Source organism: Gymnodraco acuticeps, unplaced genomic scaffold, assembly GCF_902827175.1.
Source record: "Gymnodraco acuticeps unplaced genomic scaffold, fGymAcu1.1, whole genome shotgun sequence".
Lineage (NCBI taxonomy): Eukaryota > Metazoa > Chordata > Actinopteri > Perciformes > Bathydraconidae > Gymnodraco > Gymnodraco acuticeps.
In genome coordinates this window covers 483970-555504 of record NW_022992185.1, presented here as the reverse complement: position 1 = coordinate 555504, position 71535 = coordinate 483970, and the positions used below count along the sequence as shown (strand labels likewise).

The window sequence follows — 71535 nt, the reverse complement described above, 5'->3', positions numbered from 1 at the left end:
AGCATCACGTTGCAATAGCGCTGCGCCCCCCCCCCCCCTAGGTTGGGAACCACTGTATTAGCTGAACATTAGAAGGAGCTGAGGATGATCGGTCCTCAGTCCTGAACACTTCCAGCTAAATATGAGTTGAGTTTAGAGCGTGGAACAATTGATTGTAATAATGGTGTTACATTTAAGGGTGAGGGGATTGATACAGCAGTACACTGAAAAAACTGAAACTTTGACTTTAATTAAATGTATTATGTCAACAGATTTCACATAACTGTATCAGTTTAGTTGAAAGAAATTATATTAAGTTTAAATAAAAAAATATTAGATTCACATTGTTTTCAACTGTGAAATGTGTTGAGATAATACACTTAATTAAAGTCAGCGTTTCAGTTACTTACCCTGGAATACTGCATTTTCTCAACGATGTCATCGCTTGTGAGAGGAATCAGACCTGAGAGCAGAGGAAACATTCATGTTGAACAGCAGGCTTTTCACGCTCTGGTCGCACTGCAACAACACATCTTATTACAAGTAGCATTAGAGGAGAATACAGCACACTGTGACACATACCCACTCTGTGTGCGATAAACTCGTCATGCAGTACTGATGAATTAGCATCAATCTGGATCCAGTCAATCGCTGCAAAAAAAGGGATACAAGTTTAAGTTAATTAGACATTTATCTGAGGCATATCACATGTGGATATTACATTTTCCAATGATGCAGTCACACCAATACCTATTCCTTCTCATAAATGTCACGTTTTTTCTATGGCACTTCAGATAATCTGCTTCAGGGCACAAGCAGAATACCGTATGGTTCATGTAGGTGATGATGGTGTAAAGCAGGGGTACTCAAATACAAATCTTAAAGGTAAAAAAAAAAAAGTAAAAAAAAAAAAGTTTAATAAGACAAAGGTCCGTTTATTACGGTCATTCAAACTTTTAAACAATTGCAACAAGATTCTTAACACGAGGTTGCAAAAACTAAAATAATCTGTATATGCAGCAGTTTTCATTGTTATTGTTTCTGTGCTTGACCCCTCAGAGTCGCAGTGTAAGAGCTGCACAGTTATGAATAAAGGCAGCTGCACCCTCTTTCATTCAGCATTCCCATTATTGCTTTATAAATGTATTCCCCCTTGTGTGTCCACTGAGGTTCGTCAGGCCCAACACATCTTCAACAAACTCCCCCTTTGCCTCATCATAACACTCACAAACACCAGCAACTGAGCATTGTCAGTGGTGTCAGTGGACTCACCCACAGCTAAGGAAATGCACTGTGCATTTTTTATTCCATCACAAAGCTGATGAATCAAATCACCAGCCAGTATTTCTGTTCTTCTGGTTGCTGTGGAATCTGAGAGGGGATTTGCTTGATTTGACCTGTTATTTCCTCTTTTTGTTTGCCTTCAACATGGTCGCCATCACTTCAGTCATGCATTATTTTATACTCAGTTATTATCCAGTGGAAAGTCCTTACCTACTGGCCTAGTTCAATCAAAGTGGTTACTTTGTTTTGGCTGGGCAGTGTAGTTTTACACACCGTCTGATTTGACTTTCTCAGGACTTAAAACAGTTTTTTGGGGGCAGACCCCCTCAAAGAAAACAATATATTTACACACGTAAGGTCATCATCTTAATAGTTGTGTATGCTCATCCGTGAGCAGAGCATCAAGTTGACATGTCTATTACAGCTGAATGCGGCGATTACCATTTTGTTCAGCAAAACGCCTCACAAACGTATTAAGATCAACAGCTTTAGTGCGTTTTGATTCCATGCTGAGTACAGCCAAACTGACAGTCTCTTCTCTGTCATTGTAGACCGCAAATACCTCATTGCTTCAGTGCTTGGGTCCGAATCAATGCTTCTCGTTTTGCGCCGTACCGTTCAAATGAAATCGCCGCCAATCATATTTCAACGCTCGCGCCAGGGCCGGGGCAGGGGTTACAAGACGTGCGTCTTGTGCTGCATTCACTTGCACTCGGACATTAGAGACGTTCTCTTTAAATGTCCGATAAGCCACAACTTTTCTTTCAAAACAAAGCTGCCAACTGGGGTGGCAGCTGGGGTGGCAAGGCCTATTTTTAGGGTGGCAGTTTCCACCCCATGCCACCCCGCGGTCCCCGGTAGGTGAAACTATAGGCTACTAGCTACAGTACAGATGAGCTAGATGAGCTGTTAACTCTCGCTTTTTTTTTTTTTTTTAAACACACACGCATTTTTCCCACCCGCATTCCGCGAAGACCCGCCCTACTGTGCCTCTGATTCGCAGACTGTTGGTGGGGGGGGGGGGGGGGGGGGGGGGGAAACGCTGACGGGATGCTGAATGTGATTGGACCAATGCATTGACAGACACACACACACACACAGACAGACAGACAGACAGACAGACAGACAGACAGACAGACAGACAGACAGAGCGCTGTTTGCAGTGGACATAGCGGAGAATTTTGACTCGTTGCGTTGTCTCAAAGATAACACAGATAATACAGATAGTATATGAAAAGTATAATTTGCTCAGAGTCCAGAGACAGTTGTGGTTCGGAGTCCGGACTTTGAGGATGCCTGGTGTAAAGTAACTAAGTACATTTACTCAAGTATTGTACTTAAGAACAATTTTGAGGTACTTGTACTCTACTTGAGTAATTACATGTTTTGCTACATTGTACTTCTACTCCACTACAGTTCAGAGGCAAAAGGTGTACTTTTACTCCACTACATGTATTTAATACTTTTAGTTACTTTCAGATGTGGATGAATGATGTGAAATCTAATCAAGTGTTAAATCAGACTTTAGTTCCACCTGGAGTAAATCCACAAGCTACCCTGCAGTATACAAAGTCATTCAAACTAGCTGCACCTTTACCAGCTTTGAGAACACTTTCATGATCAATCATTAGAAAACATATCATATATATTATTCTGAAATGGACCAATCTGCACCATGACTACTTTTACTGTCGATACTTTCACTATATTTTGATGATAATACTTTTCTACTTTTACTTGAGGAACATTTTGAATGCAGGACTTTTACTTGTAACAGAGTATTCCTACACTTTGGTACTTCTACTTTTACTGAAGTACATGATCCAAGTACTTCTCCCACCTCTGCTCAGGTGCTGCACAGGTATAAGAATATATGACAGGAGGCTGGGCAGAGCCCCCCTTTACTTGCGTTTCCACAGAGAAATACATATACATGTCACAGTAGAAACATAACATTGGGTTAGTTCCAGTAAGTGCCAAAGTAAGCCATGCCAGTGATGTGTTTTTGAGGACTTTTCGGCCACACTGCTACAGAGCATCTCCCAGACGTGCACACTTTTTCATTTGTGTGTGGGCCCACTACGAAGGGTTCGGTGTGTATTATGAGTACGCTAGTTAAAGTAAGTAGTAGATTAAAGATGAATTAGAGATGTTACCCAAGAACTCTGAGGAAGTGGTGTCTTTAAATAATATTTTGATTTTAGTAAATTATATTGTGCAGTTTGTCTTCATTAATGAATTTGCTATTTTTAGTAGCAGTCATTTTGTGTATTATTTTTGATGGACATTTTCCATATTTCAAAGGGATATATATATATATATATATTAATATATTCTATGCTTTTATTAAAGGTGGGGTAGGTAAGTTTGAGAAACCGGCTCGAGATACACTTTTTGTTATATTCCATGGAATGCTCTTAACATCCCGATAGCAATGAATATCTTAAAGAGCCTGTGACAGCGTCCCAACAACTGTTGTGCAATGAAATATTGGGCTACGACTCATCTCGAACCGTCAGTTTAAAAAAGAAGGTGCGATACCGTTCCGATAAATATCAATAATTTCGAACATCGCGGGGAAATTCCTTCGACTCATTTTGAAGTTTTGGGGGAAGCCGGAAGTGACGTCAATGCGGGAACGCTTCACTGTGCGGCGAGAGAGCCAAACACGGACAAAGTGTGTTGTCATGCGTAGAAATGGTGAATTACTGAGTTTAGGCACGTTAATAACGTTTTAATGAAGTTAACTACAGTATATTCATATTTGTCAGTGCTTTCATGTCAATTCGGCGAACATAAACATAAATGATCGTGGTGAAGATCATGATTACATTAGGATTAAAAATCGGTAGTGAGAGCTGCTGAATTTCCTCCCGTAGGATGTGATATAAAAACAAATCGATTATTTTTGTAGTTGTAAACTCAAGTGGATGAAACTACATTTATTAGTGCTTTCATGTCAATTCGGTGAACATATGATACATTAAATGATCGTGAGGATGATCATTAAAAATCGTTTGTTTGAGCCGGTCTGCATTTCCTGATGAGAAAACAAACCGATGCTTTTTGTAGTTGTAGTACACCAACATGGATTAAACGTGTGTTTTTTTCACCACAATGTTGGGGAAATTAATGGATAAAATGCACGGATTATTATTATTATTATTCCCACTCCGATCGGGACACTAGGTCCACCGTTTCCCCGCAGCGAGGCTCCCCCCGTTGACAGTTTACGTGGGCTGGGTGCAGTGGCGGACTGGCCATCGGGACGAATCCCGATGGGCCGGTACCGAAGTGGGCCGGTCGGATAAGTCACTAGCACATCCCCCACTCCCCCCGTTGACAATTTACTAGCGGTACCGAAGTGGGCCGGTCGAGAGTCCCGGGATGATTTGTAGTCCCACTGGCTACATGACCGTATGATCGCCCATATTGACGCACCTAATTCCTAAACTTCTAACAGATACAACATAAACCGATCCTTCAGCCTCATATGAGCTCTCAGACACGTTCAAAATTAAACTGTCATCGCTGTCTGAGCTTGCTGCTGTGTGCGCCATCGTGCGTTTACATGCAGATGCTGGGATCCTGAACGTTGCAGCTGGAGCGCTGTGCCCGCAATGATGTCACACATAATTTGGCAGGACTTGAAGAATCCCCGAGAAGATCCAGGAAATGGTCAACATTGAAGGACAAATTAATGGTTATCAAAGTACAAATATCCAAAATCAGTTCAGTAACGGTTTTCAAGGGGACAATATTTACTAAAATTGATGGGTTTGGATGATGGGGGAAACTCATGTCACAGGCTCTTTAAGTGCTTTGACAAAAGATCCATAAAAAATCCATTAAAAATCTGTGGAAGCCGTGGCGCTGTAAAAAGCACGACCAATCATTTTAGCCGGCCCGGCTAAAGTAACTGGATGGCCTACCTGCCTGTCAGCTTTCCATCTGTGCACAAACTGATCTCGTGCCCTCATTGGTCACGTGCTTGTTCGTGTGTTGGAGGAGGGGCTCTGTAAGGAAGTGGCAGATTTTTTCCGGCAGTGTATTTTCAAATTCTGGCGCACTCGAGCTGGTTTCTCCAAAATTACATACCCCACCTTTAACTTAAAAACAGTACATTTTATTAGAGAATTGGCAAAACAGTCAATAAACTATTATTCTTAAAATTCAAAATACATGTCTGGGTCAATTATTTAAAAATATCATATGGTATAGATCTGGGGTTTTGTTTGCTATTTTCTCTATTTAGTAGCAGGGTATCATTATTCACCCTTAACAGGACAAACCCTAATTTTCAAATGATCAAAGGATGTATCGCCATATGTACAAAAGCTACAGCGTAGGTGTTTGCAATGAAAATCTGAAGTCCCAGGCTCCTCCAGCATTGTGAAATACAGTATACTTAAGACATTTATATAAATAAAATCATAAATAGTGCAAGAAGAATAAAATACAAAAGTGTTGCAAGTTGTACAACACTGCATGTAAAATGCAGACATCAGTAAACCATATACATTTATAATACAAAAAAGGTAAGACAAAAAATAATGTTAAATGAAATGCTGTACTGTGCAATAAAAGATGTTATTGTTATTGCAATAAAATATAAACACATCTCTGTGTTTATATTAAGGTAGTTGCCTAGAAAAAAAGGAATCAAGCCCCCAGTCCAAAGTGAGTTAACATCTAACATTAACTTAAGCATAATAAAGTACTGAGTGCAGAGGGGCTACAGGTACTAATAACACCTGTGCTTTCCTGAATGGGGCTGTTGGCTATTTACATCCGGGTATCCCCAAATCACAGTGAGTTAATGATGAGTGTCATGTAAACTTGCATGGCGTCAGTCACACGATGAAAACAACAATTCCAGAGCACACTTTACCTATCGTAGCGACCTCGGACATGAAGACACGGCGGATAGAGTTTGCGACCCTGAAAAGTAGAACAACGGAGGTTATAATAGGTAACATAAATGACACTTAACTCCTCATTAATGCTGCCATTTTCTCAAACCTAATGTATCCAAATTCAAAGACAACTTGCTTTTCCCTTTAATGGGACATTGTGTTATTTAACGGAACATACCTGTTTGATAGTTATTATAAAACACTTTTACTTCTAACATCTAAACTCACTTTATTTTGTAACATTTTAACTTGGAGAAGTTATTTAACATGTAAGGTAATGTCTCCTAAAATCAGTTTGGATCAGAGGAATAATGGCTGCCACACACGCTCTCCTTGAATGGACAAAGAAGTGAATACTCACGCCAAATCTGTGTTTTCAATGATAAATTTGACATTTTCGTCTGTCAGTTCTGTGATTTTCACCGTCGGCTGGTTAGCATACGGCATTATTGAAGTTAAAAGCCTTAAACATACGTTATTAAGTCGTACACTACAAAATACCGCTGCTTCTCCGGCCGGAAATATTTACTAACTGCTGATTGGCCAGGACTCAGATGTAAATACGATCACTGATTCGTCAGGACGAAGAATTGAGGCGGGTCCTTATTTAATATCCGGGTCACACGGGCCGTTTCTCAGAAGGATTCTCAGGCCCAATCCCAAACCGCCCCCTACACCCTACCCCTCCGTTTGCGCGTTCACGCGGAGGGTCCGCCATATTAAGGGCTGTTCCAAAGCAACGAGTGTGGAGCATGGGTGTGGAGGGGGAGTGAGCTATCAAGCCCTCAAACAGCGAGTCTGCAGCGGTGCTGACTTGAGACCTGCTTGAGACCGGTCTCTATCATAGACTGTATATATAAAGGGTCTCTACATAGATGGGTCTCTACCTGACCGGAGTCACGCTGTGTGTGTCCGTCGGGAAACAAACTGCTAAAAAGTAGTTCCAGCAAACATCCACTGATAAACTACGATGTTAACAACCTCATGATGACCTCATATGTGTTTAACTTAGGATCAAACCTGTGTTTAGTCTAGAAAAAGGTAAAATTGTGCATTTTATTATAAAGTTGTGTATATTTACAGACCGTTGCAAAAAGGAAGAAGCTTATAAACATCAGGTTTAAAACTAAAAGAGCTTTGAAACACAATGAAAGATGTTGGGAGTTTTATTTGAGTAATTAATTTAAACTTTTTGTCTAAGAGATGCTGATTTGAAACCGTTGTTACATACAGTTACGGCATTTCCTGTTTCTGCCGGAGAGAGGGGAGGCCGTTGTTGTGCCGTAGATTGAACCCTTGCCGTAGATTGAAGCCCTGTTCATGGGGACGCGCAAACGTGACGTCATCGCCTGTATTGAGCGTTCGTCTAGTTAAAAAAGCTTTTTTCTCTCTTTTGAATGATATATTTCCCATCAGATTAAACAGCAAACGGCTGAATAAATAATGTGCATACAATTGCGAGGAGGCTCGTTTTAAGGACACTTTTCAGATAGTCACAATGTTCGTATTGGAACAAACTTCCGTTTTTGAGTGCAGTCCTACTCTGCTATATTCCTCCTTCCTACAGAACAGACAATGACAGGATAATATGTCATTTGTCAGTATAGTCCTATTTCTTAAAACCTTCTCTGTTGTTTAAGTGTCTGATAACTACGAATAGTAAGCAATGATATGACAGTAATGATATAACATATGTTAGACACTGTGTTATTTTCAAGCAAGCCTAAAAGATAATGTGTTCAAACTGGCTTCACTCGCTTTAATTGCTCCTTTGAATGTAATTTTCCTCTGTGGTTTCCTACTCAACACATGTTTGTATTGTAATGCCACTCATATTTTATTTTTTATTGTATTTTAAGGTGACATTGAATGCTTTGAAAGGTGCCCTAAAATAAAGTGTATTATTGATCTTATATCTGTGCCTATATCACACTATTAATGTTCTTTATTTTAGATATGCACTGTTCTCTATAACATGTTCAGCAGAGCAGGTATTTCTCCTGCCAGATATGGCACCCCCCCTACAACTTTGTCCAGGACAGTCACAACTTCACCAAAATCACACTAGTGTTGCCTGTTCCCCTCTAGTTTGTGCTCACCAAAGCATTTCACTCTGGGCCCAGCAGGTACAAAAATAAAGAGGGGCTTCCATATCCGGCAGTGCAGTTGTTAGAGCTGCCGGATTTTGAAGCGCCCCCTGTAATTTTGGCCAGGACAGTCATACACTCACCAAAATCACACTGGTGTTGCCTGTTCCCCTCTAGTTTATGCTCACCAAAGCATTTTACTCTGGGCCCAGCAGTTGAAAAACTAAAGAGGGGGTTCCATATCCGGCAGTGTAGGTGCTAGAGCTGCCGGATTTTGAAGCGCCCCCTGTAATTTTACTCTGAAATTAATTACATTATTTAGCCTGCTGCTTGATAATGTAATTTCTGGCACGTCTTTTAAAGTGTTTATGGGTAAAAGTGAAATTACGATTTACGTATAACGTAAATAAATATGGAAGTGGCGTAATATGAGTGTACACAGGTGTACACGTATACACAGGCCTACTTTAAAATAAATTAAACACAGCAGGAGTCCTCTGCACATTTGAAGAACATAAATACAATTAAAATGGGCCCACTTTGAAATAAATAAAACATATCTGCACCCTAAAAATAGTTAACTGATTAAATTATGACTGTAGATCGTCAGCTGTCTTCCTCTTCCGTGGTTTTCCTCCAATATGCCTACGTAAAGGCTGAAGCACCTTTGAAACAACATGAAACAACTTCTCTCTATCAAACGGACGCCTGCATCGTTAGCTGTGAAAGCACATGTGCAAGCATATATATATATATATATATATATACATCTGTCTACGCAGGATTACATCCTCTGTTTTCCTTAGATACTTTTATTTTCTTTAATTTATCCATAGTTCGCTCATCGAGCCGGGGGTTAGGTTATTCACCTGCAAGAAAATGCGCTGGTGCGGGACCGTATCAGGATATAACGCATTATTTATGTGTCACAGTATCACCTCAAAATACAAGATACAAAACATTTTTCAACCATGCAACAAAATATAAATATTCCTACAAATATTTGTAGCCTATATAATACCAGACAGCCATATGCCATACATTTTTGCATTCACAGTAAATACGTATTCAGTATGATAGCTGTCTAACAGAAGTTAAATCCATTTCAATGTACTTAACCCCAAATAAAAGAACCCAATAAAAAGAGTTGTTAAATAATAGTGAAGTCACGTTGTAATAACAATAACTCATCTCTCTCGAGTTTTCTTTTTGAGCTTTGCTAAAAGCCACTGTGTCAAGTGTCCATCTTGGGTTGCCGTCCAGAGTTGTCCAATATGGCGGACCATCTCGCACATGCGCAGTACCGATCGGGCAGGGGGACGGATCGGGTAGTGACCATGGATGTATAATAAGAACTGGATACAGCGTGGGAGGCGGGGCCTCATTCATTCCTATGAGAGCTGCTCATTAGCGCATGATGATAAAATGGCCCAACTTTTGAGAGAGTGAAACGTCACAGATTACCCAGCATGCCTGAGAAGTACCCGTATGTGCACTCATAGAGCATGCGCAACTTTAACCAAAATGCTCGTTCACATCAAGCACGTCCATTTGCGTACACGTAACAGCACCGCGCGTTCATGACAGCATGGTAATGGATTGTTGTTATCATGGATTTTATATGAACGAGGCTATTAGCAGCTAGCGGCTAGCTAGTAATGATGCTAATGTACACATCAATCGTTATGTACTTACATTACGCTGTAACAGGATCTAGTGATATCCAACAGAGCTTCATTTAGCATGAAATAATTATTGCACTGTATATATATATATATATATATATTTATATATAGCCTATTTATATACAGTGCAATAAGCTTCTTAGTGCAATACGAAGCTACAGGGACGTTAATAATGTCGGTAATATTAACTTTATTTAATACAACATTTACGGTACAAGATGTAATCATACAGCCCATGTAGTATGATAATGAATTACAGCAAACATGTGCAATATATCCATTATTACAGCTCCGTGGGATGGCAGTAAGACGATATGGATCCGTTCTTATCCATGGGTAAAGATAAACGCAACTCACATTGGTTTCTCAAACAGCATCTCTGTAAACTACGTGTATTCACTGAATTTCACTCTCTGCCTTTAACGGCTCGTTGTAGCTCCAATAGCTCCAGCCCCCACCCTCCCTGTGAGCACAGTGTGCTCTGATTGGTCGGGACACGTAACATGAACGTGCTGGGCGGCGCGGTCCCGTGGGTTAGATGCTCGTTCATAATGCAGAGGGAAATAACTCTCAGAATAACGTTATTAGCACATTTTTACAACTTGAGAAACGAATGTTTTTAATAAGGGCTATACAAGTGTTCATACTGGGTAGTTTATTTAGTTTAAAAAAAATTATCCAACGAGTTACAGACCACTCTTTCCCCTTGTAAGTCAATGGGAAAAAGTGTTTGCGGGGCTGGCAACCAAACGGAAGTGTAGTACCGCCGTTTGGCCAGCATGAATATTTTCATCTGAGTACGGCGCACTTCCTGGGGGCTTGGTAGTGACTAGTGACCAGTGTTGTGCTAGTTACTGAAAACCAGTAACTAGTTACCATTACTAGTTACTTCATGTCAAAAGTAACTCAGTTACTTTACTAGTTACTTACACCCAAAAGTAATGCGTTACTGTGAAAAGTAACGTTTTTGTTACTTGAAAAAATGTCTCCCATTAATGCCCTTATAGCCTTCATTTCAGTACTGTTATTGCATTGGAGAATAATACAATCTGGTGATCAACTTGACATGCATTATATGCAATCTGGATTGCATCGATATTAGCTGGCTTTCCATTTTTGTATATTCTTTCTCCAGGTAGTTGGAAAAAGTTTTCCGTCCCATATGCCGTGTGCCGCCCGGACATGCTATCATGCTAACTAGCTCCCTGAAAACGGGTGACTCCAGAATTAAGTAACATATACACTTAATTCTTTACTTCTATACAAACAAAGACAACTGAACACTAGTGCAGTCAGTTACATTCTAGATTGGAGAAGGTTATATCTAGTCATTCATGTGAAAATAAATATGTTGCCTACTTGTATAGAATATTTACAACCTGTTGTAAAGCCTTTGTGAACCAGTTATCTGGCCATCTTATCCATATACATCTACAGCTATTAGTAGTATTTCACTAGATCACCAAGCTCTCAAATGCGCTCTGAACTGGAGGCTTGGGGTTAGCCCCCAACAGAGCAATATTAACTTCACTCAGCACAGATAGAGACTTTGCATTTATCACTGATTAAAATATTTGTTTTAATGAGTTATTAGTGTACTCCAAATTATGTGCTTGACATAATCACAGTGCTTCACCTGCAGCTGCCCTGCTGGCTCCTTTTATCCAGCCCTGCAAAGTTGCAGTCCTTTTAGCTGCCTCCTTCAGATATCTCTCTCCCTGCTTCAGTCTCCTCTGTCTTGAAGGCATTCTTAAGCACAGAAATCTAACATTAGGCTATGCATGAAATAACTTGCTGCAAAACCAACTGTTAGCCTTTTTGTTTATTTGTTTAATGAAACCGGGTGCTTTCAATGCGACCATCTTTATAAGGACGTTGGCACCAGTGGCGTTTTCTCCCGGAGGCCAAGGGAAGCCAGGCTTCCCCTGTTTTTTCGGATTTTAGTTATCATTTTAATAAATAAATAAAAACACTTTGTTTGGTTTCGGTAATTTTTCTGTGCTGTGTATTGCTGCCGGCCCGTCTCTCCCCCATTCTCATTGAGTATTTTACAAATAGTGAAACAGCGCCCCTCTAGATGTTATGGTGAAACAGTAGATTGCACTCTCTGTTGCGATTGGAGGCCAGCAGAAATTGGCTTCCCTTGGTGAAAAAAATGGAGGGATTGACCAATCAGCCAAGGCTCACGTGATGCCCCTGCCAACCTGTGATTAGTCAGGGCCATGCCAAGGGAAGACCGAGGCGGCTGGCTTCCCTTGCCTCACAATCCAATCAAATCGCATCAATTTAGTGTGGCAGTGACGCATCCTAAAACCCGGAAGTAAGCTGCGCTCGGTTTCCCTCGACAAAAAAGCTATGGGATTTCTCCATAGAATTTTGGAAAATAGCTTGAAATAAGGTCAGTGGAAAACGAACCTGTTAGATAAATGCACGTTGTGTTCAGTCGGATAATATCCACATGTCTACCCTACTTTTATCATTTTCGAATCATAAATCTAATCGATAGAAGATAGATAGCGTCACTGCACCACTTTCACCGCCGTTAGAAAGTAGCAAGCAATTGAAGCAAGTGCAATTATGGAGGGTGGAGATGTGGAGTATTTACTCAAAAAATAATTGTACTAAAAGTAAAAACTTCTTTGCAGCAATATTGAGCCAATCATGAAATGAGGGAAACTGGATTCGCCTTAGTCAATACACTGATATTTATTGAGAATTCGTACGGCCGGAGAGATCACAGTATACCACAGTTCTCATGTAAGATACCAGCAAACTCTGAAGACCAAGGAGCCAGGAACACATCTATACATTTAGAAGAGGAGGGCCCTAAAACACGCGGGTTTTCCTTTAATGCATGCCAGATGTCGAGACAAAGACTCGTTGCATTGCAAACCCACATGAGCCAAGCTTCTCCCCCCACAGGATATCAGATGACCTCTTGACCTGTGTCTTCCTGAGAAGCTATGGATCACATTACAGGCAGGAATACACTTCAACCATATTAAACAGATTCCCGAGGACAAGTCACTAAACTCTATATACTTTAACAAGACTAAAATATTCCTTTACACTAAACTTCCGCTACAGCAGCAACAACAAATACAATCTGATGACAGGCCGATGCCCAAACTGGAGCTGTGTACAGCGAGGAAAAAAGGATCTAATCGGACGTAAAACGTTAAAGGTCTCCTGATTTAGTTTGTGAATGAATGCTTATTAGAGTTTGGGCTGGAGAGTGCGTGCGGACCTGTCGGTTAGATAACAGGCGTGTGTAAGTCCTGCATCTGTATGATACAAATGTGTGTAAAATGATACCGGGTGCTGTAATCACTCATCTGGTTACGTTATTACATTGACCACCACACCCCCGACCCAAAAGAAAGGACGTATTATTGGCTTCCCCTAATTTTTTTCCCACGCCACGCTACTGGTTGGCACAGGCTACCGGGGAAGTGGACGGCGAGGAATCTTGGAGGGTTTTTACTCCAAAGAGGGCTTCCCGGGGTTCTGCAGCTGGAGCTGTTTTCTGGTGGCTGAGGGAACAACAGACCCCGCATCACCCCAGTGAAGAATCCTCAGTGTGGAAATTGTGCCCGTCTTCTGAATAAATACAAATGGATTCTGCACTGAAATGCCTCTCGGTCAAACGGCATGTTTATCTTTGGCAGCCAGGTGCAGAAACACACTAACAGTTGTTTTTGTTTTTGAGTAATCAAGCAGCTCTTCAGAGACACCTTTCATTTGATTTATTTTGAACGTGTAATACAAAACAAAAAAAAATAATGAAATGAAACAAGAGAATTATGATACTGTAGAAACGTAAGCAGTATCAAATTGATAAACTAAATATTATTGACTTACAAATGATATATATATAACACTATAAAAACACTATAAAAACTAAATTAACATTTTTGTTTTCTTTTTTATCTAAATGTCTACATACAATATACATTTACTATTATAAATAGATTATATTATTCTTACTACAATATATATATATATTTACGATGTATGTCAAATTTGATAAGACAAATATAAAAGACTATCTTTTTACATCTGACATACAAAATACATTTGTTATTAAAAAACAAAAAAATGAAACCCTCTAGCACAATAAGGGCAACTTTCTGGGAGAGGAAGCGGGAACACTGTCGTCACCAGAAAGTCTAAGCCAAACAATAAACAAGACAGCAATCAGGACAACTTGGCTGGGAGAGGGTGCGGGGACACAGCCATCGCCAGCTACCTGCTGAACGGAAAGAGTAGAGCAATGCTCCTACTCGTCGAAAAAACAAAGCTAAAACCAGAAAACTGGCGTCTAAAGAAAAAACAGCACGGGTAACTCCGCAGGACACAGACAGGCTGAGACTAGACAAGAAAACGCTGCTATAGCTGGAAACTCAAAATTACTTTTAATGTGTACTTTTTCAGTTATTCTCTGTCAAACTCCCCTCCTGAGAACAAATTCAAGCCACATATGCTATATTTGATGAAGGATACAATCATTTTTAGCCATAAGTTCCTAATAAAACTGGTACTGTTGGACTCAGTACTTGTTAGACTACTACCACAAATACAATGAAGTACTTTTACTGTGTACTATTTGAGTAATACTTTGTCAAACTCCCCTCCGGAGTACAACAATGCATGTTTTCTGCCATCTTTGATAGAGATAAAAGGATTTTTCGCAATAAGTTCTACATTAAATTGGTACTGTTGGATTCAGTACTACTTGGACTACTACCAAAAGTACAATCAAGTACTTTTACTCTGTACTTTTTTAGTAATACTCGTTTAAACTCCTGTCCTGAGTACACAAATTAATGTATTCTGCTATCTTTGATGAGAGATAAAATGATTTTTTGCAATAAGTTCTTAGTGAAATTGATACTGTTGAACTCAGTACTACTCAGCACAAGTACAATCAAGTACTTTTACGGTGTACTTTTTGAGTAATCCTTTGTCAAACTCCACCCGAGTACAATAATGCATGTTTTCTGCCATGTTTGATGAGAGATAAAATTATTATGATAATAATAATTGAAGCAGAGATCTTCTGTTACTGTCCTTTCTTCTTAGAGGAAGTACAGGAACACGTAACTCTGGATTTGTTTTAATGTTTGAGGTGCAATAAACGACACAGCAGCTTTTTGGCATGTTAAAACTATTATGTTCTGCCTCGCTCATGAGAGTAACAGCTGGCGAAATTACAGCCTCGCCTACTGATTTTAATTTAACCATATATCGAGCCCGATTCTCGATTTCAAATGTGTGCTCTAAAATGATATTTATAAATGGCTATTATCATTATTATAAGCAAGACAATAAATGGCAAGATATGTGTCACATGGCAATGTATTTTAATGATTTATTATTGCATGGTTTTAAGTGTGTGTGTGTGTGTGTGTGTGTTTTATACCTTTTTATTGTGTGATTTTACTCTGAAATGTGTTTGCCTTTTTAACTGGTTTTAACTTCCTGCATGCTTTTATTTTTGAAATGTTTGGATTGGCCTTGCCATGCTGAATGACAATGAGTGACCACACCTGGAGCCAATTTGCACCAACAGCCCTGCCTATAAATGGAAGGAGAAGAGCAGCAGAGGACAGACTGAGACTGGGAGAAACTGAAGGAGACTGCAGAGGACAGACTGAGACTGGGAGAAACTGAAGGAGACAGCAGAGGACAGACTGAGACTGGGAGAAACTGAAGGAGACAGCAGAGGACAGACTGAGACTGGGAGAAACTGAAGGAGACAGCAGAGGACAGACTGAGACTGGGAGAAACTGAAGGAGACTGCAGAGGACAGACTGAGACTGGGAGACAGCAGAGGACAGACTGAGACTGGGAGAAACTGAAGGAGACAGCAGAGGACAGACTGAGACTGGGAGAAACTGAAGGAGACAGCAGAGGACAGACTGAGACTGGGAGAAACTGAAGGAGACAGCAGAGGACAGACTGAGACTGGGAGAAACTGAAGGAGACTGCAGAGGACAGACTGAGACTGGGAGAAACTGAAGGAGACAGCAGAGGACAGACTGAGACTGGGAGAAACTGAAGGAGACTGCAGAGGACAGACTGAGACTGGGAGAAACTGAAGGAGACTGCAGAGGACAGACTGAGACTGGGAGAAACTGAAGGAGACAGCAGAGGACAGACTGAGACTGGGAGAAACTGAAGGAGACTGCAGAGGACAGACTGAGACTGGGAGAAACTGAAGGAGACAGCAGAGGACAGACTGAGACTGGGAGAAAACTGAAGGAGACTGCAGAGGACAGACTGAGACTGGGAGAAACTGAAGGAGACAGCAGAGGACAGACTGAGACTGGGAGAAACTGAAGGAGACAGCAGAGGACAGACTGAGACTGGGAGAAACTGAAGGAGACAGCAGAGGACAGACTGAGACTGGGAGAAACTGAAGGAGACAGCAGAGGACAGACTGAGACTGGGAGAAACTGAAGGAGACAGCAGAGGACAGACTGAGACTGGGAGAAACTGAAGGAGACTGCAGAGGACAGACTGAGACTGGGAGAAACTGAAGGTAGTGATGGCGAGATGAAGCTTTCCAGCCAATTGAGGCTTCATCATGGGCTTCATTTGAACACAAACCCCCCCTGTTGGTCAAAGTGTGTAAAACGGGCAGATTGGACATCTCAACAGTGTGCTCTCTCATACCGAGTTCCCATTGAGTAAAGCCTTAGAATAACTCTAAACAACGAACATTAAATCATATTTTCATGTTAACAATATTGTATTTATTCCAGTTTAATGATTGTGATTGAAAAGCCTAAGGAGGCTGGTAAACATTGCAAAGAGGGATTTGTATTCCTTAATAATACTCATAAACGTAACCATGTTGTAGCCGGAGAAAGGCTAAACCATATCAAAGAATACATTTAGTAATGATCTCATTTAGCTGTAGCTTTTATAAACCACAACAAAGACGTATTGACGAGTCGTTGAACTAGGAACCCTGCAGTCATGAGTCAACTGCTTTCCAGCTGAGCCACAGCACACACACTGAATCTCCCTGACAACACTGTAACATATTTATTCATGTTTTTTCCTACATGTATTTATGCTTGTATCTATTTATACTTATGACATGTTCCGACCTCTATATAAGTGAGGGTCTGAGCTCTCTTGATTCCATCATGTCACCGGGCCCGGGTACAGGAGGGGTAATATGGTTCTTATTATACATCCATGGGTATTATGAGCGTTGTGGTTCAACCGACCTGAATGGCTTCCTGAAGCAGTCACGTGGTATCGACAGGCAGCGAGGCTTCGTTTGTCATCGGTGACGTCACAACCAGTTATGCCCCATCTTTCCTGATGTTTGGCAGACACCTGAGTACCTGTAGGATTAGGGGTGGCCTATCAACAACCTCAGCATGACCTTAATGGGTGGGTGAAGGACCATCAACAGAGGCTCTCACTGGCATATAGCTGGGCTAAACAAAAGATGGGTAATGCAGCCTCCCAACACAAACAACAGTATGACAAGAGAGCTAGAGCCTTACCACTGTTACCTGGGGAGAGAGTGTGGGTGCGTGACAGGAACAGAAAGGGAAGAGGTACATTGTGTACATGGTGGGATTCTAAACCTTATGTGATTTTGGAACAGGTGGGAAACACTGGGGTGGTGTATAGGGTTCAGCCAGAGACTGGGGGCCGTGAACAAACCTTTAAAAGTGTGTACAGCCCCCCCCCAGCAGATGTTCACTCTCCTGTGGAAGAACCTGCCACAGAGACTCAGACTGTCAGAACCAATGTTCTATGGGTTCCTACCTGCTGTAGTAGCTGTACTCCCTCCAGAAGTAGAACAAGCAAATGACCCACGACGCTCCACACAGACTAATGTTGGTCAACCACCGGTGCGTTACAGAGACTAATGGTTGCAGGGACTGGCAACATTAAAGAGTGGGAGGATGTCACATGGCAATGTATTTTAATGATTCATTATTGCATGGTTTTATGTGTGTTTTATACCTTTTTTATTGTGTGTGTTTGCCTTTTTGTTTGCAGTTTTGCTCTCTACCTGATTTAAAAGAACCCTTTCCCTCCATAAATTATTACCCCTCCCCCTCCTTTACATATGTAGAAAATAAACGTATTTGAGATACGTTCATAACAAACATAACGTGGGAGAAAATACGTTTCTGGCTAAACGTAATTGAGAATGCAGTTTAGTTCTGTGGGAACGTCATTTTTAGGAGGCAGGGGTGGAGTTTGACAAAGGATTACTCAGGAAGTACACAGTAAAAGTAGCTACTTGATTGTACTTGTGCTACTAGTCAAAGTAGTACTGAGTTCAACAGTATCAATTTCACTAAGAACTTATTGTAAAAAATCATTTTATCTCATCAAAGATGGCAGAAAACATGCATTATTGTACTCAGGGGTGGAGTTTAACAAAGGATTACTCAAAAAGTACACAGTAAAAGTACTTGATTGTACTTGTGGTAGTAGTCCTGAATCCAACAGTACCAATTTCATTTACAACTTATTGCAAAAAATAATTGTATCTCTCATCAAAGATAGCAGAATACATTCATTTGTGTACTCAGGACAGGAGTTTAAACGAGTATTACTCAACAAGTACACAGTAAAAGTACTTGATTGTAGTAGTCCAAGTAGTACAGAATTCAACATAACTGATTTTATTAAGAACGTATTGCAAAAAATCATTTTATCTTTCATCACAGAAGGCAGAAAACATGCATTATTGTACTCTGGAGGGGAGTTTGACAGAGTATTACTCAAATAGTACACAGTAAAAGTACTTAATTGTATTGTGGTAGTAGTCTAACAAGTACTGAGTCCAACAGTACCAATTTTATTAAGAACTTGTGGCTAAAAATCATTTTATCCCTCATCAAATATCATTGATTGATTGATCAAATATAGCATAGCCTCAGCTCTTGATGAACTAGTGCTGTCCGTTCCAGCGACAGCCTTTGTATTTTCAAGAAGCTTTTAAAAACTCACCTTTTTAAAACATCTGTCTATAGTTCATATATTTTAGTCTTAAAATTATATTTCTATTCCTAAATACCATTAACATATGTCAGTGAATTGGAAGAACGTATGAGAGGCACATAGTGACATGAGAATATTAGAATAAATAAGCAGCATATAAAATAAACTCTGTTTTAGAAGCTTTCTTAGAGAAATATTCACTCCAATCCAAATAAATGTTTTGTTAAGTGGAGAAAAGCTTTTATTTATTCACTATTGTTCAAAGAAAGAAGGCATCATACCTCATATAGCAATTAAATTGAACAATGTAGCTAGGGTCCTATGAATGTGGTCCTACGACTGCGGTCCTGAAACTGCCAATAACACCCAGCTGCAGCCTGCCAGCCTCCGGAATTGCAGGAACATGCTACCATAGATGTATAATAAGAACATGCTACTCAGTATTTACTAAAAATAGAGGGCAGTCACGTGACCGCATGAGTGTGACGTCGCTGAGAAAGATGGCCGCCTCCATGGAGACAATGCTGTTTCTGTAAATCAGTTTACTTTTTAGATTTGTGTAGAGTAGTGTAATAAAACATATTTTATTCAGGCATACATTTCACCTGAGTATTATAGCAGTTGAGGCAGAGATGAAGACCTTCTGTGGCAGAGCCAACCCCACAACCGGAGCCCTAGACTGGGTGGAGGAGAGCGAGGAGTACGACTACCACCAGGAGATAGCCAGGTAGCTACGAGTTAGCATAACACAGAGAGAGATGCTGCACAGCTCAGAGGTAATACAAGTATGTAATATAGTACTTGGATTCTTTAGGAGCTCTGCAAACACTTCAAACCATGAGAGCAGTTAAATGTGTTTTATGGTGTGCTGAGGAGAAAACAGTATTGATTCTGTTCAGGGCCGGTGTTGTGCCGTAGGTTGAAGGCTGGCCGTAGATTGAAGCCCTGTTCGCGGGGACGCGCAAAGGTGACGTCATCGACTGTATTGAGCGTTTGCCTCGTTTTCTAAGCTTTTGAAAGGATAAGATGTCTGTCAGTAGATTATAGTCCTATTTCTTAAAACCTTCTCTGTTGTTTAAGTGTCTGATACTTGATAACCACGAATAGTAAGCAATGATATAACAGTAATAATATAACATAATGATAATGTCATACTGTTATTTTCAAACAAGCCTAAAAGATAATGTGTTCAAACTGGCTTCACTCGCTTTAATTGCTCCTTTGAATGTAATGTTCCTCTGTGGTTTCCTACTCAACACATGTTTGTATTGTAATGCCACTCATATTTTATTTTAAGGTGACATTGAATGTTTTGAAAGGTGCCCTAAATAAAGTGTATTATTGATCTTATATCTGTGCCTATATCACACTATTAATGTTCCTTATTTTAGACTAGGTTAATCCTGGTGTCCATAGGGACGATCTGCACTGTTCTCTATAACATGTTCAGCAGAGCAGGTATTTCTCCTGCCAGATATGGCACCCCCCCTACAACTTTCTCCAGGACAGTCACACCGTCACCAAAATCACACTGGTGTTTGCTGTCTCCCTCTAGTTTGTGCTCACCAAAGCATTTTACTCTGGGCCCTGCAGGTGAAAAACTAAAGAGGGGCTGACAACTAAAGACACAGCCACGCAAAAACTGCGGCATGTGTACGGCTCCTTATGGGTACTGCAGTTTGTGAAGTCCCGGCCCGGAGCGGCGTTCTGGTGCTCTCCGGCAGAACTACACCCTTGTCAGACGAGACATATGACACGTTAGGCTCGTGTTTTGTTCAAGGACCCTGACCGTGGCCAGGAAAAACAGGCACTCGCTTGTTTAATTATTTTGCGGTCTAGATTTCTTAAATGTTTTTCGTTTTTGCGTGTGTTTATAAATTACCTCGAGGGCTGTACCAAATGGTCTCGCGGTCCATATACGGCCCGGAGGCCGGAGGTTCCCCACCCCTGATCTAAACACTCAGAGTGCTTTACCTCACCTGAGCTGAGGTTATCCCGAGCTTGAATGACACACAGAGACCAATCAAGGGCTTTGATTTATGATCTGTATGACAGTGGCCATGTCGGCAGGCCACATCATGTAGACAGCCAGTCACCCCTGTGTGAGGCAGGCCACATTTGTGCAGCGTTGCGTTCACAATACATACATAAAAAATAAAAAATCCTCAGGCCAGCAGGCCACTTAACATCCACGCCATCGGGAAACCCCCCGGTCCTCCTGATGGCCAGTCCGGGACTGGGTACAGGAGGCGTAGAGCAAGGGATCATTGTCCACAAGTGAATCGATCGCAGATGGCGTCGCGGACGGAAAAAAAAGAAAACTAAATGGGTCGCGAAATATACTTGGCGGTCGTTAATATACCTGGGCGGCCCGCCCAAGTCAAGTGTATGTGTGCGAAACCCTGCACATAATATGAGGGATATAGCCTAGTTAATGGCAAGAAACATATTCAATAACAGGCTCCTCAACAATTCAACATACAATATACTTAACACAAGTTAAATTCGGAAGCAAAAGAGTGTTATACAATAGTGCAAGTGACAATGGTGCAGGTAAAGTGTACGAATGGCAAGAAACAAGCATTCCTACTTTATTTTGAAATGCTGCGTCCTCATAGTCTATAACTCAATACTACTCGTATACATACATACCTGTCTATCTGTGTAGATCATGTGTGTTTTCATGTAATTACATTGATATCTGCACTGTAGCATCATTAGCATCAACGATGACAAATGAGTACACAATTTGATCATTCTAATGATGAATGATAGTGGTGTTTTTATTTAGACATGAAAAAACATTGTGAGCAGAATTAATTGCATTCTTTTACAGCTCTAAAATAACACTGTGGCTGATGTACACATGGATAGTAACATATCAATGACAAGTTATTAAAGAGCAATATATCACAATATGTAGGATGTTTTTCCAAATGAAAACATCACAAACTGAACTTTCCCAAAGAACACAAATCAGGAGTTATCAGACGTTGACCCTTTTTAACAATGTTTCATCTACAGTAAAGTATTGCTTGAGGAGATTTTCTTCAAGTTACTGAAACAGTTGCACCAATAAATGCAACCCTGGTCCATCTGAATCTGTTTCCATCTGGATCAACTTGTGATGTTTTATTTTCAGGTCCTGTTACGCTGATATGCTTCATGACCATGACAGGGTGAGTGCGTTAACCTTCATTTCAATTTATTCACCACACTTGCTCTGTTAAATTGGTCTTCAGAGCACCTGCTCTTCTTCAGTGTGACACTGACAAGGCAGCTGATGTACTTTGTTCCTTCAGAATCTGAAGTACTACCAGGGCATCCGGGCGGCTGTAGGCAGAGTGAAGGCGCGGGGTGAGAAGGTCATCGTCCTGGACATCGGGACAGGAACAGGCCTGCTGTCCATGATGGCTCTCACTGCAGGAGCTGACTTCTGCTTTGCTGTGGAGGTAGAGATAGTACATGACCAGGGGCAATTTGTATTCCCCCATTCTCCCCATGTATCTACAATGATGAAAAGGGAATATGTGAAAGTACATGTTTTAAGTAACTTAAAACCAGGCTAAACGCTATCCCAACAGTGATGTCATGGGGTCTTGAGGTTATCTGTAAAACAGCAAAACCCAGATTCTTATGTTGTGTAAAGTTGGTTTTTAATGTATACCAAGAAACAGTTCACATCTTGTTACTGTTGCACGTATTCAGTAACTCAATCATGGTTTTAGAAGTTTTAGCAGACACAATTAATTCACTTGCAGTTTTACCTTATAGTATAATTAGACACACTGCTACAGTTGTCATGTCTCTGTCTCATCTTCTGTTTCCTCTGTATCTGCAGGTTTTCAAACCGATGGCAGAGGCAGCACAGAGCATCGTGAAGAAGAACGGCTTCTCTGAAAAGATCAAGATCATTAACAAACACTCCACTGACGTCACGGTGGGGCCAGGTCAGACACATACACAGCTGCATGAATACTGATGTCCCTTTGACTGCTGGGAGTTACATGCATCTGTCATTTATACGATACAAAATCTGATTCTCTGGGAAGAGAGGTGAAGAGATGTTTGTTGCTTTGTCTGTGTTGATGACGTGTTGTCATTTATTACAGATGGAGATATGCAAATGAAGGCCAATGTTCTGATCACAGAACTGTTTGATACAGAGCTGATCGGTGAAGGAGCGCTGCCCAGCTACGCCCATGCTCACCAAAATCTGGTCCAGGTGTGTGTATGTGTTTAGTTCATTATCTCAGCCCGGCATGTTTGTATCTGTGTCCGTCTGTCTGTCCCCAGCTTATGCAGCATTTTACTGGACTGTATGCTTAAGGTCCCTCCGAGGTCGACTTGATTCAAATGTCATGAAAAACACATCTCACTCACTGTTTTATATTGTCATTGATTGCTGACTCCTGTGAAGCAGTTGGTAGTGTCTGCAGGGGTTGCAAAATGCATTTTCCTTCTACTAGCTTGGCTAAAAACAAACCTTACTTGGTCTGTTTGCAACCCATGTTTTTCCTTTGGCTTGGTTTAAAAACTGGCAATTTGGGCCTCGGTATAGCTCACCTGATATACTGGGGTTCTTTCCCTACTATGAGGACCCAGGGTCGAATCCGGCCATGGGACCTTTTGCATGTGTCATCCCCCCTGTTTACCTCTTTCAACTCTGTCTTTCGAATAGGCACTGGTGGCCCTAAAAATAATCTAAAAACATTTACAAAATAGCTGACAATTCCATATATTATGATAACAATTAAGCACAATACAAGATTAATACATCGTTTTTGTGGTATTTGTCGCCAACTTGACTTTGAGGGAGCCGGGAGGGAAAATAGAGTGAGTTCAACTCTTTGTTCTTTGTGAGGGGACAGGGAAACGATCCTGGCTGAATGACTATTTTCAATAAATGAATACACAAGGTGCAGACCATGTGTGAAATGTGTAATCTGGCTGGTGGTCAGTTGTGTGTCATCATGTGCCCATCCCCCCTGCAGGAGGGTTGTGAGGCGGTCCCGCACCGGGCCACCGTCTACGCCCAGCTAGTGGAGTCCGAGCTGCTGTGGAGCTGGGCTCAGCTGCAGCCGGTGGAGGTGGAGGGGACCCGCCTGGTCCCGCTGCCTACTGGGGGCCCCTGTGCTGGAGCTCATGCAGTATGCGACATCCAGCTGAGCCAGGTGCCCCCCCACAGCTTTACCCCGCTCGGTCCTCTCTGCACCATGTTCAGGTATGAAAGTAAGAAACTTGTTCTGCAATTTAGTTCTCTTGACATTAGTGTTTCACACCCTGCCCCCCCCCCCCCCCCCCCTGCCCCTCTCTCAGTGTGGACTTTAGTAAACCAGTCAGCAGCGCCTTCCAGTCCCATAGCTCTCAGTTTGTGGCTCAGGCTGGGGGGCGGGCCCAGGTGGTCCTGTCCTGGTGGGACCTGGACATGGATCCCAGTGGAAGCATTGTGTGCACCATGGCCCCCAGCTGGACATACAAACAACCAAAGACGGCTCCGGTGAGTTTAGGACATGTTATGTTCTGTTGCTCTGAGTCAAGCTTTCTCCCCCCCCCCCCCCCCCCCCCCTGCTGATCTCTGTGTGGTGTTTCAGTGGAGGGACCACTGGATGCAGAGTGTGTACTTCCTGCCTGTCGAGAGCAGCGTGTCAGACGGAGAGGAGCTGCGCCTGACCGTCTGCCATGACGACTACAGTCTGTGGTACAGCTTACAGTCTCCCAGGTAACAGCTCACAGACAACATATTGTTTGTTTGTTTAGAAATACTGTTTGACCGTCTCCTGCAGGTCTGAATAGTGCAACATAAACTGCAACACTTTTTATGCACACCCAGTGACAAGCTATCAAAGTGCTGCTCGGTGCCAACTCACAGGAACAAGAGTGTTAGTTTTAGTGATATTACCCAGCAGATGGACTTTTGGTTGTTTCTATTTATTTCCATGGGTCAGTCATAACCATTGAGTCAAATGGGAAGTAGACTTTCTCTCTTTGACTGTTTAATTTAGTTCTAATTTCTACAGTTATCAAATAGCTTCCTCCCTCCCCAGATTCAGATACATCTGCAAAAGTTTTGTTCCATAAACCACAACTGCTTTTGATGTACTGTTGTGTTTTTGTGTTGTTGCTATTCAAAGTGATATTTCTGTGAACCCCAAAAAGAATGAATCATGAAGACATATTGCTCAATGAGTAGATACTGCAGCATGTGGTGGGGATAGACTGTGATATCAGCATCAGATAAGAAAGCAGGCGCTCGTCGTCACAACCACTCATTTCGAGGACAACTGTTCCCTGATTATCTTATTAAATAAATATTCAACTGGGCAAGATGGTTTCATATTCATAACCGACACATACAATGAAACAGATTTAAATCCTTTTATAAACACTAATTCTCACACTCACTATTTTTCTTTTGGCTTCAGGACATTTTGAAGTTACTAATAAGCTCACAGAGACACACAGGGTGTTTCTCAATCTCGAGTAAAGGCTCCTCCAGAGCCACTATTTCAAGCATACTACGTCATCGAGTGCCGCCGAAGGACTGTTCCAATGTCCAGCATACTTGGAATTCCACCGAGCCCGGCGTACTTCGTTTGGAGAAATGTCGAGGCTGCACATGTGTAGACTCCGTGGTCTTAAAATCCCCACAATGCTTTGCGCCAGAGTCCTGCATCGGGTCGGGTACCCGTGGGTACCCGCGGGTACCCGACGGGTGACCCGCAAAAAAGGTGATTCGCGGGTGGTATTTTTTCAAACGCTTTTTTCTGGGTTCGGTTCTGGGTAAAACAAAGATGATGCGGGTCGGGTCGCGGGTGTTGCATAATAAATATATTAAAATAATAATAATTTAGTTTAATGTTTAAATCCTCAGACCTCTCCCCCGCGGGACCGCGCATAATCATAACCTCTGCAGCGCATCAATCTGCTGCTGAGCGCGCCACATTCGAAATGGCTGAGGTGAAGCTCTCTAGCGGAGAATACAGCATTTTCAATAATACTTCCTCAAGAGCGAAATCCAACGTCTGGGAGGCTTTTGGTGTCATCCTAGATGGAGAAAATAACCAACATCCCACGCTTTCTGAGACAAATATGCAACTGCGTGTGTTAATAATTGCACGTTTTCACTGCTCATATAGGCTATGCGGGTTCGGGTCGGGTTACGGATCTTGGGTCGGGTTGCGGAACTAATTGGCAATATGTGCGGGTGGCGGGGCGGGTTCGGTATTGTACGTCGCGGGTGCGGGGCTTGAGCGGGTCTGGAAAATCAGACCCGTGCAGGACTCTGCTTTGCGCACGGCGGAAAATGTAAGGCGGGGGCCTCTCATATGACGCACACCTGCACACTTGCTAGCCTGTTCCACTCTTCGTTTTCTGAATACCAGGAAGTATTCTTGCCTCGCTTCTGAAGCAAGACGCTCGGAAGACATGTGCTACCAAGCAAGCGTACTCGCGATTGAGAAACACCCACAGGATACATACTAATTTCAATCTAGCTTCTACCAAAGCCATTAACTGCATTCCACTTGATGGTTAAACCATCTGTTCTCTGCTTGTACATTCCCAGTCTTACACAGAATGTACAGTATACAGTATAATAAAAGTAAATATTTTACTATATAAAGTTGTCAGCAATTATTTAACCTAATCATTCACGTATATGATGTCATGTCAAGAAATGATTTCCCACTATCTCCCATGGAAAGGAGTAACTAATGGTGTGTGTTGGTGTCCTCAGCCAGCAGAGCTCACAGAGCGAGGCTGCCCCCTCTCGGCCCTGCTGCACCTGTCAGGCTCACCTGGTTTGGAACAGACCGCGTTTCGGTGAACTCAACGACAGACGGCGCACAGAGAGCTACGTCAGCGCTCTGCGCAGCGTAAGTGACGCCCCACATGAAAGTGAACTGTGCATGAGTGAATGCATTGTCTGAGGAGCTGCTGTGTTCCCTGCAGGTTCTGAGGGAGGACAGCGTGTGTCTCGGGGTCAGCGATGGAAGTCTGCTGCCGGTGTTTGCTCACGTGCTGGGAGCCAAGAAGGTACTCCTCTTTGAACATGTGGGCACATACTACACCTTCACAATCCAAATGCCATACTCAGACTGTTAGTGAACTGTCTTTTTAATCCCTGCCTCTTTTTGTCTTAGGTCTACGGTTTGGAAAACTCCAGAATGTCTAAACAGGTCATTGAGCAGGTAAATAAGAAACTTTACTCCAGTGCTCTCTCTATGAGAACACACAGATGAGCCTTGATGTTTTTACACTTTGCCTCTGGAGCTTTGTGTTTAGGATCCTCAGTTTCAGGAGTGTTGATGCTACATATGTGTCTCTGCAGGTGTTGGAGGCCAACTCGATGAAAGGAGCGGTGGAGTTGCTGGAGATCAGACCTGAGCAGCTGAGCAGCAAGGATCTAGGAGGGGAACAGGTACAGCAACTAGCCTTTAGTAATGTCCATTCCTTTCTTTATTCATTATTAAATAATGTTTTTATAATTCACAGTGTAAAACACAGCGTTATATTCAAGTCACAGGCTGTGATAATCAATCAAAAATGATGCTTTAACCATCTGATAACTGTGATGCAATAATACTGGGACATACAGAGGCTTCTGGACGCATATCTTACGAGAAGGCATTTCAATATAGGCTCTATAAACTTAATAAATATACTTTACACTGTGCTTATTTTGACCAGCTAAAATCTAATATTGCTTGGCATTTCTCCTCACCATATGTAACTCCTGATGGCAGACAGGAGATCTCACACCTATTAGGGATTTATTACATTAATTTGTGATAATTTAAACATCTTACTTACAGTCAACTAAAATCTGTATAAGTTGTTATTGGTTCAAACTAAATCTGCAAATTGACAAATGAATATCACCTTTTTAAAGCAGACCTTTGATTCCTTTACTTCATTTAATTAAAGGCTTTGCCACAGCAATGTCATTACAAAAGACCCACGGAGGAGTTTTCACAGTTCTGCTCAACTCTCACAGCTCTGCACTTTTTACTGACTCTAAGGACATATCTAATCTAGTCAAAACGTGTCTGCACTCCAAAAAATGATATGACTTCTAATATTATTTTTTTTAGTAAAGTCTAATGTTCGAATATATTATTGAGCAGCTCCGGAAAAATTGGTCTCTTAATTTTTCCAAGAGCTGTCTGTATAGATTAATAGATGGGACTTAGCTAAACAAATCTTATTAAAGGAATTTATTAAGATATTCTTCGGGCAAGGGAGTGCCTTTATCTATCTCACCACATGCCAGGAGTGTGTCCCTCAGAACAGTGAGTGTGACGCGTCTCTCCTGCAGATCTCAGTGCTGATGGGGGAGCCGTACTTCAGCACCAGCCTCCTGCCCTGGCACTCCCTATTCTTTTGGTACTGTCGCACGGCGCTGGCCGGTCTGCTCCGCCCCGACGCCGCCATCCTGCCCCGCTCCGCCACTCTGCATATGGCCGCTGTAGAGTTCCAGGTGACACAGATCCAGATATTTTCAAACTGTTCTTGTCAACCAGTAACATTCGAAAACAAAGCATAAAAAAAGTAAATAGTTTTGTATTTCTATGTTTTTTAGGATTTGTGGATGATACGAGCTCCGTGTGGAACATGCGAGGGCTTTGATGTCACACCCATGGATGAAATGGTGCAGGTAAAATGATAATTTCATTTCTGTTAGTGAGCAGTCTTTACATCCATTGTTATCTCCCATCAAGTGTATGTTTTCATAATGGGAAAGAAATGTCTAAATCAGAAGACAGAATCATGAGGGAAGATGGACACTACATTCATTTACTGTTTGTTCGTGAAGACACCTGCACAAGATGTCTGCGTGTTATAGGATAAGGTGTAGAGAATGAGCACTATAAATATGGGATTGGATATTGTAGTAAGATTTGAGTATGCATCCCAATAATTGTTCCTTTTTAATTGTAATACTTATTCCACCACTGCCCTACTACATACAGTTTGCGTTGATGATGATTTTTTTCATTACTGGTGAGGAAAATGTATATGTCCATGACCTTCAGCTGAAATGAAGGGGCCCTGTAATGAGTCTGAGGTTACTGCCCTGTGTTTTTTCGTTTTTTTTATATACTTAATCACATCTGTCCTTGTAGCGATCTCTGGATTTTCGTGAGTCTCTTGAGGCGGAGCCCCACCCTCTGTGGGAGTATCCATGCCGTGCTCTGACCCCGCCCACAGCCGTCATGACCTTTGACTTCACACAGTGTGTCCCTCAACAGCCAATCAGCAGTCAGGGATCACTGCCCTTCACAAGGTACTGAGTTTTCTTCTATCACTGGATCACAAGGACAATATCCCAAAGTGTTAGAGTATACAGTACATATAAATGATACCTGCCTATAAGTAGATTGTGAGTTTACCGTGACCAAACATTTATTTAGGGTAAACTGATCCCTTCTATAGTCCCTTCTAAAGCTCACTGAGTTTGGGATAAGGACAAATAGCAGTATTATTTCTCCTGTCTAAATCCTGATCAGACTCGATACGCTTCTCCTTAATACAAAATGAAGCCTTATTCAATAAGCTTGTGGCCAAAAGTATGTCCATATTACTTGACATTTCACTTGACTTCTTCTTTTGGTATTATGGGGTGTAAAGAAAGTAGTAGCTTCCCTTTCCTGTCACAGTAATTAACATTCAGTTTAGGGCTGCAACAAACGACTAATTTGATAATCGATTAATCTATCGATTAATGAAACGATTAATCGACTATTCGAACTATTATGCCTTGCACAATTTCTCAAACGCTCTTATTTAGCCATCAACTTTTAGATTTAGCTTGAGGTTGTTTTAGGCATGTGGAAACTAACAATGAAGACAATAAAGATGAATACTTGATTCAAAAATACATATATTATTAAATTAACTAAACACATTTTGAACAAAATTAACATTGCTTTTTATTTAAATAAAATAAATAATATTTCACATCAAAAGAAACAACAATGTTTTAACAAATCGTATTATATGTCAGAACTGTAAACAGAATAGCTGAAACGTTAACAAAATAAAGAGTAACTCTGTTACCTCTAATCATTAACCCATGTTTGTATCATGTAGTTAACTCCGTGTGTTGCTGCTAGCATACATAACACCTGACGGGGAAACGTTACTCGTGGATGGGGCTACAGTGCTACTAGAAAGACAGTCGACCCGGTGCATTCCTCCGTCTGGATGTGGAGCACTTTTGATAAATGTTTAGACAAATTGCTCGTGTTACCGCCCTGACATGCTAAACTCTTATTGCACTTTTGGCAACGAGCATTCTCCACATCGAGACGGGTAAAGTTTAACCACACCTGGGAGCGCGTTCTCTCCGCCATCTCCTCCGTGTGTTGCTGCATGTAGCAGCTGTGTGTAAACTGCCCCGCCCCCTCGCACACAGACGGGGGAGAGAGATCTCGTCTGATCGAAAATACATCATAGACGCATTTGTTTATCTTTTTGCATATTAGAAACTAGTTGGCGACACTAAGACTGCGATATAATGTTTTTGTAGCAATAATACATGACATATATTTTTTAAATGTCTCCAGTACCGATAAAAAGACCAATAACGTTGGAGTTTAACGGCGCGTAAAACACATGTGATGACGTCACCAACGACTGAATTAGTTGGCAACTAATTTGGTAATCGATTAGTTGTTGCACCCCTAATTCAGTTGTTCACTGGTTGCTTATGTGACTAACTGTTTTAGGAATCTCAACAACTCTCCTCCATTGGGAAAAGATTGATAGAGACTAAAAAGCAGTGGCTAGTCTCTCTAGAGATAAGACTAGAAGGAGAAGCTAGAAGCTAGCAGCTGGAACTAGCAGCTGGAGCTAGCTACCTTCCATTTTCTGAGGTCCAACACAAAGGTCCGGTGTACTGCTCTCAACACTTTGTCATTGCAGATTTTAAGGCTGTTCAATGTCTGTTTCAGGATTGGTCGTTGCCATGGTGTTGCGCTGTGGATGGAATACCACCTAACTGATGACATCACTGTCAGTGCCGGTCTGATTGGACCAGTCAGTGAGCAGGTATCACATCATATTGGTCATCTTTACCTTGAGTTTGTTTTTCTTGTCTTTTGCACTCATTTTCATCTCTAATAGGGAAATTGAAGCTACAGCTAACTATCCTTTAAAAAAAGAAAAAAAAGAATCTGCTAGTTGTTTACTCCACAAACTAAAATGTAACCAAAAAATGTAAAAGTAGCATGCGCCTTTGACCATAGTTGTTGAGGAAATAGAGCTACTGCCTGCTGTTATATTCACATATATAGACTTTTGTAGATGGTAAATGATAATATAGATAGTAGATTTATAATACTTGTTGTACTTGAAGCAAGGCGTATCAAAGGTATGTTCATTCAAAAGAGCATGACCTGCTTTTTTTAATTCACAACTTAACATTTTTGTTATCGTTTTTCAACATCTTTTATTTTGGTTAGAGGTTTAATTTAAGAAAAGTTCAGGAAATAGAATCAACAAAAAACCTGACTAGTTGAAAATAGCTCAGCTGCCTATATTTCCTCAACGTCTCTGGCTTTGACCGTAAATGCACTCCAGTGTTTAATGTCAAATGAAAAAGCAATCTTCATTTCTTTTCTGACACGTTTCCTGTGCCTTCTTGCAGGGTGAGTGTGAGTGGAGTCGCCACAGGAAACAGGGAGTGTATTTCTTCAGGTCACCGGGGGAGAGCTCAGGTGATGGCAGAGCCTCGGTGTCTTACAGCTTCACCTTCGAACCCAGTTTAGGAGATATTAAGATGGACTTCAGCATCGAGGTTCAGTGATATGGAGACTGGGGAACAATATCTGAGGTTCAGCCATTATGGTGTTTAGTGCAACCCTGAATATTTACAGTCATTCATTTGAAGTGCATTTCATTTGCAGCTATTGAAGAATTTAGAAAAACTGTTAGTACATTGAAATCCTTTACATCAAAGGTGAGTCTCACTGAGTCTAACTTTTAGGTTTACTACAGCAAAAGAGCCAAGGAACTCAAGCTTGTATACCGGAGACATCCTGCAGCTTTTGTGATCGCACCTGTCTCACAATCCCACTGTTACTGTAATGTTTCATAAAGTTTTATATTGTTTGTTCAGTGTTGGAGTGCTATAATTTCCAAGAAGAAAGTTTACCTGTTCTGAAAAACAGACTGCAGAGCATTTAGCTCTAGAACACACTGCAGGGAAGGGAAAACCCCAAAAGCATCTGCATGTGTTCACCAATAAACACGTGTTGTGGTGCTAATGAGAGTTGAACTTTAAGTGATTATTGGCAGGGAAATAAATGGGATGTCCATACAAAGTTTTTTGTATTTAAATGAAACAAATAAAGGCAACATGTGATGGCAAACTGTTTCCCCTTACATACATAAATAATCTTAAAGGGGACCTATCATGCAAAATGCACTTTTGTACATCTTTTATACATGAATGTGTCCCCAGTGTGTCAGGGAACTCACCAAATGTCAGTAAAAACAACCCTCTCTTTTCCTCCATACCCAAATCTCTAAAAACGGGTCTGATACAGATTTGAAAATTCTCTGACTTCAGGAACGAGGAGCTCCGCCTATATGGCCAACTCTCCACCTATCAGGGGAATGAGAGGTTGCCGTGGCATGGTAACATGACGCTCGTGCCTCGCCCCCCTCCTTTGGCCCTCCGTGGTCAGCTGCAGCTCATTTGCCACAGAATCAGCCCTTGTGAAGACAGGGCTGGAATAGAGCAAATAGCGCGAAATGAGGCATGGCTAAAATGCATGATCTGTTTGGTATTTAAAAAACAACAACTTCACAGGCATGTTTTATATAGGTATGGCCCTACAATATATTATTCAAATATAGCATGATAGGTCCACTTTAAATTAAAAAAAGTTATTTTTGTATTATTCATTATAAACTGGTGAACATAATGCAGCTTTCATCTTATACTCTAAATATGTCTGGTCAAGATTTTTTTGTGCAATTTTCCAAAATCATATTGGTTTCTCATACAGCATCTCTGTATAGTATGTGTATTCACTCTCTGTCCTAACTGGCTTGTTGGCGCTTGTTGATTTTCTGTGTTAAGAGTTGTACTCGCTACAGGGTGTACTTTGAGGGTTTTTGACTCTGCAGACGTTTACATGCATAAAAACCTTCATAACACACAAGGGGACGGGTAATAACCGGAAAAGCATGACATGGGACCTTTAAAGAACTTTAAGGGAAAATAAATGTATTCAGCGTTTTTACATACTAGAACCAGCCAAGCTCACCATCATTTGCATAATTAACAACAGTACTTGACAGTGCATTATTTTCATTTATTTTAAAGCTCATCCTTCATGGCAATACTCTCAAATTAAGAAACTCAGTGGACGTGGCTTGATATAGTTTATACTTGAGGGCACCACCACATGGTGAGTCACTGAAGAAAAAAGGATGATGTTTTAGTTGTTGACTCTGAACGCACCAAACAGAAGCCATCTCACTAAGCAGACAGACGGGCAAAATCACCCATCACATCTGCAAGGACCGAAAAAGCTCTGAACTCTGGGGGGAGGGAATCGGGTCTCGGGCTGGCAGAGAGAAGTAAGGAATGTAATATTTTGAGGCATGAGCAGTAGGACATGTGAGATGGGGGGGGGTTTAAGCATCGGTCAGCGTCTTGTTGTCCAGCACGATCTTTTCTCCTGGTTTGAACGCTGGCATCCCCACGTACGGACAGCTGGCACATCGGAACGCATCACCAAGGTAACACTGCCACGAGTAGGAATAAAGATCATTGTCACTATTATTGTTTACACTGTTAACAGGTAATAGGAGAATAAATATGAGTAAACATGGTGAGAATTTGGTGATATAAAATCAGAAGACACTCACACTTCCACAGGCAGATTTTGGGAGGTTGGTCGTTTGTTTTCCTTTACTCTCCAACTCCTCTGCAAGACCACATGTGCTACCCAACAAAATACAGATTGTGTGTCATGTAATGCTTAAATGCTTTTCAAATAACACATTTGTAAGAAAAAAAACCTAGCTCTGACAAAAACAATTTGTTGGATTTTGAACAGTCAGAAACATTTGTGTGATGGCCTCACCAGTTCTTGCAGGCTTTCTTCTTGGCCTCTCCTCCACAGCTGGATGCTTTAAGAGAAGCTGGGTCTGGCTTCTTCATGTCATCTTCATCCAGCAAAGCATCCGAGTCCACCAGATCCTAGAAGAGAAACAAAGGAGACGTGAAGGACTCAGAAAAGTGGGCTGAAGAAGAAATATACTTTTGTGGCTATAAAAATAATACTTATGTTCTACATCAGGAACCCACCACATCGTCATCGTCCATGTCATTGGCTGAGAGGGTCCACATTTTGACGGTGTTGGGATCCAGAGCAGGTTTCTCTGCTGAATCAGACATTTGTGCCCATGAGTTACATCAGTAAACATGTGACTATAGGACTTTACATAATACCATATAAAATACATTCAGACATACTGATGTTCAAAACTAAACAAATAAGAAACCTTGATATTTGTTCACAAATGTTCTGTAAATAATCTAAAATTATATTTTGGTACTTCGAAAACCCTTAAATGCAGATTGAATGTTCAAATGTCGAGACATATTTTGTTGTTTTATCATACCCTTTATAAAAGGTGTCCCATATGGTAGAAGAACAGACGTCTCAACAGAAAGAGTCTCCTTAAATTAAATTAACAGTTGTAGAAAGAAATGTGCTATGGAAATACATGAACACTGCGCTTTAAACCCACCTGGCTTTTTGCCAAAGGACAGTTTAAGCTGGCTGGAGGATCCAACCTCAAAGTTAGGTTTAGAGGCAGAAACTCTGACTTTAGACAGAGTGTTTCCTTGGTAACCAGTGGCCATCCTGAGAGAGGTCACTGCCTCAGGACTCAGAGTTGCTTCACTCACCTGGAGGGAGAGGAAGAAGGGTGAACAGGACAGAGAGTAAACACTGGTGTGAATGATTACCCAAAAGAAAGAAGAAACCAAAGTTAAAAGACCACTCAGAGTAAATTCAATGTACCATTTATATATTCTTTTACATATTACATATGTTAGGGAAATAATTGTCCTAGACTCCTAGATATGACGTACATGACCAACCCTGACGTCTGTTTATCTCCTTTAAGGACATAGGCTGCTTCAGCCATAATGTTATTGTTCCCATTCTGTGACCGGGCAACACTAGGTCACAGATGGTCTGTTGTTGTGGGTGCACTGGGACACTTCCTTCTTTGTTGTTTGTGGACTCCAGGGTATGACATCTTCGAGGCCATAAGTGACGGACGCAAGTAACTCAGTGTGCCCAACTGTCTAAGCTATCTTATCGAAATATGTTGATTACTCTGTGAAACCAGTTAAATGGGCTAACGAGAGAGAGGCGCTCCAGAATTGACGTGGCAACCCACCCGTGCAGTCAGACCGTGACTGCTGTGACTTGTGATGTGAATCTCTCCGGCCGTAACTCCAAATAAATCATCAGTGTTTGACATCAAAGCTCCTGCTCTACCGTGTCTCCTTCCTGAGTCGGTGACTCCCACTGCATTGCTACACAGAAGTTACCCTTACAACATACACATAGGCCCAGAATACTAACATGCAAAACAGGATCTTCTGGAACAAAAATGAATACAGCTCTGCTTTGTTTGATGGCTTTAACCATCCATCGTTCTCCTGATCACATTTCAGAGGTGTTGCCACAACCACATACTCATGCTCATGCTGTTTGTATGTGAACGCTATCACGCACCTGTGTAACCGACATGAAGCCCGACAGCTTCAGGGCGGACATGAGTCTGTCAGCTGTCCTCACACTCTGGGCCTCAGCTCCTGGAACACAGAGAAACGAGTCACACACACAATTGCACAATCAGAGCCAAAGCCTCACAGTGCCCTTGTGGATAAAGACATATGACACATGAAAGAGACAACATTCATGGATAAACAATACTAAGTCAAATGTAAATATTGTATGTATTTTCCATCCATCTTCTCCCGCTTATCCGTGGTCGGGGTCGCGGGGGTAGCAGTTCCAGCAGAGAGCCCCGAACTTTCCTTTCCCTGGCGACATCAACCAGCTCTGACTGGGGGATCCCAAGGCGCTCCCAGGCCAGCGAAGAGATATAATCCCTCCACCTGGTCCTAGGTCTACCCCTTGGTCTCTTCCCAGCTGGACGTGCCTGGAACACCTCCCTAGGGAGGCGCCCAGGTGGCATCCTAACTAGGTGCCCGAACCACCTCAACTGGCTCCTTTCGATGCGAAGGAGGAGCGGCTCAACTCCGAGTCCCTCCCGGATGACTGAACTTCTCACCTTATCCCTAAGGGAGACACCAGCCACCCTGCGGAGAAAACCCATCTCGGCCGCTTGTATCCGCGATCTCGTTCTTTCGGTCATGACCCATCCTTCATGACCATAGGTGAGGGTAGGAACGAAATTGGCCCGGTAGACAGAGAGCTTTGCCTTCTGGCTCAGCTCCCTTTTCGTCACAACGGTGCGGTAAAGCGACTGCAGTACCGCTCCCGCTGCTCCCATTCTCCGGCCCATCTCATGCTCCATTGGTCCCTCACTCGAGAACAAGACCCCGAGATACTTGAACTCCTTCACTTGGAGTAAGGACTCATTACCTACTTGGAGTGGACAGTCCATCAGTTTCCTGCTGAGAACCATGGCCCCACATCATCTGCAAAAAGCAGTGGTGCAATCCTTAGTCCACCGAACTGCAGACCCCCTCCCCCACGACTACGCCTCGAAATTCGATCCATGTATGTTACAAACAGGATTGGTGAGGGTTGGCCTGGCGGAGGCCAACCCTCACCGGAAATGGGTCCGACTTACTGCCGAGGACCCGGACACAGCTCTCGCTTTGGGAGTAGAGATTGGATGGCCCTGAGTAGAGACCCCCTCACCCCATACTCCCGCAGCACCTCCCACAGTAACTCCCTGGGAACTCGGTCATACGCCTTCTCCAAGTCTACAAAACACATGTAGACCGGATAAGCGTACTCCCAGGCACCCTCCAGGATCCTTGCGAGAGTAAAAAGCTGATCCGTCGTTCCACGACCAGGACGGAATCCGCATTGTTCCTCCTCAATCTGAGGTTCGACAATCGGCCTGTATTTATTTTATCAGTGTTAAACATAATGCTGTGAATCATTATTAGTGTACTTTGCCCTTTTACAGGTATCAAGATGCATATCACTACATTTTTCATACTTTTCAGCCGTCAAACATCTAGAAAATAAGTAAGAACAACCGTTCACCTGTTACTGCTTCCTCAAGGAAGAGCCTCCCTCCTGGTTTTAGCACTTTGGCAATTTCTGCCAGAGTTTCTGAGCTGTGGATGGAGGAGCTGTCTGCCACGAGGCCAGAGAGTACCCAGTCAAAGGAGGACGCTGAGTGGGAGGCTGAGAGAGGAGAGGAGCATTTTACACCCATTTACTCACTTCTGACAGAACTGTGTTCATGCTTACAGGCTGAATCAACAGTGGATGAAACACTGAGATCTTCTACTTGATCGAAAGTATCAATAATACATAGTAAAAAATAATACATAGCAATAATACATAGCAATAATACAATGTGAAAGTCCTGCATTCGAAATCTTACTTTAGTTAAAGGGCCCATGTCATGCTTTTCCGCTTATTACCTGTCCCCTTAGGCGCGTTCACACCGCAGCACTTTTCCCACTTTAGTTCCGATATAGTTCCGAAATGTTGCGTTCACACCAAAAAAATCTGGAACTAAAATTAGTTAATGAGAACCTTCTTACTAGTGCTGCACGATTCTTGCTCAAATGTGAATCACGATTTTCCTCCATAAGAATTGAGATCACGATTCTCACACGATTCTCATAGTTTCAATGAAAATATTTATTGCACTCTTACTCTTAGACGTCACGTGAGTACAATGAATTTAAACAGACATTTGTCTCTCTTGTCTCTCACATAACTGTGTCTTTAGTCTGTAGTTGCTGAATACTGAACAAACATAACTACATTCAAAATGTGGCACCTGGAGCCAACTATTGTGGCTTTAAACAGTAGTGCTGGGGGGAAACGATTATTTTGAAAACGATTAATCGGGCGATTATTTGATCGATTAGTCGACTAATCTAACGATTATTTTTCTGTTGTTCAATTCATAAAAAACGTAATGTAAAAAAAAAATGTTTCACGATACTGTGTCTCAGGCAGGGGCGGATCTACGGGGGGGGAGCAAGGGGGGGGCAGTTGCCCCCCCCCAATGTAGAGCCTGGCCCCCCCAGCTGCCCCCCTAACTTTTGTTTCCCTAAAACTGTACTAAAACAAACTTACACTATTTCCACAAGCAACAAAACAAGCATTACATTAGTTAAAAGTGAATAATTTTAAATATAATTTTAGGCCCGTTAAAAACGCAGCTACGGCCCTGCATTAAACTGCGGAGCGGCGTTCACACACAGACCGCGGCTCACACCGCTGCAGAGAGGGAGCGAGCTGTCCCAGCACCTATGGATCAGCTTCCCCTGGGAGCATTTCCCTTTCCACTAGTTTTGTTTTTACTAAGGACGAGAGCTTGAAACTAAATATTAATAAAACGCTGCCGTTTGAATCGATAGCGTTTAACAGACAGGCGCTATTTGGGGCGTTACGTTACAAAATACTACGCAGACAGCGTTAGCTGGGAGATCGATCACTTTGCTAAACTACGCGGTAGCCTACTATTAAATCCACGTAAACTACACATCACAGCAATGAGGCCAGATCAATGAAACCAGGATACATCCTTTACTGTAAAAACTGGATCCAAACACAGCTGCCTGTGTGCGCTTGATCAATACTTTCTGATGTTATATTTATGATATGCTACATATTAGCTAGGCTACATGGCCCTAACGCGTAAAGTTATACAAGCATTTGTCCCAGTGCTTTTCACAAGTAGACTCTTGCAGGCCAGAGTATAGGAGTGATTCAACAACAACAAAAAGACATATGAGAAGTGATCAGGACGAACAGAAAGAGGAAAAGGAAAAGAGAGTTCACTGAAGAGACCAGGAGGGTCAGAGCAGGAGGAAGAGGAGGAGATGAAGAGACCAGGAGGGTCAGCAGGAGGAGGAGATGAAGACATTAGTGAAGAAGAAGAAATATATGAGAGGAATAAAGATGAAGTGTCAGAAAGAGGGACAGAGGCAGGGATCAGGAGGCAGATGAAACTCCAGCTGGACCACATGGTATGTTCTTATTCTCCTTACATATTCCATTACAGCAGCACAATCTAGCAGCTCTTAGTATTGACAAATATTGATTGAAATGTGTTGCTGCACAGGTCCCCTTCAGCTCTCTGAAGAGATGGGTGATGTCATTTGTGTACTTAATTATAAATTGAAATGTTTAGTTTGTCAATCTTAATCTGAAAATACAAAAACTGAAATATAGGTAAGAGAAGAAACTGACACTTTTGTGATGTAATTCCCTCAATGCAGATCACACATGGACTGATCCATTATTTTAATAGGAGGGTAAATGGTATGGTCTGACGAGGTTGAAACAAACTGAGGGACAATATTGCAATTTCATAGATAATTCAAGTATTTTTTCAGAATTTATTTTTGATCAGTTAAAGTTGACAAGCATATGATTATATTAGCAGCAACATTTTGGGATAATTGGCCATTTTGATTGGTTTGATATTAAATTAATATGTAATAATGCTTAGTGAGGACATGCAAATATGTCTGTCTAATACTAAGAAAACCAATTTTTTAAAAACAAAATATATATTTAGTTTGACATTGTAATGCAAAAAAACCTGTTCCATTAATTCATTGCTTTAAAATACATTTTGTAGTTTCCTTTCATTTAAAATGGTTGAGGTAAGCTTGGGGGACTCAAAGGGCACCCGATTGTTTGTCTGAACACCTTGTTTCTCTTGTGCATTAAGAACACTTGTGTTAGGGCATGAATTAACAATAAATAGGTTATATACAGTATAAAATACCACGTACTGTCTGCCCTGGCATGACCTCTTGCCCCCCCATGTAAAATGTTCTAGAACCGCCACTGGTCTCAGGGGATCTTAATATTTAAGAACCTATTAATGTGTTATACCAGATTAACGGAAATAATCTCAGCTAACTGACGATACAAACCATGTTTACCAAAACAAAACACAAGTCTCATAAGAAGCATCTAAATGACCCCTGAGCGAAAAATGCTAACGGGCATTGGCACAGAACTCAAGATAAAAGTACCCTTATTACTTATTACGGAAGCCAGTGAAGGGAGCGGAGGAGCGGAGTGGTGTGGGAAAATTTCGGAAGGTTGAAGACCAGACGAGCCGCTGCATTCTGGATGAGTTGCAGAGGTCGGATGGCACATGCAGGTAGACCAGCCAGGAGGGAGTTGTATTAGTCTAGGCGTGAGGTGACGAGAGCCTGGACCAGAACCTGCGTGGCTTTCTGGGTCAGCTGGGGACGTATCTTCCTGATGTTGTAAAGCGTGTATCTGCAACAACGGGTTGTAGCAGCGATGTTTGCAGTGAAGGACAGGTTGTTATCTAGGATCACACCCAGATTCCTTGCAGTCTGAGTCGGGGAAACAACTGAGGTGCCGATGTTGATTGTCAGGTCAAGAGTGGGACAATCTTTTCCCGGGAGGAAGAGCAGCTCAGTCTTGTCAAGGTTGAGCTTGAGGTGATGAGCAGACATCCACTGAGAGATGTCAGCTAGACAAGCAGAGATGCGTGCAACGACCTGGGTCTCTGAGCGGGGAAAGGACAGAATGAATTGGGTGTCGTCAGCGTAGCAGTGGTATGAAAAACCATGCGGGCTAATGACTGATCCGAGCGAGTTTGTGTACAAGGAGAAGAGGAGGGGACCAAGAACAGAGCCCCGAGGGACCCCTGTAGTTCATTGACAAGGGTCGGACTCGGACCTTCTCCAAGTTACCCTGTAGGTACGGTCTTTCAGGTATGAGGTGAGGAGGGAAAGTGCAGAGCCTGAAACTCCAAGTTCTTGGAGAGTGTGAAGGAGGATCTGATGGTTCACCGTGTCGAATACAGCAGACAGGTCCAACAGGATGATGACAGAGGAGAGGGATGCTGCTTTGGCAGTGTGCAGTTCCTCAGTGACAGCAATGAGAGCAGTTTCTGTGGAGTGACCTGCCTTGAAACCAGACTGGTGCGGATCCAGAAGGTTGTTCTGATGGAGATAACAGGAGAGTTGTTTAAAGACATCGCGTTCAAGTGTTTTAGACAGGAACGGGAGTAGAGAGACAGGCCTGTAGTTTATAACATCAGACGGGTTGAGAGTGGGTTTCTTTAGGAGAGGGTTTACTCTTGCCTCCTTAAGACTATTTGGAAAGTGACCAGAAGTTAGAGAAGTGTTGATGAAATGGGTGAGAAACGGTAGAATATCAGGAGCGATAGTCTGAAGGAGGTTTGAAGGGATAGGGTCCAGAGGACAGGTGGTAGGGCGGGCAGAGGTAATGAGGGTAAGAACCTCACTTGGAGAGAGAGGGGAAAAGGAGGTTAGTGTGTGGGTGGAAGGGGGGTCTGGTGACCCAGCGGTGAGTAAAGGTGAGTCAGAAAAAGAAGAGCGAATATCATCAACCTTTTTTTCAAAGTGGTTAACAAAGTCGCTTGACAGAAGGGATGAGGGGGAAGGGGCTTTGGGGGGGTCCAGGAGGGAGGAGAAGATGGAAAATAGTTTTTTGGGATTGGAATAGGAAGATTGGATCTTATCTTGAAAGAAAGTGCTTTTTGCCTGAGAGATCGAAGCAGAGAAAGAGGAGAGGAGAGCCTGATAGGTTAGGAGGTCGTCATGGTGTTTGGATTTCCACCGTTTCCGCTCTGCTGCCCTAAGGACGGTTCTATTAGCACGCAGTGCGTTATTTAGCCAGGGAGCAGGAGGGGACTGACGAGCCTGCCGAGATGTGAGAGGACAGAGAGAGTCCAGAGAGGATGAGAGAGTAGAGAGGAGAGTTTCTGCAGCAGAGTTTGGAGGCAGGAGTTGGAACGAGTCAGAGGAAGGGAGGGCTGAGAGCACCGATGAGGCAAAGGTAGAGGGGGAGAGGGAACGAAGGTTACGGCGGACAGGTGCAGGATGAGAAGAGATTAGTTTGTTATGTTTGGAAAGGGGTAGAGAGAATGAAATGAAGAAGTGATCGGATGTGTGGAGTGGGTTTACAGAGAGGTTAGAAGTAGTGCAGTTCCTTGAGAATATGAGATCAAGGACATTGCCAGCTTTATGAGTTGGTGGGGACGGAGACAGTGAGAAAGCAAAGGCGGTTAACAGAGATGTTAGTTCGTCTATCTTCCCTGTCTGGAGGTTGAAGTCTACGAGAAGTACAGCGGGAGGGCCAGTTTCAGGGATGTGTGAGAGGAGATTATCTAATTCCTCCAAGAAGTCCCCCAAGGCGCCTGGTGGACGGTAGAGAACAACAATGGTTCATTGTATAGGATGGGTTACTGTGACGGCATGGAATTCAAAGGTGGAAGGAGTGAAGTTAGGTAGCTTGAAGAGGGAAAAGCTCCATTTGGGAGAGAGCAGGAGACCAGTGCCACCTCCTTTGCCAGTGGGTCTGGGTGTATGGGAGAAGGAATATGCTGTGGAGAGAGCTGCTGGGGTGGATGTGTTGAATGGAGTAATCCAGGTCTCAGTGAGAGCAAGGAAATCCAGAGACTGCAGGGAGGCGTAGCCAGAGATGAAGTCAGCCTTAGGAACAGCTGACTGGCAGTTCCACAGGCCACCTGAAACTAGATGTTGGATGTCAGTGGAGCATGTGGGATAGACGAGAGCAGGCCGGTTATAGCGATTAGGAGATACACGGGGCCAGTGATAATTGCGAGAAGACACATGAACAGGAATGGAGAAAATACACATGATTATAGCATGAGGGGCTAGAAAACTAAATAAAATAAAATAAAATAAAACACCAGCGGTAATTAGCTCAATCAGAGTAGGAGTTGCCTCCTCTTTGCCACCCTCGTGACTCCCGCAGGACTCCAATGTCTTTGTCAGTCTTACTCCCGCAGGACTCCAATGTCTTTGTCAGTCTTCGGCTGTCTGACGCTGAAGCTGACGCTCCAGGAAAGAGCTACCTAAAATGGACGCCTGATTGCTGAGTTCTCACAGCTGTGGGGCCACGCCCCTCTAATTAGTAATAATGGTTGTTGCGGTTGTGAGCTTGTAGATAGGTTATTTTCAAATAGCCGACCCGACATGTATAGGTTTAAAGTGCTCATGTTCTTTTGCGCTTGTTTTCATAGACCTGGTTGCTTATTCCTTCCGCAAAAACTGGCAACACTAGTGGCTGCAGCGTTAACACTGCATGAGCATGAGAGAGACAGACAGAACACTACCATTTGCATGCGATCATGGTACTTTAATGTTAAATGTATAGAGTATATTTGCTTTACATCGTTTAAGTATGATTGACATTGCAAGTTGGTATTATTCAGAAGCAAAATATTAAATTTTTTAAAAAACAATTAAAAAATCAGCATGACATCATAGGATCGCCGTAATTTAGAAATGAGATTGCATAGGTGTCTGAATCGAGATCACGATCTTTTTTCGATTAATCGTGCAGCACTACTTCTTACCCCCTTTTCCGTCCCTGCTAGAGAGCAGGGACTTTTGTGGGAGAAAAAGGTTCCTATTTCTGATTGGCTGGGCGGATTGCAAACCACGCCCCGTAAAACTCCCAAAAAGTTTTGTGAAGCCACCATTTTATTATCCTCGCATTAGCATTAGGCGCTTTCACACCGCAGTACTTTTCCCACAAAGGTTAATCAGGACTTAGTTCATGAGAACTCTTTAGTTCTCATGAACTAAGTACAGATCGCGTTCACACCGGAATAAATCCCTGGGGGAGGATTAGGCAAATGAAGCCGCTGACATCACTTCTTCTTCTTTGGGTTTACTGGCAGGCCGCAAACAACTTCACGTCGTATACTGCCACCCGAAATCCCCGGCCGGAAGTCCCCGGAGTTGGGGACTGGCTTCAGTAGAAGCTGCTGGGACTCCCAGCTAGTGTTAATTTCGTTGACTAAATCTATGACGAAATATGTTCGTCAACGACCTTTTTTTCCATGACGAAAACGAGACGATGACGAGACGGCACCGACGGCAGTAAACAATAACTAACGAAATCATCATGCAATATCGTTGACAAAAAGTGATGAGACGAAAATGTAGTTCACTAAATAAAAACTATGCCAAAATCTCTCTTTACTTTCGTTGACGAAAAATGAGGAGACGAAATATTATCAAAGATAACGTTACATCTCTGATAGTCAGTTTTTCTCCCAGCAGTTCCATTTCCGGGGCTGCGGTGCGCGCGGCGGTAGATTTGAATTACACCGGGCAGCGGCACAATATGAACTGTCAGGAAGACTCGGGTCTAACTCATGGTCTAACTAACCTTATTTAACAGAAAATGAAATGGCAACAGGGCTTGGGAGCAGTGGTCGCACTCGCGTTAACCGAATACCCCCCGTCAGCGCGAGTGATTGATAAATTGTGTACTCGACGGATAATAATGGATTATGACGGAAATGTTACGATCCGTCAAAATGACTGACAACGAAAAAGTCTAAAGCCACCACTGCTTGGGAGAAAGAAACGATGTGATATTTGGGCCCATTTTCGCTACAATGAGGCGGAGAAAAAAAGCGAATGCATTGTTTTATCAGAAGGGAAGCAATGTGGCCATAACACAGCTGGTAAAAACACCACAAACCTGACCAGATACTCTCTGCAAAGCTGCATTCTTAATCATTCAACCTGAGTTTTTCATCAAATAAGGACAAGATATAATCTTATTTATTTATATATACTAAAATGACAAATTATTGGTTTTGGCTAGACTAGTTTGACTGAAATGTTCTATATAATCTGATGACTAAAAAATACACAATAGTTTTTATTGACAAAAAGTAGACTAAAATAATTAGTTTTCTTTGACTAAAATATGACTAAAATGCTCAGACTTTTAGTCGACTAAATCTTGACTAAAATGTTTACTGTTTTAGTCGACTAAAATAAGACTAAAATGCTCAGACTTTTAGTCGACTAAAACTTGACTAAATAAAAACAGGATGAAGGTGACTAAATATGACTAAAACTAAAAAGGAAATTTAACACAGGACTAAGACTAAAACTAAATAAAAAAATAGCTGACGAAATTAACACTACTCCCAGCAGCTTCTACTGAAGCCTTCCGAGTAAATCGCCAGAACGCCGACACCTCCTCATCTCCACCGCTCCCATGTTTTCTTTTGTGTTGCCATAAGTTAGTCTCTCTGCGTTTGTGCGCTGGGCTAATGCTAATAATGCTAATGCGAGGATAATAAAATGGCGGCTTCACAAAACTTTTTGTGAGTTTTACGGGGCATGGTTTGCAATCCGCCCAGCCAAAGTCCCTGCTCTCTAGCACGTTCTCTTTTTACCCCCAGACGGAAAAGGGGGTAAAAAGGTTCTCATGAACTAATTTTTGTTCCGGATTTTTTTGGTGTGAACGCAACATTTCGGAACTATATCGGAACCAAAGTGTAGTGATGGCAAAATGAAGCTTTGAATGAAGCGTCGAACCACTTGGACAATTGTGTCGGAAATAGGTTCATTTCTCGAAGCTTCAGTTACAGCGACCTCTCCTGGCGAAGTGCAAGGCTGCAGTGGGTTTAACGTATCTTTGCCTTGAAAAATATTCGATGCACACACTCACACTAAGACTGAATATCATGTTCTGTTTGCAATTAAAGATTGATAATTGTGTGTATTGGGTTATTGAGAAGAAACTAGAGAGTGCTAGACATGTTTTTGGGCCTTTTATCAGTTATTAAAGTTGAAAAGCAATGATTAAAATACGTCCATTCCGGGATTTGAACCAGCTGCGGAGGATATCGCCGCATTCGGGCCGCCGGCTGTACTTGTTCACAACTTCTCCACATTTCGAAGTGTTTCCCGAGCCAGAACGACCTATCTTTCTTCCTGGCTTGCTCTATAATGATATCAAATGCAATACCAACAACAACAACGCAAAGTACGACAACAACCCACACATTGTGCATTGTTTAGAGCGGTCATAAAGTGTTGAAGCACTCAAGTTTGAAACTGTTTCAACCTGTCAGAATCGAGACGAGGCAGAGCATTGAATCGCGTGAATGGACCGTGAACCAGTCAAGTGATTCATTCAGGAAATGAAGCAGTTGCTGCTTCGGACGTCACATGTCACGTGATTTGAAGCAGTTGCTGCTTCGGACGTCATATGTCACGTGATTTGAAGCAAGCTTCGAAGCACTGCTTCTATGGAATAGGAAGTCCAGGGTTGAAGCTCCGTTCGAAGCTTCAGTGTCAAACTGCCATCACTACTCAGTGCATGACATTAAGGATTTTGGGAGATGGCCCTGTGGGCCATCTAAGCTAATTTACAGATGGCCCTGAGCCCAATAGAGATTGCCCTGAAAAATGCGCGCGGACGAAATGGCACGAAGGGTTTGGGGGGCCTCCGTCCCCCTAGAAAATTTAGATTTTTGCAGGTCTTTGATGCTGTCTGGTGCATTCTCTAGACTGAATTATAAGATGAACCACCACAATATTGTATTGTACAATTTCAATTTTATTCTTAAATTTCACTTGTTTGTTTGTTCTTGTTTGTGTTTGCTCGCTTGCATGCCCTGCATAGCTATAATAAACACTTAAGTTGTTGGTCAAGACACTATCCATCTGATGAAGGCAAATGCCTTCCCAGATGTAAAAAAGTAGAACACATTACATTCAGTTATTAATGCCAAAACAAACATTATTTACACTAGTATGGCCCCTGTTAAAAATGTTTGTAATGTTATCTACTGTAAGTTGGTCGAACGAATGCCTCATCATCCGGAAGCTGACCGAGCAGACCCGAGCAGCAGTCGAGAGGAGCCGAGCGCATCCGCGAAGCACACAAAATGGCGACGTCATAGTTCCCATTAGCCGGCAAATCTAAATGTCCGGTCAAAATAATTTCCCTTTAGCGCAATACCGCTTCAGTTGCGCCACTTATGTGACAGACAAAAGAGTATGTGACAGACGAGAATAGTCAATTCTAATGTCTAACACGTAATGTGAAGAAAGAGATGTCCTGTGTGGGTTGATTGTGCGTTGATCTGTTGGTAATGCCTCGGGGTTCCGGTGGGCATGTTAACAAATACATAATGCTGCGCTATACTTTGTGGCCTCACCCAGTTGCATAGCGATACTTATTGTGTAGGTGTCTTTTAATAAACAGGTAGTCATATCATTAGCTAGAACTAGCTGGATCTGATCGATATGGACATAAACGCGAGTGAAGTCTAATCTGACGGGAGAGAGAGATCAGCTGCTGCTGACGAGTGGACACGCAGCTCTGCATGATCACATGCAGCGGTGAGCGGACAAAACACACACTTCAGGTTAGAATATCACACGTAGCTATTTTAATTACCTCTCAAACTACCTAAACTAGTTATAGATATGTTTAGTTTTACTGCCGGGTCACTCATTACTGGATCCGCAAGCTGCATGATACTGGCACAATAGATTGCCCGATCGGGCAACCAGCAGGTGAGGCTTCATTGCCCGAGCTAAATACTAGATGGCCCCGGGCCATCGGGCAGTCCTTAATGTCGAGCCCTGCTACTAAAGTGGGACAAGTACTGCGGTGTGAAAGCACCTATTATTAGCATTAGCCCAGCGCACAAACGCAGAGAAAAAAAAATTGTGATGTGATCTGGAAACTGAACTAAATTAAGTGGAGTTTACAATAATGTGAATCAGAGGCATCTGCAGTGCCATCATGATGAAGTAGTTCTTTTTAAATAACAACCTTGCCTCGTGTAATTTAGAATCGTAGTGTTACTCACACATCAGTAATCTCTCCATGTTCTCCACTGACACTTTGTCTGCACCTACGATGGCCCCCAGCTCCTCCGCCTGCTGTTTCAGGGCGGCTGGGTCTGAGGGCTGAGCCCACACCAGCATCACCCTGTCTCCTGCTCTCATGCCCAGGTCTGCCATCATCTGTCTGGAGAGAAGCACTCATTTAAGTGATTACAACACAAAAACACTGGCTTCTCTGTCTAGTTGTGGATAATCTAACAGTGAAGACACGTGTCTTTGTGTCACTGCAGAGATAGTACAGCCAGACCAACAGGTAGTTGGGTGTATTCAGATTATTCCTATTATTATAATAATAGGAATAATCTGAATACACCCATAAATGTAATAGCTTTTACCCACACCTCAACAAGTTATAAAGAGAAAGAATAATTCCCAACAAGTATGACCTTGAGATAATTGTTTTATCATAATACCAGAGCAGACAGTCACGTATTGATAATCAATTGTTATAATAAAGTGTTACATTATTTTCAAAAGCAATAGTATTAAATTAAATCATTCACAAACGGTGAAATTGTCTGGCAGGTTCTCTCTAGCCAAAGTATTTCCTCTATGTCGTTTTTACATTATTGAATTAATGGTTGTTTTCTTCACCTCTTGAATTAAAATGTCAAAAGGCCAGCCGGCTAACTGTTAGCTAGCAGGTCAGCCTGTGTGTTGAGGTGGATTCAGGTAATAGCACGTTAGCAACCATCGAGAAACAGCTTGACGAAGAAAACGCCAGTGCTCATTAAGTCCAGGAGCACGTCCTTAGCATGGAGAGCACAGTATACGGCTGCCCATGAACAACATATACCAATATAATAATATCATTGTTCTGAAAATAATGTGGTCATTAAATAACTGAGCATTACACTCGAGTATCATGTTACTTACCGTTCGTCTCTTGATAGAAGTTGCAATGTCAAGTTACACAATAAGAGTGCTTTTCCGGTTTGACTTTTCAAAATAATAAATCGTTATCGGTTAGCCAGCTCTGCCCGATCTGCAGTGCGCATGTGCGAGATGGTCCACTCCGGACGGCATCCCAAGTAGGACAATATTGACACAGTGGCTTTTAGCAAAGCTCAAAAGGAAAACTGAGTTATTGTTATTACAACGTGACTTCACTATTATTTAACAAATTCTTTTATTGGGTTCTTTTATTTGGGGTTAAGTACATTGTCAGAATAAGTCAGGAATGAATGTAACTTCTGTTAGACAGCCATATGCCATACATTTTTGCATACATTCACAGTCAATATTTATCCACATTCTGTCTAACAGAAGTTAGATACATTTCTCACTTTTTCTGACAATATACTTAACCCCAAATAAAAGAACCCAATAAAAAGAGTTGTAAAATAATAGTGAAGTCACGTTGTATTAAAAATAACTCAACTCTCTCTCGTTATATTTTTGAGCTTTGCTAAAAGCCACTGTGTCAAGTGTCCATCTTGGGTTGCCGTCCGGAGTTGTCCGGACATATGGAGGACCATCTCGCACATGCGCAGTACCGATCGGGCAGGGGGACGGATCGGGTAGTGACAGTGACAGCCAGCTTGATTCGTGTTTATATCACAACAGTCGCACAAAGATGACGCAGTTGTTATTTAAAAATAAACATTAACAACCCTCTCAGCGCAGCGGAATATGGCGGCGCTGCTGAAAGCTCTGCGTGTTGGAAGGGCACTCCGGGGATTGGGCAGCGGTGAGACACGACCACTGTCATGCTTCCTCTCATGTTATGGACTGCTTGGCAAATAATTCATTTAGCTAGTTCCATTATTTTGCTGACTTATTGCATGAAGTGGAAACGAGCCAGTGTTAACATGTCGCCTTCGTGCCAAAGTCATTTGTCTCTGTGGTGAAGGACAACATTATGTTGGCTGTGGCGATTTATACTATTTCATTCGGGGAATAACTGTTGGTTGACATGGTGCTACTTTTGATTAGACCTCAACATTTAAACACGCATTCAAAACTCGTTAACGTTACAACAACCTGAGGGCGTATCTGTCAGATTATGCAAACTGTCAAGGTCTGTGTCCTAACGTGTCTGAAGTTAAATATAGCTTAGATGTTCGAACGTTCATCAAGTGTAGCGTTGGTATTTAGGAGTGTGTGCCATGAAATAGATACAAAATAACTAGTCTTTTTACTGACTCAGATCACACCTCTTCAGTGAATAGTCTTCACCCTAACTCTTTCACTACAGAGACGTTCATACCGACTCTTTTCACAGATTCAAGATTCAAGGATTGTATTGTATATGCACAGTAGCTACAGTGTATTTATGGAAATTAACATCTTAAGTCCCAAGCTCCTCCAACAGTGCAACATATTGACATAAGACAAATAAAAAACTAAAACTAAAAATAGTGCAAAAATGAAACGGAGTAGGATAGATTAGAATAAATTAGTTCAGGTTATGTTGCAAGACCAGTATACAATTAATGCATATGAAGTTAACTATATACAGGTCAGAAATATATATAATACAGTACAATAAATGATGCAGAGAATTTTGAAAGTGACCAAGTAAATGCAGTAAGATATACAGAATCTGCTCCTTCAAATTGATCTCGGACTGTATAGAATAGGTGGATTTCTGTAAATGCGGAGGTGGAAGAAGTATTCATATCTTGTACTTCAGTGAAAGTAGAAGTACCAGAGTGTAGAAATACTCTGTTGCAAATAAAAGTCCTGCATTCAAAATTTTACAAAATGATCAGCATCAAAATATAGTTACAGCAGCAACAGTAAAAGTAGTCATTGTGCAGATTGGTCCATTTCAGAATAATTTATATGATGTGTTTTATAATGATTGATCATTAAAGTGTTCTCAAAGCTGGTAAAGGTGCAGCTACACTGAACAAAAATATAAATGCAACACTTTTGTTTTTGCTCCCATTTTTCATGAGATGAACTCAAAGATCTAAAACATTTTCTATAAACACAAAATAACCATTTCTCTCAAATATTGTTCACAAATCTGAAAAAATCTGTGATAGTGAGCACTTCTCCTTTGCCGAGATAATCCATCCATGATTATTGCACAGGTGTGCCTTAGGCTGGCCACAATAAAAGGCCACACTGAAACGTGCAGTTTTGCTTTATTGGGGGGGTCTGGGGGGGTCCGAAAACCAGTCAGTATCTGGTGTGACCACCATTTGCCTCACGCAGTGCAACACATCTCCTTCACATAGAGTTGATCAGGTTGTTGATTGTGGTCTGTGGAATGTTGGTCCACTCCTCTTCAATGGCTGTGCCAAGTTGCTGGATATTGGCAGGAACTGGAACACGCTGTCGTATACGCCGATCCAGAGCATCCCAAACATGCTCAATGGGTGACATGTCCGGTGAGTATGCTGGCCATGCAAGAACTGGGATGTTTTCAGCCTCCAGGAATTGTGTACAGATCCTTGCAACATGGGGCCGTGCATTATCATGCTGCAACATGAGGTGATGGTCGTGGATGAATGGCACAACAATGGGCCTCAGGATCTCGTCACGGTATCTCTGTGCATTCACAATGCCATCAATAAAATGCACCTGTGTTCGTCGTCCATAACATACGCCTGCCCATACCATAACCCCACCACCACCATGGGCCACTCGATTCACAACATTGACATCAGAAAACCGCTCACCCACACGACGCCACACACGCTGTCTGCCATCTGCCCTGAACAGTGAAAACCGGGATTCATCCGTGAAGAGAACACCTCTCCAACGTGCCAGACGCCATCGAATGTGAGCATTTGCCCACTCAAGTCGGTTACGACGACGAACCGGAGTCAGGTCGAGACCCCGATGAGGACGACGAGCATGCAGATGAGCTTCCCTGAGACGGTTTCTGACAGCAGAAATTCTTTGGTCATGCAAAGCGATTGTTGCAGCAGCTGTCCGAGTGGCTGGTCTCAGACGATCTTGGAGGTGAACATGCTGGATGTGGAGGTCCTGGGCTGGTGTGGTTACACGTGGTCTGCGGTTGTGAGGCCGGTTGGGTGTGCTGCCAAATTCTCTGAAACGCCTTTGGAGACGGCTTATGGTAGAGAAATGAACATTCAATTCACGGGCAACAGCTCTGGTGGACATTCCTGCTGTCAGCATGCCAATTGCACGCTCCCTCAAAACTTGCGACATCTGTGGCATTGTGCTGTGTGATAAAACTGAACATTTTAGAGTGGCCTTTTATTGTGGCCAGCCTAAGGCACACCTGTGCAATTATCATGCTGTCTAATCAGCATCTTGATATGCCACACCTGTGAGGTGGGATGGATTATCTCGGCAAAGGCGAAGTGCTCACTATCACAGATTTTTTCAGATTTGTGAACAATATGAGATAAATGGTTATTTTGTGTATATAGAAAATGTTTTAGATCTTTGAGTTCATCTCATGAAAAATGGGAGCAAAAACAAAAGTGTTGCATTTATATTTTTGTTCAGTGTAGTTTGAATGACTTTGTATACTGCAGGGTAGCTGGTGGATTTACTCCAGGTGGAACTAAAGTCTGATTCAACACTTGATTATATTTCACATCATTCATCCACATCTGTAAAGTAACTAAAGGTATTAAATACATTTAGTGAAGTAAAAGTACACAATGTACCTCTGAATTGAAGTGGGGTAGAAGTACAAAGTAGTATAAAATTGAAATACTGAAGTAAAGTACAAGTACCTCAAAATGTACTTAAGTACAGTACTTGAGTAAATGTACTTAGTTACTTTACACCGCTGTGTAAATATAACAATTCTTTGAGTTTTGATTATAAAATAAAGTATCTGTCTGTAACACAAAGCACCTGCATGTTTGACAGCTGCTTGCCCCACAAAACTAATTTCATGTATAGATTTAGCATTCCACCTCCTATGTAAGTAGGATGTGTATGCAAATACGACGTTGCACAAATGGCACAACGACAATGGGGATTTGTGCCTTTTTGTTTCTGTAAATGCTCGGTTATATCCAAAGAATATAAACCTTCTCGAAAAATTGGACCAGTGCCACCTTCACATAGTACACTCAAAGTGTTGGTAATATAAACATGATTGTTGTGAAAAACGCCATCAAACAGGCAGATATTTAACATTTGGCACTGGCTAGATTCAGTTAAAGGCATAACAACATTTCTTTTAGAATTTTGAGATTTTCTGAGCAATCACTCCGTTAAAGTCCCAACAATTGGACTCCTGGATTAGCCAGACATGAGTCTAAATCTAATCAAACGAATATCATATGAACCAAAGCACATGTGATGACTTCAGTTCTGAAGTTAATGTTATGTTTAGTTCAACGTAGCATTATGTTGGTTACGTTTCAATGCATTTTAGACCATGGAAGAGTCATATGTGAGTAAAGTACAACATCCCATGTTTGGCCATAGATGTTCGTGTTTTGTTGATCTTGAGTTTGAAATTAAATCTGACATGTTACTTTTGAGTTTCTGTCACATTTTCTCCTATCAAAGCCTTTAGAAGCTAATGAGTATTTTCCCCTTGCAGTGGTGTCTGCCCCAGCAGCACAGCCCCCGTGCAGCAGCCTGACTCGAGGCTTCCACCGAGCAGCACTGAGGCTTCAGGATGAATCCAAAGCTGACAAACCCCCCTCCTCCTCACCCAGCTCAACCACCTACCATGAGCACTACCGGGCTCACTCTGCTGAACAGGAGGCAGCAGGAGCCCCCCAGGAACACTCAGCAGCTGAGGAGGCCTCCAGGCCGAACACCAGGTCAGTCGAGAGAGAGAGAGAGAGAGGTCACACTCCAATGTAACGGAAAAACAACAACAAAAAAACTAAATAATAATAAAATGTCTCCACTGATCTGTGTTGTAAATGTGATTTCTGTTTGATTCCAATCGCTTTTTATAGTCAAAATCAGCAAATTTGCCGAGCTCCGCTACAACTACGGGTAGCAGGGACGAGCTCTGCCTCTCGTAAGCCCACTGGCTGGAGCGCGGGCACTAATTTAGCGCGGGCACTTATTTTGTGAGCGCGCTCAAGCCAGTTACTGTGGAGTGAGGTGAGGCACAGATGAGATCTGTCTCACCTCAGAATGCGTCACCCCACAGAAACTGGCTGGAAAGCGGGTCCTAAGCGCATGCCTGCACCATCTCACTGTATGTCACCAATGTAATGTTTGTAGATCCCTTTATTACATTTATCCTCGCTATCCATAGTCTCTAAATAACTTATTTCACATATATATGATATTTAGGCTCGCTGGTCTCATCATACAACGGCAATGAAAAAAGCACCAGGGGAGGCAGCCATAACCTCTGCCGCACTGAAGGGGGCGCAAGTGAGCCCACAGGTTCTTGTTGCTACTGTTATTCTACGCAGAGACGGTAGACGCGAACAACAAACTAGACTTTTGAAACTACAGGAAGATAAGGAGGACTTTTACAAAAAAGTAATAGAGATTGTTGTCCAGAAGGATAGCATGGACTTCATCTTCAAGTCAAGGTAAGATCACAATTGTAATGCAAATGGGATCTTACTAAGAAAGAACAATCCAATATTTAAATTAGGGATGCTCCGATCGATCGGTCACCGATCGATCGGTCACCGATCGAGATCGGCCGATACTCACTCTCTACCGATCGATCGGTGCTCTCTAAACATGCAGATCGCGAGAGCCGATCGCATGACGTAAAATACATGACACTTTTCTCTGTGTGCGGCAAAACAAGCTCGCCAAAATGGCTTCACACCGGTCTGGCATTATTTTAAGGTGTCCGAAAAAGACAGTAAAATAGCGGAATGCAACGTGTGTGAAGCAGAAATCCTGCAGCTCCGCCCGCCGGACCGGTGAGCGGAAAGAAACACACAAGAGTTAGACCTAACACACTTAGCTATTCTATCTACCTCTGGAACAAGCTAAACTAGTTATAAATATATTTATTCTTCACTGTCGGGTCACTCATTACTGGATCAGTGAGCTGCATGAGATACTGACAGGCTGTCAGGAGAGAGAGAGAGGGGGAGAGGGAGAGAGGAAAAGAGAGCGCTTCCGCTCATTTCTCCCGTGTTATTCTCCAAAGTGAATGTAAACTTGAATAATGTACATCATTTTAATGTAATAATTAAGTTGATTGTTGTTTGTGGAAGCTCCAGTGAATGAGCCCCATTAACTGAGTTTTAAACATCACTTTAAATGGAAGATTTAAAGTTTAAATCTTCCATTTAGGCCCCGCCCACTCGATCGGTATCGGCCGATACTGATTCCGGCGATCGGCCTCGAAATTGGCGATCGGAGCATCCCTAATTTAAATTGTGGGTAGGCCTATCCTTTTGTTGAACGGTCTGTTTAAAATGAATCGAAGCATCAGACTAAAACATCTTTTTTAGGGCGCCAGATCTGTGGAGGCGCTGCGCTGGCAGCTCTGGGAGGAAAAAAACAAACATTTTTGACCGTTGGGGCTCATCCTAATTTTCGGCCTTGATGTAACAATATTCATAATTAAGTAAATGTAACACCCTTTTCACCCCGGTTACACGTTTCATTTGCCCTGTACGATGGGCGCTGTAAGTGATGAAAATGGGGGATGTTGGCTTATCTGGCGCCCGCAGCTCACAGCCAAAATGCGAGTGAGCGTGGGAGCGAAGGAGGGTGCACCGGTACCGGCGCTGTTGTTATTAGCATCTGGTGCTAGCTGCGGATATAAGAAGAAGATGTTTCTACAATAATGTGGAGGGAGAGTCCTCTCCAGTCAGACTGAGAGGCTGATACTACAGCTCAGTGAGGTAAGGACTCTGAGTGTTTAGATAGTTCACTTTAGTCTAAGTTCAAACGGTTTGGTCACAATTTATGTAAACACATATTCAAGGCACTCCTTTATAATTATTGGGATAAACAGGTTTGAAATCATTCCAATGTATACTATAGGACCGTAACCAAAAATATCCTTTAAAACTGGACTTTCGACCCAAACCCAGCTGTTGACTTGTGGATGCAAGCATCTTCGCAGACTCAACCAGAGAGGAAGTAGTAGGCCTACATCATCAGCTACCATGTCTGACAGAGAGGAAGACAGTGAGGAGAACAGTCAGGAGGGTAGTGATGACAGCTTGTAGGATTACTGGTCGTGCTAATGTTGTCTTGTGTTCACCTCTGCATGTGTGTTCTGTGTTCACCTCTGCATGTGTGTTCAGTGTCGTGTGTCTGGCAAATAAAGTCAAGACCCCCTCAAAAGTTACGGTTTATTTCATTTTAAGGATGAGCACCAAGCAACATCTCCAGGTGCTCTTTTGAGAACCATGGCAACAAAGTTATGTGCACCCCTGGTCAGGGGCGGTTCTAGGGGGGGCTAGTGCCCCCCTAACACTGACCTCTGCCCCCCCTAACAATGACTTTTTTTTTTTTTTTTAAATGTATATTTTCTGGTACTCGGTTTGCCAAAAACCGCAGGATTTTGTTGCTGTAATGTGAGATTGTGCAGACACCCTTATGTAAAGTAGAGATGTAACTGTTCATTGCCTTTATTTTTATATAAATATGGTGTGAGTGCAAACATTGCACTATAACTTAAGCTGAAGCTAACAGTAATAACTATAAGATCTATCTGAAATAAATAAGTGTACTAAAACAAATACCAATAACTGTATTGCATTGTTTTCTTATGCGCAATTACATACTGTCTAGTTCTCTTTTTCGTCCTGCATTTATTGTGCCCCCCTCAGAAAATAACTGGCCCCCCAGTGGCCCCCCCAGTCAAATTGGTCTAGAACCGCCACTGCCCCTGGTTATAATGTTTGTGTTGGTTAAAACAATATGTTGGTGCATGCATTTGGATGTATTCATTCATTTTCTCATTCCAGAGCTTTGCAGTCTGGGCAAAAAATATACGATACGATATAAAATATAAATATATAAAAATACATTTGTATTTCAAACAATCAGAAGGCAATCAAAGATATTGAGGCACACCCACAGTACACGGTATACAACACATCACTGGCCTGCAATGCTAATAGAATACAAATATTTGATAGGGAAAAAAACCTTTGTTAGAATGAGGGCGAAGACACAAAACAGTAATTAAAAAATACGCGCTCCATATCGCCAAGCCCTAAGCAATCTCGTTTTTCAGCCCAGATGGTTGAATCAGAGCAGCTCTTATGTTTAGTGAGAGCAACAAGTCAGTGAATGCCATCTCTGCAGAGCTCTGTGTTTGGTGAAACAGAGATCAAAAGAGACAATCAACACACTAAATAATTGTTATATGATGTGTATGAATTTCTTATCCTGATATTGTTCGGTCAAAGCAGAATTGCCCCCATCACATGCATCTTAGAATCCCAAAAAATCCAAATATCTACTAGTCATGACCTCAGAAAACCTCCCCTTCTGTTCTTCATTCCTACTGACACGTGCCTCTTTCTGTGTGTGTGGACAGCTACCAGGATCAGAGTGGAGAGCAGGGCGAGGAGTATGAGACAGAGGAGCAGCTTCAGGCTCGCATCCTGACCGCTGCCCTGGAGTTCATCCCCCTGCACGGCTGGACAGTGGAGGCCATCGCAGCTGGGGCTGAGGTGAGTGGAGCAGCTGCACTGCTAACACGCATGCACACACACACACACACACACGCACGCACACTCTGCCCCCTCCCTACATATTCAATGACTGACTTTGATGAGTGAGTAATTAGTGACCTCAGCTCTTATTTATACATCTGTCCAAAGGCTACATTTTCTTTAGCATACTTATATTTATTCCTATTATTTTAAAATCGAAATAACGGTCTATAGCAGGGGTGCCCAACCTTTTTTGAACCGAGAGCTACTTTTAAAGTTGCCAGTCTGCCGAGATCTACCAGTCCAAATAGAGAGGCGTAGCCATTACTGACAGCCTACTACCAGGTACACACTTCTACTTGTATAAAACTGACCTTTGTACGATTAATACTTCATAAAATACTGCAGATCCTTTATCTTACTTCTTTCTAATCTACACACATACAAGTATTTAACTGAAGTTACACAACAGTGTTGTTGATACAGAGTTGGAGTTTATTCACAGGTCACATACTACAGTGGGTAATGTTTTCAAGAAACATTGAACAGTGCTGCCACATATGACACAGGAAAAAAGAAAAGACTCTGAACCCTTTCTTTGCCATTATATAAAAATAGTGTTGCTACAAAAGTATAAATTAGGCTTACTAATAAGACAACTCAGATCTGAAGCTACACAGGAATCTGCTGCCAAAGTGCAATAAAAAAGACAACATTAATAGAATCAAACCCTTTTTTGTTGCATTTTAGTAGATTATAAAAATAAATGCCTTTTTAATAGGATGCAAGCAACACTAGTTTCTTAACCTGAATTGATAATAGACTATAATCAATTTAAGTTTGCATTCTTATACCATTTTGTACAATAATTATAATGAATAAGTTCAAACAAACTAAAACTTACAGCTGATTAATAACGGTATCCAACTTGAGTTTTTATCGTATCAAAAACCTGTTGAAATGCTTCTGTTATTTTTACTGTCCCCCAAAAAGCGCGCCGGCAGCCTCCAGTAAAGCTTCTTTCACAACTTCGCCGTCTTTGAAAGACTTCATGTGTTTCTCAAGAACGTGACTGACACGATAAGATGCTATGGTAGCAGCCTTGCTCTTGTTGTTGGGCCTGGGGAAAATGGACTGCTGTGCATTTAGCTGTCCTTTCAGGCCCCTCCCCTTTTGGGAGGGTAGGGCAGAATTAGGAGGGAATTCCGTCTCGTAGCGTTTGTGCACTGTTTTGAAATGCCGCTCCTAAATGACCCTTCTTCAATAAAGCCACACTCGCACTGCAGATGAGACAGATGGACTTTGAATTGGAATAGATACAAAAATAATCATCCTCCCACTCGGAGTGAAAATGATATATTTTGGGCTTTTTTGCTTCTGCCGTAATTGCGGTCTTGTGTGTGTGCGGACTGTCACTCCCGTTGACACGGACAACGTCAGCGAAATAGTGCCCACTGCCCACCAGCCACGCCCCGACACATGGGGTCACGCCGGCCAATCACAAAGCTTTGGTGCGTTCAAGTGCATTATTCTGGCACGGGAAGATTATGTTATAGGACATTAACGATAAAACAGAATATTGTTGTTCTATTTTTAGACACATCTCGCGATCGACTGGGAATCTCCCCGCGATCGACCGGTCGATCGTGATCGACTGATTGGGCACCCCTGGTCTATAGTATATTCATATGTATTCTGTTTATATTTGCTGTATTATACTGTTTATTTTTATACCTGATCTATATAGACCTTTTTATCTCTATAGTAAATTCAATTTCTACACTGCTGTTTATAATGTGTATATCTCCTTGTAGTGTCAATACTGTCAGATGTGTATATTTATATTATACTGCAAATAACACTACACTAGTTGTTTAACACTTCTAGTTAGATGCTAACTACATTTCGTTGTCCTAGTACCTGTACTCTGTGCAATGACAATAAAGTAGAATCTAATCTAACAGCCAGAGCCCACGTTTGGCATTGGCTCCCTTTTGGTAGTCAATGTTGTGTCTCTTCTTGACCTGCTTTTTGTTTTTATACACACACATGGTTATTTTCCTGCTGTATGATGCATTATGTGTGTGTTGTGTTGGTACCAGATGCTGGGCCTGTCCTCTGCTTCCACTGGGATGTTCTATAACGGAGCTGGAGACCTGGTGCTGCACTTCGTCTCTCAGTGTAACTCCCAGCTGACAGATATCCTAGCTGAACAACACAACCAGATCCAGCTGGGCCAGGCCGAGTACGTTAACACACAGATTTGTACATCTACATGTTTTCATAAGCTGTAAATAAACTTATTTCAGCTTTTGTCTTTGAAACTGTGTTGCAGACCTAAGAAGACTGCTGAGTGTCTGAGAGATGCTGTGGAGACCAGACTCAGGATGTACATCCCTTACATTGAAACCTGGCCACAGGTACACTGTTACAACCTCTGTGTCTTCTTCCATGTTTGTATTCTCATTACTAGCAGAGGTCAGAGTGGTACCTAAAAGCGTGATTAATGTGTTTATAATGAGGTATGTTGAGAGTTTCCAAGGCTCTTTTTACCTGGCTAGATCACAATGGAAGCGTATTCTGCAGACATTACCTGCTGCCCTCTAGGTTATGTACAGAAATTCAGATTGAAAACACTGTTCATTAACTATCTCTAATAGCAGCATCACTTTTCAGTATAATCAATCTATGAAATACTGGGTCTGGGCTGAGGGATACTTTAAATACATGTCAACATGCTGAGGTCCAACATTAAATTAATGTCACAGATAGAAGCTGTACAGTTACAGGTGTCATCACACTGTGTGCATCTTAGTGTTTTTTTCTTATTGTTGTTGCAGCAACCTTGTCTCAGTGCAGCAGAAAGGTTAGGTTCTTAGGTAAGCTACATAGTACGATAGTATGGCTTTATTACTTCCCTCCAATTTAGTTTTGTGATTTTCTAGTGTCATCCATTTGCCCACATTAGCTCTGCAACAAGACTCTTAAAAATGTGCTTGTTGCATACACAAATAGTTGTTGGTATTAGTCACCAGTATGATGTTTACTTGCATACGGAATTAGGTATTATTGCCTCAAACCATAATGTCATCTGCTCATTTGTAGTGGAATAAAGTATTAAAGTACATTTACTCAAGTACTTTACTTAAGTACGACTTTGGGGTAAAACAATCAATGTTACATAATTATCGGTTAACATGTTAAGCAGCAGTATATAAAGCAATTAAATAAGCTCCACCTATACACCAGCTGTGATGAATACATTAATGCATCAATAATAATCCAGTAATTTAATATATATGATTCTATAATGGGTCATTACGCACAATAAGTACTTTTACTGTTGGTACTTTAAGTATATTTTTATGCTGACACATTTGTACATTTACTGAAGAAACATTTTGAATGCAAGACTTTTACTTGTAACAGAGTATTTGTACACTGTATTATTTCTGCTTACCTTTGTAAAATATTTGACTACTTCTTCCACCTCTTTGGATTTGCTGATCTCTGTTTTACACTGCTGGTATATTGCAGTTATATGGCAAAACATGTATTAGTCTATGGGTATATATCACAGTTACCATTCAATCAATACATTTGACATTCATTTTACTATGATTCAACCAATAACAAGTGATATTTAACGCATACTTCATTATGGGACAGTGTCAGACCTAAATGCAGTTCTTATGGACAACGTTTAAATCTGCCGCATCGAGTTTAAGAGCCGCAGAACGTGTATTTTTTATAATCTTGATTATATGATCATTTCCCATGGTAGAAGAGTGAAATGACGCACTAACCCGCCTCATTTCATTAGAAGGTGCACAGAGCCTGAGGAAGAAATTCTGGATTAGAACTAAAGACATTTAATAACTACCCTTGTGGTACCTGCTATGTCTGATTAAAAGTTTTTATTTTTTTCGAGCCAGCTCAGTCAACAAAACCCTGACTCTGTCAAACAATACACCTTTCCTAGTGTACCCTTCAGGACTGATGCTGGACTGTGTGTATGTCCTCAGGCGATGAGCATCCTGCTCCTCCCTCACAACATCCCTGACAGCCTGAAGCACCTCTCCACCCTGGTGGACGACATGTGGTACTACGCCGGAGACCGATCCACAGACGTGAGTCGATCCCATCACCCTCGATCCCCTCCTCGTCTGCTCATACTTTCCTCTCCCCCCTCCACCACCACCCCCACAATATCAGGCCTGCCACCGCCCAGGTGACTCCCCCCACTACACCTGTCTCTAGTTTTAGTTTGTTTTCTAGTATCAGTTTACATTAATGTCACAGATATGACTTGGTACTGATTATCTGGCAGATACAAACATTGAATCAATACTCCGCTTAAATTAGGCTGTATAAACCAGAGCGAAAAAAGTGATGATTTGAAACTAAGTAGGTGATAAATAATACTCTCAACTCAGCAAATTGACCTGTTGACGTTTGATGGACAGACTGAATAATATCAGTTGTCCTGTTTGTAACAAGGCCTTAAACAATGCCAGAGCCCCTACTGTGTTCCTGTTAGTGTTTACTTCCTGTCTGTCTTCTTCTGTTGATTTCTCTGACGTCCAACGCTCTGTCTTTTAACCTCTTTCCTTCTCTCCCGTGATCCTCCTCAGCAACAGTCATTATTTGCTTAGCAGCGGTGTGTTATCAAGTATTAATAACCTCTGAAATGTCCAAATTGACCAATCAGAATTGAGTATTCATCTATATCCCATACCCTTTACAGTAGAATGCCTTGTTTACATGCTGCTGTAATGAAAAAAAATCCCAAATCGGATCAATAAAGTACACCCCCCCCCCCCCCCCCCCTCTCTCCTGCAGATGAACTGGTACACCAAACGTGCGGCACTGACGGGCATCTACAACACCACCGAGCTGGTGATGCTGCAGGACTCCTCTCCTGACTTCCAGGACACCTGGGACTTCCTTGACAACCGCATTCAGGATGTGGTCAACATGGCAACCACCGCCAAACAGGTAGAGAGCCTATATAACACTGAGGAGCTACAGAAGGGTCATTGAGAAGAGCTGTTTAAGACTCCTTTTGATACTTTAAGTAGAAATACCCAGCTCTGTGTGTGTTGACAAAAACAATCTCTCATAGTACGGCACATTTAAATCTCTCTGGTCATAATATCTGGTGAAAATAATTCTCCTAAGCACAATTTGAAATGTATGAATGATAAGACGAGTCATCACTAGCTGCACTTGTCGGTGCCACAAGCAACGAGACTGTGGGAACGGCACTATTTGCTGTTCACATTTAGGGCCACACATATACAGCGTTTTGTGCGTACCTTGAGGATGTCATTGTTTATATTAATTTTACTACAAATGACATTTGACCTGGCTTTGCCCTATTTGTCAGATTAGTTGAAATATTCACTGACATGTTCACCGGCATGATTTCTTTACTAATTGAAAATCTCATATTGGTCTTAATTCTGCCAAAGAAAACTGAAAGATAAAAATGATTTGATTCATACAAATTCAGGACAATGAGTTCAAAATGAAGCAAGAGAAACAGGGAGTCTAACCTGTGTTTAAATGTAATTTTACCCAATTTCGAAATAAATGGTTGTGTTTTCCTCTGTATTCTTTAGGTGCAGGCGACTGGTGAAACAGTGGTGCAGGGGCTCATGGGAGCTGCTGTTACCGTAAGTCTTGTTTATCATTCACTATTTTAAAGTAGTTACATTAGCAGTCATTCTTCCCCTCGTCCACCTGTACACACAGTCTAGTCTAAACTCTTCATTTGGAACCAGGCAGTCATTAGTATTACATTTTTGTATTCAATGCATTTTTAGAAGGTATGATTATTTGTAAATCCATTTGAATATTGATAGAAAGTATTGATAGAAATTAGGCTGATTTGGGTCTTATTTTTACAGCTGAAGAACCTCACAGGACTGAATCAGAGGCGATGATGTGAAAACATCTCTCACTCACATGACTTGCTGGGCTCTCATCACAAGCTGAAGATCAACTCTCTTTTTGCTCTTATATCTGAATAACTGTAAAGTCTGAAAGTATTGAATTATGGCTTTAATTTGTCACAGGCTGTATAGAACGGCCTATTGCTGTTTTACTGTAAGACCCTGGCTTGCCTTGTTTTGCTCCCCCTGCCCTCCTGCTCAGATAATTGTTTCCCTTTGGACACAATGATCTGTCATTTTTTTTGGATGGAGACTTCAATAAAGCAGTTCTATATTGTATATTTAACGTTATGGTTTGTGTTTTATTTTTCTGTTTATTTTGAAAACAGTCATTTATTTTAAAGGTTGAGCCCTGGCAGTAGAATTTTGCAGTTTAAAGACACTTTTATTTTAGACTCACTATTAGAAAATATCCGTGTATCTACGGACCATTTTGTTTTTCTTTATTAAACAAGTAAACGGAAGAGCGTCTGAGAGGCGTTTTTGCTTTTTACCTTGCTAAATGGTCTAATGATCAGTGGAGTGAGGGGCGGGCGAAACTTGCATAAGTGATTCCAAAACAAAAGCACTCCTATGCTAAAATACACTTTGAAGCACTACAGTATCCTGTTGAAGTAATGGTAATAATATTATAAACAAGGGGAATTTAGCGATCACAACAAAAACAGCCAAGACACATATTGAGCCCAGAAAACTGAAGTTACCTACTGTAACTCCAGCCAGGGCCGTATCCAAGATTTCCTAAATACCGAGGTCCAAACATGTTAGGGGGGTTTGGGGGATACCCCCCGAGATTTTTTGGGATTTTCATGATCTACTTAGGTGCTTTTTTAAGTCCTGTGGGGGGTCACACATTGGATATTATATTGATTTCAAACCATGTCAGTGGGCTGACAATGTCAGCATACATTATTTTTGAAAGTGTAATACATAAGAATCAGTTGATTGTTACTATTAATGATCTGGACATGCAGAAGAGGCTAAAATGATCACAAAACATTGTCAACATTCATTTTCCATGTCTCTCTCCTTTCCATAACCTGCACCCTCTCTTCCATCTTCTTGAGTCTCTCTGTCTTCTTCCTGTTCATTACTCTCTCTGTCCTCTACTCTTTCTCTTTGTCAATCTCTCCCTCGTTTTTAACTTGTTGCTCCTCCTCACTTGTCGCTCCTGCCAGTGAATTAAAAGCAATTCAGCAATTTAGTTCATTTCACTTGTTTGTTTGCATTCTTTTTGTTTTATTTAAATCTGTTTTGTTTGATTCTCAAAAGAGAACAAATATGTAAGCAAATTGTGTTTTATACAATTGTATGTTATTATGACAACATAACTGCAATAGATGTATGTTGTGTTACAATTATGCCTATTGTAAATGAAGACTATTGATATAGATGGGGTTATTAAGCCTACATTCTTTACCGTAGACTGTACGCGGTAGCGTGGAGTTACAGTAGGTAACTTCAGTTTTCTGGGCTCAATATGTGTCTTGGCTGTTTTTGTTGTGATCGCTAAATTCCCCTGGTTTATAATATTATCACCATTACTTCGCGGTAGACTGTACCTGCAGTCAGGGGCGGACTTCAGCCCTGGAAACTGACCCAGTCCGGCCACATGAAATGTCAAAATGTTATTATTTAAGTTTTACGTCCGATTCACTCCTTTTTTCCTCTCTGTACACAGCTCCAGTTTGGGCATTGGCCTGTCATCAGATTTCATTTTTAGTTGCTGCTGTAGCGGAAGTTTAGTAAAATTATTTTTGATGAAATACTCCAAATCTCCACCCTCCATAATTGCCCTTGCTTCAGTTGCTTGCTACTTTTTAAAGGCAGTGATGACAGTTACAGTACAAACTGAAGTTGATGCAATTTGATTGGATTGTGAGGCATGACGTGAGCCTCATCTGATTGGTCAATCCCTAAAAAAAAATTCACCAAGGGGCAAGGGAAGCCAATTTCAGCTTGCCTCCTCTCGCAACAGAGAGTGCAATCTACTGTTTCACCATAACATCTAAAGGGGCGCTGTTTCACTCTTTATAAAATACTCAGAGAATGGGGGAGAGACGGGCCGGCAGAATAATTACCGAAACTAAACGAAGTGTTTTTATTTATTTATTAAAATTATAACTACAATCTAAAAAAACAGGGGAAGCCTGGCTTCCCTTGTTCTCCAGGAGAAAACGCCACTGAGTTCAAGGGACAATTCTCACCCACCGCTTGCTCTTGCCCTGCACTTGTATGTGCCAGGTTCTTCCACCAGCTCAACTCTGTCCCTATCATGAACGCAGGAGGCTGGCTGTATATCTGAACTCGCGCCCTCATCATTCTCTTCATCATCTTGCACTTGTTCAAAGCTGCTGCTGATAGTGCTTGTAGCAGCGCTGCTGCCAAAAAGGTCCTGTCATTTGCGACATTTATATGCTTCACCTGCGAGTGACGTCACCTTTTTCTCTCTTGCCTTCTTCGGCCCCACCTTTTTCTTTTAGTTTTCTTTGATTTTTATCCATGTTTTTCTATTCTCCCTGTCTGCCGTGGCGTCTAATCACTTCTCTTCCTGTGGCCGGTCTTTTTTCTTCTTCGTGTGTTATTATTTGACAGATAAGGACCACACAACTGCATTAGCGGCCGCTGTCGCCCTCTGTCGGCCGTCAGTGCAACTTAAATTATGACGTTAAACAATTTTCTTTAAAGGGCCGGCCGGCCGACAACGGCCCTTGACGACCGGCCGTTCTGTGGTTCTCCAGATTCTACTGATGGCCAGTCCGCCCCTGCCTGCAGTTCCTCCCTGACTTCCATCACTTTGTCTCTCTCTCTTTCTCTCTGCCTGTCCTGTCTCTCTCTTACCAAAGCTGAGCTTCGACTGACGTAGTCTTTTCATTATATCTGAGTCAGTGTAAAAAGAAAACAATACAATGTTATATCTTCAATGTTTTACTCAAATTGAAATGAAAGAAAAGCATTACAACGTTTGTTAAAAGGTAATCCTTCTGACATTGGATGAATGTAATTAACTGTAGCTCTCTAGCTAGTTTATTCACGCAATGTAAACCAAAGTATAGCCTATAGCTGCAATATAAGTTAGTGTGCATGTTGTCGGACGTCCACTGACTAACGTAGAGCATTCACACAGGATCTGCTGGTCATATGATGTCCTGATGAACAGAAACACAAGCAGCCCGCTGGACTACTGCGGTCAAGCCAGCCTCCACTCGGGAAAACCGAGTCAAGCCAGCCCGCACGTGATATTGCGGTGCGCGAATATCCTATGCATTACGGTAGAGTCCTGGAAACACTGCCTTCAAAATAAAAGCACTTACTTGGTCAATAACATATACACCAACATAACAATACCAAACATATTAAATTAAGAAATATGTACTATATAATGTGATCAATAATTATTTAAAACAAACTACGTGTAACTACCACATTATAAATGAGTGAATGTAAAACTTAAGGAGTTTCAAAATAAAAGACCTTTGAAATATCTATTGTATGAGCTATCATCCCTCTGTTTTTAGATGAGAATAAAACAAAAACTGTCCAGTATCAAAGACTCATATCACTCCAGGATATCAGGACACCCCATCTAGTCACTCAGAAAAAATCAGGACATTCTGATGTAGAGTTTGAAAATAAAATACCTTTGAACTCTCATATATGAGCTATCATCCCTCTGTGTTTAGATGATAATAAAACAAAAACTGTCCAGTATCAAAGACTCATCTCTCTCCATGGTGATAGCAGGACACCCATCTAGTCACTCAGAAAAAATCAGGACATTCTGATGTACAGTTTCAAAATAAAAGATCTTTGAAGTCTCGTATATAAGCTATCATCCCTCTGTGTTAAGATGAGAATAAAACAAAAACTGTCCAGTATCAAAGACTCATCTCACTCCATGGTGATATCAGGACACCCCATCTAGTCACTCAGAAAAAATCAGGACATTCTGATGTAGAGTTTCAAAATAAAATACCTTTGAACTCTCATATATGAGCTATCACCCCTCTGTGTTTAGATGAGAATAAAACAAAAACTGTCCAGTATCAAAGACTCATCTCACTCCAGGCTGGTAGCAGGACACCCCATGTAGTCACTCAGAAAAAATCAGGACAATCTGATGTAGAGATGAACGATGCACGATGCACGATGTAAGTACAATGTAGCAGACGGATCAAACAAAGTATGGTGCTGGGAGTTATCTGCTCTGCCAGGGATGAAGAGTTGTAGAGGGTTATTGCTTTAGAAATGTTTTTCTTTGTGTAATTTTGTACACATGAAAATAAAGCCTTTGAATTCCTGAAAAAAGTGGGTGTGGGGTCCCTCTAGTTCCTAGAATGCACTATCTTCAATGAGCTGAAACTAACATACAATTAATAATAATGGATGCCAAGCATAGACTGTTTTTCCTAAGCCACTCACACGCCTTATGTCCTATACAATTAGATATATTTTTAGGGGCACTGATATGATATGTTCACTTCCTATTCTTAAATAAACTTGCAACAAATATATGTTTCTTTCATACACAATACTTAAGTACAACTGTATTTTGAAACTCTACATCAGAATGTCCTGATTTTTTTCTGAGTGACTAGATGGGATGTCCTGCTATCACCCTGGAGTGAGATGAGTATTTGATACTTGACAGTTTTTGTTTTATTCTCATCTAAAAACAGAGGGATGATAGCTCATACAATAGATATTTCAAAGGTCTTTTATTTTGAAACTCCTTAAGTTTTACATTCACTCATTTATAATGTGGTAGTTATACGTAGTTTGTTTTAAATAATTATTGATCACATTATATAGTACATATTTCTTAATTGAATATGTTTGGTATGTTATTTTGGTGTATATGTTATTGACCGAGTAAGTACTTTTATTTTGAAGGCAGTGTTTTCAGGACTCTACCGTAATGCATAGGATATTCGCGCACCGCAATATCACGTGCGGGCTGGCTTGACTAGGTTTTCCCGAGTGGAGGCTGGCTTGACCGCAGTGCTTGACTCAGATCTCTAGATACCTCATCACTCCTTCGCTGCTCCGGTTCAAGTCCGGGCTGCGGTGGTTTGTTGATACCGGTTGATACATGTCGTCTTCTTCTGTTTGCTTTAATCGAGGCTATGTAGTTATGTCATCGTCAGTAAATGGAAGTACTACAACGAATCCCGTTTAGTGCAATTATTTCACAAGTTTTGTTACACAGCTCGAAGAATATTACGGAGGTCCGGACCTCGGTGACCTCAATGGTGGATACGGCCATGACTCCAGCTTCTATGAGTATTGGCGAAGCCCTCTAAGGCTATTGCTATTGGGTAATCCCCCTGCGCACCCGCACTTAGAGGGCTTCGCCAATACTCATAGAAGCTGGAGTTACAGTAGGTAACTTCAGTTCTATTTCGTATATGGCTTCGCCCTCTAAGGCTATCGCTATTGGGTTAAGGACGAAGCATGATGTAGTCTGCGCCCCACTGGGTCCGCCCGGTGTGTCTGTGCTAGAAGCACAGACACACCTGCTCAATAACAACCCATGCCTATTGCGCCATGCGTAATGGCGCATCGCCGTCCCTGGAATATAGCATAACATGAATATTTTCCATGAGGGGACGAAGGCTGGGAACAATACATACCTGCCGCTGTGAAAAAGTAGAGACGAAGGTCATACTTTGCCCAGTGACAAAAAGAGGGGGAACAGCAGCTCTCTGCGTGCAGACAGGCAGGAGAGCGCACAGCTGGATCCCTGACGTCACCCACTCTGACAAGACAGTCCGTACAAAGTGTGTCAGAGGAAAAAAAGGAAACATCCCTCTCATAAGAGGGAAAAGGGCCGCTCTCCGCGTGCCGAGAGGCAGGAGAGAGGCGCACAGCTGGATCCCTGACGTCACCGACAAGACACTCCGTACAAAGTGTGTCAGAGGAAAAAAGGAAACATCCCTCTCATAAGAGGGAAAAAGGGCCGCTCTCCGCGTGCCGAGAGGCAGGAGAGAGGCGCACAGCTGGATCCCTGACGTCACTCACTCTGTCAGAGAGGAATGGGAGACATCCCTCAAATACAATTGAGTAAATGAACAGGGGGAAGACCAAGATGCAGCAGTGCAAATGTCTTCCACTGACATTCCTCCGTGCAAAGCCGTGGAGGAGGACATTCCTCTGGTGGAGTGCGTATTGATGTTCTCCGGGGGCTCCACCCCAGAGGAGACATAGGCCTGTGACACAGCTTCACACAGCCAGTGTGACAGCCGTTGTGCAGACAGAGGCTGCCCGATCGAGCGCTCTCTATAGTGCACAAACAGGCGCTGAGAATGGCGCAAGGCAGCCGTGCGCGCCACTAGCAGGACAGCGCGCGCACAGGACAGAGGAGATGAGACGCGACTTCTTCCTCCGACCTGTGAGGAGGGGGAAAGAAGCCATCCAAGGTGATCACTCTGGATCACTCTCGAACAGAAGAACAGCCGCCTGGCTGCGTTCAGAAGCTGCGCAGATCGTACTCCTCCCTGGCGATTGAGGTAGGCTGCTTCCATAGCCGTGGCCTGTTGTCTGTGCAAATCAAGACATGTTTGATTGTACAGCAACGGGGCGACTCCCCCGTTCTTTTCCGAGATTTAGACAAATAGCGGGGGTAAAAACCGCGCAAGACACTGTTCCTGGGATGACAGGAGTGTTTATTGTATCCCATGGAACTGCTGGGGGGAGAGGCTTCTCTGTGATGTGCCGTAATGGTCGTCATGGTGATGAGCCCATGGATGTATAATATGATATATTCTCATATTCAGTGTGGACGGATTGAGACAGCGTGGTGTCCAGAGGGCTGCTGAGACTTCAGGGAGAAACCTCCGTGTGATGGACGGATTGAGACAGCGTGGTGTCCAGAGAGCTGCTGAGGCTTCAGGGAGAAACCTCCGTGTGATGGACGGATTGAGATAGCGTGGTGTCCAGAGAGCTGCAGAGACTTCAGGGAGAAACCTCCGTGTGATGGACGTCCTGTCTGTCTGTTTGGAGAGGACTGAGGGTCTTTCCTCAGCGAGGAGGACCAGGCCTGATGGAGGAGCCCATGCTGGGCAAAGCTGATACCAACTGCACAGGCCTAGTCTGTCACTTTATTTGACTAAATGTGTTTACTTATACATTTAATAGGTTTACACCTTCTGTCCATATGTGCTTTTTATTTAAAACATTTGATTAACTTTTGGTTCACATTTCAGTAAATTGTATTTGTATTCCTTTTGTCCATTATTCTTACTGAAAATGTTAGATTACACATTCACCTCTGACTGAAGATTGGCCCCATTTTTTTGTGACGTTGCAAACTCTGCGGTACAAGGCACAAGTGATGTGAAGCTCATAAAGTGAGGCAAATAGAAATAATCAGCGGATGGAGTGTAGATGTGGAAATAGCTGCATTCGATCAGCTGACTGTGTTTTCACAATAAAAGTAGTTTCTTAGTGAATGTCCTGTACTGGTCTTAAAATCTCATAGCATCAGCTTTTAATGTTCCTCTTGGATGTTCTTCTTGACCCTCAGAGAAGGAGAAAATGTCGTGTCTTTCAGGCATGTCCTTTCCTGGAAAAAAAATGACAGGAAACATAAAACATATTATTGCAGAACAAGTGTGTTATTTATGAAAGCGGTGTGTTTGTGTGTTTAGGGGCTGTAGATATAATTATTTTGTAATTGTAATGTTTTTTTTTTATTTCAACAGTGAGCTACAAAGACAATCAGATTATGAATGAACAGTATGAAGTTCATCAACATTGAAATATATGTTATTATCAAAATAATATTGAACTGTTATCAAAACGTAGTGCAACTGTAGAAGCTTGCTCTGTTGTCTCACTGAAAGAATAATTTTTACCACGTTTTTTACAGACAATATTGAGAGATAAATAGTAGCAGTTCTCACTATGTGTTAAATATCTTTGCCTTCAATACATTAAATTAGAAAGCTGACAAAGTCATATTGCTTGTTAACATCTAAATGTAACTTTTGGCATGGAAAAAACCCTCAACTTCACTGATGTGTAGGTGATCTAGTATTTAGTATTGTTTAATAGAATTTATAACAGTGTTTTAAAGTCAATACTTCATTCATTTAAACCAATATCTATCTTGATACAGTATGAAAAAAAGAGTCTTTGTACCTGAGCTGAAATTCACTGCTGTGAGGAGTCCAGTTCTGTCTCTCACTCTCTGGTCCAGCCTGTCTGCATCACC

The 71535-nt window shown here is 42.0% G+C and overlaps 4 protein-coding genes across 7 annotated transcripts in view; 2 read left to right on the top strand and 2 right to left on the bottom strand.

The window, feature by feature from the left end:
• Positions 1–6814, bottom strand: part of polr2c (polymerase (RNA) II (DNA directed) polypeptide C) — an 11536-nt gene extending 4722 nt beyond the window's left edge. The window contains exons 1-4 of the mRNA XM_034205100.1: positions 6541–6814; positions 6155–6204; positions 562–630; positions 390–442 (exon numbers count right to left, since the gene is read on the bottom strand). Of these exons, the coding sequence (XP_034060991.1) occupies positions 390–442; positions 562–630; positions 6155–6204; positions 6541–6626 (258 nt within the window). The 5' untranslated portion in view covers positions 6627–6814. The remainder of the gene's footprint in view (positions 1–389; positions 443–561; positions 631–6154; positions 6205–6540) is intronic.
• Positions 6815–19402: 12588 nt separating this feature from the next.
• prmt7 (protein arginine methyltransferase 7) lies at positions 19403–32312 on the top strand. 2 transcript variants are annotated; one of them, XM_034205095.1, is made up of 17 exons: positions 19403–19663; positions 22079–22115; positions 22239–22388; positions 22778–22886; positions 23049–23161; positions 23931–24160; positions 24256–24436; positions 24531–24658; positions 26675–26813; positions 26890–26973; positions 27081–27128; positions 27269–27358; positions 28256–28417; positions 28520–28594; positions 29064–29224; positions 30894–30990; positions 31589–32312. In XM_034205095.1, the coding sequence occupies exons 1-17, from the start codon at positions 19569–19571 to the stop codon at positions 31745–31747; spliced, it is 2058 nt and encodes a 685-aa protein (XP_034060986.1). In that variant the 5' UTR covers positions 19403–19568; the 3' UTR covers positions 31748–32312. The 2 variants fall into 2 exon arrangements, with proteins under 2 accessions (XP_034060986.1, XP_034060987.1); XM_034205096.1 differs by having other exon boundaries at positions 19423–19712.
• Positions 32313–33144: 832 nt separating this feature from the next.
• On the bottom strand, positions 33145–48874 carry ciapin1 (cytokine induced apoptosis inhibitor 1). 3 transcript variants are annotated; one of them, XM_034205101.1, is made up of 9 exons: positions 48740–48874; positions 47827–47987; positions 37224–37367; positions 35712–35791; positions 34711–34870; positions 34265–34341; positions 34041–34156; positions 33823–33898; positions 33145–33699 (listed from the first exon to the last, which is right to left on the bottom strand). In XM_034205101.1, exons 2-9 carry the CDS (start codon positions 47981–47983, stop codon positions 33589–33591), a joined length of 921 nt encoding a protein of 306 aa, XP_034060992.1. In that variant the 5' UTR covers positions 47984–47987; positions 48740–48874; the 3' UTR covers positions 33145–33588. The 3 variants fall into 3 exon arrangements, with proteins under 3 accessions (XP_034060992.1, XP_034060994.1, XP_034060993.1); XM_034205103.1 differs by having other exon boundaries at positions 34265–34338; XM_034205102.1 differs by lacking the exon at positions 48740–48874 and adding an exon at positions 48458–48726.
• Positions 48875–49346: 472 nt separating this feature from the next.
• coq9 (coenzyme Q9 homolog (S. cerevisiae)) lies at positions 49347–63606 on the top strand. The gene is made up of 9 exons (XM_034205105.1): positions 49347–49553; positions 53352–53577; positions 57246–57381; positions 59466–59608; positions 59699–59783; positions 61389–61493; positions 62206–62361; positions 62988–63041; positions 63276–63606. Exons 1-9 carry the CDS (start codon positions 49496–49498, stop codon positions 63309–63311), a joined length of 999 nt encoding a protein of 332 aa, XP_034060996.1. The 5' UTR covers positions 49347–49495; the 3' UTR covers positions 63312–63606.
• The last annotated feature ends 7929 nt before the right edge of the window (positions 63607–71535 follow it).

Excerpts from the sequence above, each read along its gene's own strand:
- ciapin1 (XM_034205101.1), bottom strand. The coding sequence starts at position 47,983 with ATGATGGCAGACCTGGGCATGAGAGCAGGAGACAGGGTGATGCTGGTG. Across the intron at positions 34,871-35,711 it reads GCTTCATGTCGGTTACACAG|GTGAGTGAAGCAACTCTGAG; the intron begins GTGCGTGATAGC and ends CTCTCCCTCCAG. Across the intron at positions 34,342-34,710 it reads GTCCTTTGGCAAAAAGCCAG|CAGAGAAACCTGCTCTGGAT; the intron begins GTGGGTTTAAAG and ends TGTCTGATTCAG.
- prmt7 (XM_034205095.1), top strand. The coding sequence starts at position 19,569 with ATGAAGACCTTCTGTGGCAGAGCCAACCCCACAACCGGAGCCCTAGAC. Across the intron at positions 28,595-29,063 it reads CCATGGATGAAATGGTGCAG|CGATCTCTGGATTTTCGTGA; the intron begins GTAAAATGATAA and ends CTGTCCTTGTAG. Across the intron at positions 30,991-31,588 it reads TTGGACCAGTCAGTGAGCAG|GGTGAGTGTGAGTGGAGTCG; the intron begins GTATCACATCAT and ends GCCTTCTTGCAG.
- coq9 (XM_034205105.1), top strand. The coding sequence starts at position 49,496 with ATGGCGGCGCTGCTGAAAGCTCTGCGTGTTGGAAGGGCACTCCGGGGA. Across the intron at positions 49,554-53,351 it reads ACTCCGGGGATTGGGCAGCG|TGGTGTCTGCCCCAGCAGCA; the intron begins GTGAGACACGAC and ends TTCCCCTTGCAG. Across the intron at positions 63,042-63,275 it reads TCATGGGAGCTGCTGTTACC|CTGAAGAACCTCACAGGACT; the intron begins GTAAGTCTTGTT and ends TTATTTTTACAG.